The sequence below is a fragment of the Solanum stenotomum genome, chromosome 9 (genome assembly GCF_019186545.1).
Source record: "Solanum stenotomum isolate F172 chromosome 9, ASM1918654v1, whole genome shotgun sequence".
NCBI classification, from domain to species: domain Eukaryota; kingdom Viridiplantae; phylum Streptophyta; class Magnoliopsida; order Solanales; family Solanaceae; genus Solanum; species Solanum stenotomum.
The window spans coordinates 42249085-42321173 of NC_064290.1; the positions used below are offsets into that span (position 1 = coordinate 42249085).

Sequence of the window (72089 nt, forward strand, 5' to 3'; positions counted from 1 at the left end):
AATATATAACAGTTCCAATTTTGTGACGTCCCAAATGATTTGACGTCACTCCACTTCTTCAACAACTCTACAATTTTTAATACTACTTGCACTATTCAAATTTTAAATTTTAATGTGATGTTTTCTATATCAGTCTAACTTTTCAACCACTACTTTAATAGTTACTTCCGCTACTACTAATATAATAGACAAGTCAAACTAATGTTTATACTCCGTGTCCAGTCAAGTACTGTTATATAAAATGGGACAAAGGGAGTATTATGTTGAAGATATTCTTTCAACTGGTAAAGACAAAAGACTCATAGAAAAAAAATTAAGTAAAAACGTAAGAGATGTCTGATGACCCAACCCAGTCACTTATTTATATCATTAAATGAGTTCATAAACATTAGTAATGGATGTGAAATTAAGATAGACATGGCACATCACATGTTCAGTCTCAAGAAGCAAACCAGAGAGAAAATACAACTCTCTTATTAAGGAATTAAACTACAAACAAGAAAATACAGATGCACTAATTCCTACACAATAAGGGAAAGGACATAGTTATCATTTTCTTAGATAGGGAACATAGTTAGTTGATCATTTTCTGAAAACTTAAAAGAACACGACTAGCCATGTGGCTTCAAATTTACCTTCCGAAGAATCTTTTTTTTTTATCAAGTAAAAGATTCCATTGATCATAACAAGGCCATTATGGCCATATACAAGAGGTATACCAAAAAAGGAGAGACCTACAATATATGGTTCTCTCCAAAAGACACCCTATCTTCATACAAACAAGAACTAAATGATTGCACCAAAAGAAATAAAGAGGTCAGAAACTACTTCGACTACTTCTCAACTGAGCAAAGCTCATCTCCACCCCTTCAAAAGCTCTACTATTCCTCTCTTTCAAAGTGAACCGCAAAAAAGCAAGAGGAGTAACATGCCAAGCCTTGTGCCTTCTTCTCCTAGCTCCACTATTCCAGCTGAAGATCAATGCTTTAATGGGTTTTGGCATAACCCAAGAAACACAAAGCCAACTAAAAATATCCCACCATAACCTCATTGATAGTTTATGTTAAGAAGTCCCACATCCGTAGACGAATGAGAATTTGGTCTCCTTATATGGACTTGGACAAACCTCTAGCTTTTGAGGTTGAGTTAGGCCCAGATGTCATATCTTTACATGGTATCAGAGTCAGGCCCATCCCAAATTGTTGTTCACCGATGTTGGGCCCCCATTTAGAAGTATTCACGCTCAAGTTGAGATCTGGGCGTGCGGGGGAGTGTTAAGAAGTCCCACATCGGTAGAGGGATGAGAATCTGGTATCCTTATATGGACTTGGACATACCTCCCCTCATGAGCTAGCTTTTGAGATTGAGTTAGGCCCAGGTGTCATATCTTTACAGTTTCCAATGTAACAAAAGAAGATCCACACTCGCCTGCGTCCTTACATAGGAAACACCAGCTTATACAAACAACCTTTCTTTTCCTAAGACTCTCTGTCATCAATAGCACCCAAGGGTGTGCCTAGTGGTCAAGGAAGTGGTTGAGAACCCTGAGGTCTCAGGTTTAAAACTCAGCGGAGACAAAAAAACACTAGGTGATTCTTCCCATCTGTCCTAACGTTGGTGGACAGAGTTACCTGATACCTGTTGGTGGTGGAAGGTGGCAAGTATCCCGTGGAATTAATCTAGGTGCACAAAAGCTGGTCAGGACACCACGGTCATAAAAAAAAAAAGATTCTCCGTCATCAATATCATCGTCTAGTCACCAACCACGTGAAGAAGCAGACCTTCCTCGGAACCTTAAGTACTTTGCTTCCGGCGAAGATAAATAGTAAAAAGTTCCCCTAGAACAAAAGTGTTTAGGCTTTCATCGAAACAAAGAGACCGATACTAAGGGAAACTATCATTCTTCGCCCTAACCAAAAGTTTCTCATAAAAAGACTAGACAAAGAGTTCTTTGTTATTTCTCAACTTCCAACTCAAAGTATCGGGTTTATCGATTGCCTCACATTGCTTGTGAAGTAAAGCTAGCAATCTCTGAAGCTCATTCACCTCCCAATCATGAAATTTCTCCTAAACCTCAAATCCCAAAAAGTCCCATCCCCATTGCCCCCCTAATGTTCCTTACCCACCCCCTTATTTCTCCTCCCATATACCAAAAGTTACCCCCCCCCCCCACCCACTAAAAAAAAATCACAACATGCTCCTTTGTGGGTAACTTTTTTTCTCTACCATTTCTTTATCATCATCTTTGCTTTCCCTCTAGCCTCCATACTAACACTAATCAAGAGATCAATGACCTGCCCCTCTCTACCTTCAAAAGTCACCCCTATATCTCCACTAGACCTCCTACTGTTCCTTACCCATCCCCTTATTTCTCCTCCCGTTGCACAGTTTCTCTCCACTTGCATATCTCTCTTTGTTGCACTGGGGGCCACTCTATTTTCCAACTCGCATTAGCCTTTGGTCAAAATTTTTGAGGTCTTATGAGCTAGGTTTCTCGTGGGGGAGATCCACATCGAGGATCTACAGAAAATCGGTTCTTTCTTAAGGAACCAATCTGTTCTTGTTAGGAAAACGAACCGGTCCATTTATTTTAGTGAACCAGTCCAACTCTTTCTCCATACTAGTTCACTAATCCAAGGACATAGCCAACTTTTCCTTCCCCTCTAAAAAACCCTACCTTATCCAGATTCAAAATGCTTAATGAAGTCGGCCTACCAAACATGGAAACCGTCTTGAGACGTGCAATCTCAACAAAAGAACTTCCTCACCCTTCTTTCTCCCTATCTCCTCTTTTATCCCTCACCCAGATCCCCTTTCACAATTTCAGAGCAAATTTGTGGTGATAACCAGACCCTAAAGATTTCCACCCCTCCATCCCCTCCCCTTTTCTACCACAATGGAAATAGGCACATTCCCCCCTTTCCTTACCCAGATCTTGACCCTTGAAACATCTGTAGGACTGCAGTCCACTTCCAAAAAAGCCCCGCACACGTCCCCAATGTTTCTGAAAAGCTCATTGCACCATAGATGAAAAGCCAAGCGAGTGAAAACCACCATCCACACTCCTCTCTTCTTCTTTGCAACTCCAACACTAAATCCTCGCTGGGAAACCTGAACATCAACACGGACTCTCCCATGGAAGTCACTTTAATCCATGGCTTCACAACCCAAACCTCTGCAGCCCAAGAAGCTACCAAATCTAGCGAAGTCACCCTTTTTACAATCTTCCCACCAAGCACAAAGCAAGGGAAGTTTCTCTCTAAGATGTGCCCCCGTCAGTAACCTAAACCTTGGTTCAAGATCACCCTTTAGCCTTTAGCGATCCCATCCAGAGACAGAGACAAAGCTGGGGCAGACAACATCTCCTTGTAGTTGAACATTCTTGCTTCTAGATAGAAGGAGTCTCTCTCTCTATGACCCATTTAAAGCGAACATCTGCTGAAGAATCATTAACCGTTAAAGAACTTTATCAATTATACCAGTCTAAATTTGAGGATCAAATTACTACTAACAAATAAAACTTCAAGGGTAATTAGATTGACACTTCAATAATGTAGAAGGAAGATAAGTCAACCACAAAACTAAGTGAAAACTCAAGAGACTAAGAACAAGTAGCAAACTGATTTTGCCTTAATGCCAGAACCCCAAGTTTACCTCTCATAGGAACACAAACTCTTGGACCCATACTCAAATTCAAAGGGGAGAACCATTAATCGTCAGTTCGGTAGATCAATAAGATTATAAGTGAATTATCATAGGAAGACTTAGGAAAGGTACTGTATTACGGGATAGCTTCTGTGCAGAAAAGGAGGTTAACAATACCCATCATTCCTGCGGTGTTATTTATCCCCCATTAGTAGGATAATACAACAGAACCATGGAGTAATATGGTGTTAAGGGAACTCAGTTCCTGCATATTAAGTATAAAACTATAAACTAATGCAATCATCTGTTTTGCAACCAGATGTCAACCATGATCAGAGGCATAATAAATCTTTTGCCACAGTGCAAACGGACATTCGACATCAACATGGGATATTCTAGGTCCTTTTATCTGACACAAAATGACTGATTTTTTTATGATTATAATTGCAAGTTTTTTCTATTCTTAACTTACCTGCTACAATAATGTCAAGGAAAATAGAGAAAGAAACACTGCAACACTATTTCCAATTTCCATTTCCTTTTATATAACAAAAGAATTTGTGATGTCAAGCTACTCTGTAAAAAAATGCGGTGTTTATTCTATTTTAAGAGAATAAATAAATTCTTAATCTTGGTAATCAACAATTAGTGGAAAAATGAAATCAACTCACATTTATTGAATAGGTAGTTCCCAGTACAAAACTGATGAAAAGAGCCCAAAATAAAGGCCAGGAACCAACGATCCATCCAAGCCAAAAACTCTGAAAGGAGGAGAAGAGTTATATCTGTAGTCATGAAATGAGTACATGAATATCTATGGATGGAATTTTAATCCTTTTGAAAATGGAAATTGGAAGTTCACATGCTATGTCATGATTCGTTCGATTTATATACAATGAATGTAGAGCAGTACAGAAGTACAGAACATCAGGCAGTGAAGAATAGCCACCCAAGAATTGAGCAGCCAATATTTTGGCCTCTGTGACTAAGGATGATACCAAGCCTTCTAGTGCAGACTGCGGATACTTGAATGAGCTTCAAGCTTTTCATATTTAGAACCCTTTTACCTTTAGACTCACAAACTATATCACTAAGATTTACTATTTTGTTACAGAAAAAGACGAACACAAGATGCAAACAGCAATGCTAAATTTTTGGGGGAATAACCAAATAATCTCCGAGGGGGGAGGGCAATAGCAACCCCAAGTTTTCCAAGTTTAAAATTTGCTAATGAAGGGTGGAAACAAGGTATGTCAACAAAATACTCTGCATCTTACCTTCTCAGGACCTTCATATGGAGGATGCTGCTTTTAAGTAATCTAAACAGTAAAGCACATAAGCATATGCTCTCACCAGCAGCTAAAAGTATAATCAACAGAACAAAACCTGAATCTTACATACCCAAAACAAACTTTGGAGCATTATGTCAGGCAGGATATTTAATATCAGACTCTGCTTTAACAAAAATCATGTACCCAGACCCCAACGAGTCTGAGAGACAAAAGGGATAACAATATTCACTAGCCCCCAACATCCTCTCTACCTTCTAACTTTTCTTCTAACTCAATGAAGATTAGGGTGGGGAACCTTGAAGATAAATGTTTACCACATATATGAACAACTGCAATATAAGAGACGGAATGCATTCGCAGCTTGAAACGAACATTTTAGTGCTTAAAGGGAAGATTATTATATTACCAAAATGGCAAAAGATGACACAACAATCACTCCAGTTTGTACAGAGTATTCCCCTGATGCCAATGGAAGATATGGCTTGTTTACCTGAAAAGAAACTTCTCAATACTTCAGATGCCAAAGTAGAAAAAACTGCTGAAAGTATTTTATCAATTAAGTAAGAAAAACAAAATATACTCCCAAGAAATTTTCCTCTGAAAGAAGAACACTAATTGCAATAGCTCCATTCTCCAGACAGATCAGGAAAGATTTTGTAGTACATCAGGATTACAATGAATTGGTCAATTCCCTAATGATTAAGGGAAAAATTGCTGTAAAGCTTTTATCAGATAGTTTATACCAACTTATTTTCCAATATTAATGACTCATGATGGATCTAGTAGGAGAGATAATTTTGAGATACATGTGATAGAGGGGTAGACCTTAGTCGTTTTCCCACATAAGTTACCTCACCACCCAACTTCATCTTAAATCTACAACCTAGGGATTAGACGCTGGTGGGGAACAAAGAAAGAGGATTTGCTTACCCCTGGGTGCAATAAGCAAACAATCAAAAGACTAAAACTAGCCTCCATCCACCCCATCAGAGGTCAATGAAACTAGATACTCCTTCAGCTTCAGTTGCATACAATTATAGACTTATTGAGTGTTAGTAGTGTATATATACTGGTTGACAAGCTAGATACTCAAATATCTTCATAAACATTGAGTAAAAGAGCTGTACTCAATGAGTTCTAAAAGGCTTCTAATGTGTCCTCTCTCTCTCCCAAGGAAAAAATCCAGGATTTACAATTAACCCTCCCTCCCTCCTGCCCGCCCGCCTCCCTCCCTCCCTCCCTCCCTCCCTCCATACCTACCTACCTACCTACCTCCCTACCTCCCTCCCTCCCTACCTACCTATATATATATTTTTTTTTTTTGCAAATATGCCCCCCTTCTCTCTCAAACACACAGAGTCACCCATCTATCCCGAGCAGAAGACAGTCAGTGGAGCCTAACCCACCCATGTCTGCTCGCTCTCTAGCCCCAAAGATAAAATGACGAAACAAAACATGAAAGATAAGTCCTTGACAAGGCCTTCACACAGATAAAGTGAAGCCTGCATAGTTCTGCATTCAGAAATCAGATTCATGTTAAGTAAATAGAAAAGTACCTTGTCTATTTCGATATCAGACAACTGGTTTAAACCAACTATGTAAATGTTCATGAATAGGGCAGCAACAATGGCCTGCAACAATGGCCTGATAATCAATTGTTTCGTCGTCGTAGATCACATCTTAAGTTGAATCTAAGAATGACCTTTACCCACCTTTAACACCCCAGTGAAAAATAATGGAGAAAAATCAGAGAACTTCTCAACTGCAAGGAGAGAAACTGAAATTATGCTCAATGCCTGCTCAAAGAAAAGTAATGTAAGTTCACTGTTCTTGTACTTCCAATCTATTAAAATTCAAAAATAAATATATAATTTATGCATGCATATACAACAACAAGAAAATACCCAGAGCATCCCACAAAGTGAGGTCTAGAAAGGGTAGAGTGTACACATGCCTTACCACTACCTCTTCGAGGTAGAGAGGTTGTTTCCGGAAGACCCTCAACTCAAGCAAATCAAAGCAGAAATTAAACGGAAAAAAATGATAGTGGGGAGAAACATGACAACTAATATCAGAGCAGTGTGGACTGTGGAGCATATATGCAAGGAACCGTAACAACAACAACAAGGTGTGATCACCTAAACACAATAAACCACAGATGATATCAAATACCTAAAGTCAAAAGACTACATGAATAGGCTAATACTACAACCGACACCATGCTCTATACTACCACCAAACCAAATACGTGAATAGGCTAGAAATAAGACAACTCTTAACTACCTACTAACCTTCTACCCTTATCCGCGATCTTCATACCCTCCTATCTATCTAAGGTCATGTCGTCGGTAAGCTAAAAATGTTGTTCACGTAATAACACATGAAATTTCTGAGCTTTATCCATCAAGCTGATTCTACGAAATTAACATCTTTTAGCACCCTCTGGATCAAAAAACCTATTCCTCTAGCTATATCTAATTAAATTGAAAGCAGTCAAAGCTAAAAGATGCACTAATAATATACTCATTTCTTGGTAAGGCGTTAGAAGCTACACAAACTAAAATCTGACAAGAATTATGATGACATAAATAAACACAAATGGATGGTGGGTCAGAACCAAATCCTATGGCATCTCATATAACATGGAAACAAATAAGCCATAGGCATGTTATGTTGCTCAATATAGGAGTTGTGGACCTAACTGTTCCTACTATGGTATGGGGCCGCGAGAACCTGTAGAAAGCATCTACAGCATCATGCACTGAGTCCCAAGGACTCTTAGAAGGTTGAGATTCGAGAGGGTGTTCAGATGATGCATGCACCAGAAACCTCCCTTTAAGTTTTTTATCAGCAGCAATAGTGCTTAGATCACTTCCTCCAACATGCTCTTGCGTGATATACTGCCGCTGCAACTTCATAGAAGTGGAATAGTGCTTTTGTGGTCTCTTCCATGCTTTACATTTCAAAACCCGTACTATTGCATGTGAACCTATGATGTAAGAGGCATTTAAACATAATTCAGTTTATGAAGAAAATCAAATCTAATTCTCCAATTGGTACCACATATAAATTACAGCAATTTTCTACTTTATAGATTATAGCCTCTTCCAAGTGTATACTGGAAATTTAATACACAAAAGCACATTGCATCATCTAAAAGCACAAGCCCTTTTCACAGTATCATTTGAACAACCATTATCATTATTGCTTGGTCCTGTCAAAAAAGAAACACCATATATCAACATTTCAGCCAGAGCTTCTGCTCCTCCCCACCACTACCTTGGTCATCCATAATTTCAAAATCTGTAACACGATCTCTTGAATTTCAACCAGCACCAAAACATGATCAAGAAAGCAAACTTTTCTAGTATTCACTGCATATACCCAGCCAGAGGGAGCTGACAGATGAGCATTAAAATTGTTCTCGAAACAGGAACTAAGTCGGAAAATCTAAATTTTATAATGAAACGCAGCTAAGTTCAGCAGCAAAAAGTTTCACATTTGGAAAAAGATTTAGCACACTATTTACTTGTGAAAATAGGCAAACAACAGAAAAGGCTGGACTTTTAAAGCAAAATGCCAGAACTCACACAGTGGGACATAAGAATAAAGATTATGAGGATTAACGTACCACTAGAAAACAACATGTTTTAATCACAAGGATTCACCAAGAAAACCAAACAGGATAGAATTGTTAACATTTACTGTGAAATTAAGAACTTCCGGGGCTGTGACTCCAGCACATAGAAACCAAATCAAGATTGAAGATGTATCAAAATATTTTTGTTTTTTTGACAATGTTAAAGAAATGGATCTTGGGCCTTAACTCAACTCCAAAAGTTAGCTCACAAGGAGAGAATTGCCCAAGACCATATAAGGAGACCACACATCCCTTTTTCATCCGATGTGGGACTCTTCAACAATAACCAAGATTATCTTAGAGTCAATGGTGCACGGTCTGCAACTCGGTAATGGGTCCACCGCTCTATGCTTTTGCCTTTTCCACTTGACTACCAGGGTTGTGTTTGCAGTAAGGTTCAAACCCATGATGAGCGCCTAATCCACACATCATACTCAGCACTCTTACCACTAGACCAAAGTCCAGGGGCTTCAACATTTATGTAACATTACAAGAAAACCATACCATCCAAAGCTGCAACACTAAAAAATGCCTGCCATTTAAGAACCCACAAATAGCAGTTCCTTAACAGAAATAACAACGGATACATAGATAAATCAATTATCTGTTGACCCAGGAAAAAGATTCAAGTTTTACACGCTTTGAGCAAAATACAGATCAACCCAACAAAATCATCAACAGTAAACTAAAGGGCATAAGATTTTTGAACACTTAAAGTGGAACTAGAACTTCAAGTACTAGACTCCAGAACTTAGAAATGAACTCAAGATTGAACATATTTTTCCTATTAACAAGCAAAATACACAAGAAAACTACATCATGCAAACTGAAATACTTTAAAAAAAAAAATCCCACAAATTCAAGAACACACCTAGAGCAGGCAAGAAGACATATTTAAACAAATTAGCGATAGACCCAGAAAAAAAAATGGTACAAGTTTACATACTGGTTTTGAGTGGAGAAAACTCTGCAGCAACTGGAATTGATGGTCTATGTAAAGACCCAATAAGCAAAGATTCCATTTTTGATTTTTAAATCAGCACCTGAACTCTACTCTACTTTGAAATACCTGAAATTAAACTTCAGAACATGGGATACTGCTTTCTCATTTCAATTTTTGTCATATTTAGAGGAAAACACTGAAACCAAAATAGGAAAATTTTGTCGTGTACGTACTTAGGACTTACAAGTGCATTAACCACAACCCTAATTCTTCCATTGTCTTGTTTAAGGTATCAGTTAATTTTTAGTTATTTTTAGATAGTTTGATTAAAATGAAAAATGTGTTTTTTTTTTTGTATTTGACTTGTTTCAGGTGATCTTTAAGTTAAACTATTCTTAGATAGTAGTTGGTTAAAATGAAAAATGTGTTTTTTGAAATTTATTTTTTAAGTTAAAAATAAGTTTAAAATTTATGTTATACTAGTAAAGGGCAGTTTGATGATGTGAACGGGCTCAATAATATTGTGCTAACTTACACAAATCACACTAGTTTAGGACCTATTTATCCCTATTCTTGATAGTTTAAAATATTACGATATGTACAAGATTTTGCATGTCAAATACATGTATATGATTGTTGCATATACATGTATTCTAGATCTGATGCGCTCAATCAACGGAGTAAATCACTCAACTAGCTAACAACTTATGCGCATTTGCAGCAAAACAACTTCATCTAATTCTCCAAAAAACAACTTCATCTAATTCTCCAAAACTAACATTTTTTGTTGATTTTGGAGAGATTGCAGAGGAAAACTTGATGAGAGAGAAAACACACACTAGATAAATAGGATAATTGAAATCAAGGCAGACTAAAATTAAAGACTATTCATAAAACTTTAGGTACATTGAAATACAATTAGATACATATGAAAATTAAACTAGATACCTAATGAAATAATTTTACCAAATTCTGGAGAGATGGCAAGGGAAACTTGATGAGAAAGAAAGAATTATTAACCATAATTGGACCATAAATTTTGGTGTTTAAATGGAAAGATAATTAATCAATCCTAGTTTTAAGGGATTTGTGTATCTAACTATATTTTATAAATATATGGCATAAAATATTAAAAGTGGTAAAATAAGTAATTGTTTGAAAGTAGAGGTAATATTAGTATATATAGTAGGGATGTATGTCTAGTTAGGTAGTTTTTGCAAATATTTATGTAGATTATTTTATTATATTTTATTAATGATATATATATATATATATAAAATTAATTATTCCATTTTTTACTAATTATTTATTATATCATTTGTTCAGTTAATTGGATTTATTTTACTCTATTAAAAATTGTTTACATAAAAAGGATTATATTAGTTATTTTAATAAAAAAATTAACTATATTATGAGTTTATTTTGTTAACATAATTTTAAGTTGTTAATTATTGTAATTTATAATATTTTTTATGTAGTTTTCAAATAATATATTATTCTCGTTGTCCCAATCTATGGCATATATAAAATTTAAAAAATCAATCAATTTTTTCTATGTCTTTTATATATTTTAAGTTATTAATTATTATGCTTTATAGCATTTTTTACGTAATTTAAAATAATATATGTTATTTTCTATGTATGACTTTTAGACATTTAAAGTTGTTAACTATTATAATTTATAGTACTTTTTATAGAATTTTTAAATATATAATATGCTAAAAAGAGAAATAAGATAAACAAATTAAAATGGAGAAGGTACAAAACAAATGATCAATGATATGTAAATGAACCACAAAACTTTTAAAAAACTAATGAAGGGGTTGGCATAGTTAACCACAAAATTGTAATAAATGAAGTGGTTGGTATAGTGTTTAGGGGTGGGATTACACATGTATATGGATTGAACGAGATTCAAGCTGGAAAAATGATTGAATTTGCCAGCAGTGTGAAAGGAATAGCCTGGAATCTTGAGAATGAGAGACAAAGAGCAAAAGAAATTGTAGACAATTCAACTGATGTTCTTTATGTGTCAATAGCGACTAAGATATAAGCAACTAAAATGAAAAAATTATTCAAATAATGATACAGACATGTTGATAGAGAGTTGTGTGGTCATCCACACTTATATATTAGTAGTAGAAATGGTTTGTGAGTGGTCCTTGTTTAGTAGTCTATTGTTTAAGGTTTTGGTTAAAATGATAAATATGTTTTTGAAGTTTATTTTAAGTTAAGAATAATAAAAATAAGTTCAAAATTATAAGTTATAAATGCTTTGTGAGTGGTCCTTGTTTAGTAGTCTATTGTTTACTATTCTATAAAGTTTTAAGCTATAAAGACCTTTCTTCATGCATTTAATATTAAGGGGATGCTAGTCTAGAGCTATCAATATAGGCAAGTCTACTTCATTCGGGTGAATTCATACAAGTTTTGAAATTTTACGGATTAGATTGGGCTAATCCATTATTTTGATGGGCCAAAATATATTTAACCCAATCTACAATCATGGGGGTTTGGATCGTTCGGATCAACCTTTTTAAAAAATAATATATTTTTATAATTTAAATTTAAGTTTATTAAAATGTTAACATAAATATCGACAAGAAAACATTATATTATGTTATTATTTGTTAACTGAGTCTCAAATCCACAAAAGAAAATAATTTTAACAATACTTATTAAGTTTGACATCAAGTAAAGGTTTGGTTATATTAGTTCAGTTTGAAATCATTGTAAATCTCTTGGGTATAATTGTACAACAATAACAATATATTCAAGACATGTTTGGAAAGTCACTTTGGTAATTAGATTTAGTGCAATTGGGTGTAATTACACTGTCTGACCTGTTTGGTTGATCATGTAATTACTTGGTTAGCATGTAATCGGTGTGTAATTAGCAGGTGGTTAATACACTCTTCAATTCACAGTGGAAGGTTATGCATTGCTGGTAATTACAAATTGTTTTTTTTTTTATTTCTTCCTTTTATTTTTTCTGTTTTAATTTATTTTTATTTTTGTTATTTTAAATTCTTTTTTATTTTTATTATTCTAATATTTTCTAAAAATATTTTTTTATTTATATTATTTATATTTTATATACTTCATGTGATTCCATGCAATTTTTGGTATTATCTATTATTATTTTTCATTAGTATAATTTTGTTAGTATTCTAATTTTTAAATTAAAGTAGAATTCATTGTTGAATATGGTTATGGACTTACGTTTACCTTCTCTTTTAAATCATATTTATGTATGTTATGTTGAAATTTGACATAAGAGTATTATGTTAAATTTTTTGTTTTGAATTTAGAACTTTTGTTATATTTTCAATTCAATTTGTTTTAGAAGTATTGACTGAATATTTTACATTGCAAGCTATTTTTTGTTAGACTTGATAGATTATATGCTCGACAAATATTTTTATAATTTTATGACGGTATATTTATAATATTAATTTTTTTTGTCAAACATGCATTTTATGATGTTTATAGAAATTTGTACTTTTAGTTTTTATAATTAATTTAATTTAAATATACTAAAATTGAAAAATATAAATCAATTATTTTTATAATATTAGTTAAGAACATATGTTTATTAAATAATATATTTTCAAAACACAATAAATAAATAAATAAATATATATATATATATAAAGGCCCTTATTTGTTTAATATAAATTTTAAATTTAGATAATTAATTTTTATTTTTAAAAATTAATATAACCTTATGATTACACTTGTGCAACCAAAAAATGCACTATAATTATAATGTAATTACACCGTGGCAAACAAACAGGTCAATCTAATTACTAGGTTGTGTAATTACTAGGCTGATATTTACCACCCTGGTAATTACACCAATTCCAATTACATGATGACTTTCCAAACAGACCCTCAGTGAAATCCCACTAAGTGGGGTTTAGGGATGGTAGAATGTATGCAACTTTACCACTGCCTCGTGAAGGTAGAGAATAGGGATGACAATGGGGCAGGGTGGATGCGGGGCGGGTTGAAGTAAATTTTTCTAAAACTAATGCGGGGAAGGGAGGTTGTGGGTTCAAACTTAATTTTAACTTATTACATGTTATAAGACTGATAGAGCACCCTACACGAGTAAGAATACAAAAATCTCATGATAAATTCATTATTTTTTATTCAAACTAATATCAATTGAAAGTTTCTTTAAAGTTATTAAAATATTTAAGATAGTAAATGAAACTAGTTCAATCAAAACTAATACAGTTTCTTACATCGATGGAATGAGTGATGATTTTCAGTTGTATAGAGGGGTACTCTTACCTGTTACTCCTTTTTACACATTTCCTTGCCCTTCCTTCTCTCAAGAATCCCAAAATGACGTACACTTTGTTCTTTTGTATTATGGAAACATGCAGGAAATCTATGATGGAAGTTGCTCTAGTAGTCCAGATGACTTGAGCCATGGAGTACTAATAGTAGGATATGGTTCCGAAGGAGATGATGACTACTGGATAATCAAGAACTCATATGGTACATCATGAGGATTGGAGGGGTGTGTATATAAATGGAATAAAATGGACTAACTTGGTCAATTTTTCAATAATGACCCAAATTGAGTCATATTTTCCCAAAGTCATAGGAAGTCCTACCACAAAATCCATAACTATTCTTTCCCACTTTCACCCAGGAATAGACATTCTCTGAATTAAACTTGTGGTCCTTTGATACTCATACTTTACCTATTGACAATTTTGACAATTTTGACATATGGATATAGACTCAGTTATAGCTTTCTTCATTCCGACCACCAATAAAGTCGCCTTAAATCTCAGTACATCTGGGTCACACCCGGATGAATTAAATATCGTGAACCATGAGCCTCTGTCAACACATTATGTATCAAGTTAGAAACCCAAGGGATACAAATCCTTCCTTAAAACTGAGCACACACATGCATCAAAAGTGGCATATTGGGCCTCTCTAGACATCACCTTGTTTTGACGCATGTTCAAATTCTCACCCTAAAATTAATTAGTCTTAATTTTCTCTATAAAACTGGGTTTAATATCAATATTGACTAACACCCCACATTTCTCTGAGATGCCCAACTACATGAACTTAGACTTTGTAGTCTGAATCTCTCTAGTCAGGGGTCTCCTAGACACCCTAAGTAAGCCAAACTGTCCATGCTATCTGTCTTCCAACTCAATGTGTCTTCCATCACATTAATCTTACCTAGATGGTACTACATGGTCACATATATTTTAACAACTTCATCCATATTCTCTATCTCAAATTTAGATCTGTTTGACTGTATACATGTTGTAAGTTGCGATGATCAGTAAAAAACCTCAAATTTGACCCCATAATGTTGCCAGATCTTTAAAGCAAACACTGCCATTGCCAACTCTAAATCACGGGTTAGGTAGTTCTTCTCATGAATCTTCAACTGCCTTGAAGCATATGTTGTGACATTCCTATCATGCACTAACACAACACTCAAACCCGAATGTAAAGCATAACAATAAACAATGAAGTCCTTACCTACCATTGACAATGTCAGGATAAGAGCAGTGGTCAAGAGATTCTTTAAACTTTGGAAGATTTTCTCCCGCTGGTTAGACCACACAAATGGTACCTCTTTCTTATAGTCAACCTTGTCAAGTGGGTAGCAACTAAAGCAAAATTCTTGACAAACCAGCGGTAGTAGCTAGTAAGACCCATAAAACTCCTAATCTCTATCACAAAACTAGTCCGAGCCCAATTCTTAACTGCCTCAATATTTTGGAGATCCATCATCACCCTTTTTTTCTGAAACCACATGCTCCAAAAAGTCAACCAAAGACAACCAAAATTCACACTTTGAAAATTTAACATTCAATTTCTGCTTTCTTAGGATACCTAGAACAATATGAAGGTGATTTGCACGCTCCTCTTTACTCTTAGAGTAGATGAAGATATCATCAATAATTATGATTACAAAAGAGTCTAGAAAAGACTTAAAAAACCCATTCATCAAGCTCGTGAAAGTTGTCGGCGTATTGGTCAACCCAAATAACATCATTAAGAACTCATAATGCTCATACCGGGTCCTAAAAGTTGTCAGGTATGTCCTCAGGCCTAATCTTTAACCAATGGTACCTTGACCTCAAGTCAATTTTAGAGAAAATAGAAGCACTCTACAACTTGTCAAATAGATCATCTCTGCGAGGCAAATGGTATTTGATATTGATGGTAACGTTATTCAATTGTCTATAATCGATGTACATCCTCATGATACCATCTTTATTCTTTACAAACAACACTGGATCACCCCAAGGAGAAGCACTATGACGAATAAAACTCTTATCAAACAGTTCTTGAAGCTGAGTTTTAAGTTCCCTCAACTCTGTCGGAGCCATGCGATAAAGAGGAATAGAGATTTGGTGAGTGCCCGGCTCCAAATCAATACAAAATTCTATATTTCTATTCGAAGGCATACTAGGAAAATTGTAGGAGATACCTCTTAAAACTCTGAAACTACATGAATGGACTCAATGGAAGGGGACTGTGCACTGGCATCCCGAATATGAGACAAATAGGCTAAACAACCTTTTCTTACTAATCTCTTCGCATGAATAAATGATATGATCTTTACTGACTTATACTTATACACCCCTGCCTACTCTAATCTTTCCCTTCTCGAGATCTCTCGAGTCACTATCTTAACATTACAATTTAGCACAATAAAGTGAGGGGACAACCAAGTCAAACCCAAGATCACATCAAAATCTACTATATCTAATATTATGAAATCCCCCAAGATTGAAATCCCACAATCATAACAGAGCACGAAAGATATACATAAGTAATAACATACATTCCAACTGGGGTAGAAACATGGATAAGAGCATCAAGAATAGTACATGTCAAGTCAAGGCTCGCAACAAACTTAACATATATATAAGAGTAGTAGAACCCAGAACAAACAACACATTAGCCATCCAATCACACACAAGAATAGTACTTGTGATCACTGTGTCTGACGCCTAAGCCTATGGTCTGCCCATAAAATCATAACACTGAGCTTTATCATCATTATAGGCAACCTCCTAACCGGTATGCACCATTCTTCTCCCTTGCATTACCATTTCCTAGGTGACCTCTCTAATTACCTCCTCGCTCACCTTGTGGATGTCCTCTACAATTATTACCTCCACCAGCTGGTACCATGGCCCTCACCTATTGTTGCGCATAGCCAACCATGTGATTGTGAGGGAATTCCCTTTTGAAGTGTCCCTGCTCACCATAATTAAAGCATCCACAGTCAATTGAGGGTCTTCTGGCTGGCAAATAAGAAATAACTTGACCACCCTGAGTTAGAGACTTTTGTAGAACCCCTAAATAACTACTCGTAGAAGAGGGCATAACTTACTAAATTAGATGGACTGAATACACATGCTACCCAGAACCCTTGGAATAAGAACTATTGTAGTTGCCCACATTCTTGGGCCTCTTAGCGCAGCTATAGACATGTTGCCCTATTCGAGAGCCATGAATTCATTCCTCTCCCTATCTCTCAAAGTAAGAGGTACATACTTCTCTAAAAACAATGCGTGGAACTGAGTCTAAGTTAATGGAGGTAATACTGATGATCGACACTTAACTTATGCTCTCCACCACAACTTGGCTTTACCCTAAAGTTGGAAAGTCATGAATTCAACCTTATATTGCTGCATAGTGCCCGGTTTATGTAACCTCTCATAATATTCCAAGATGAACTCAAAAGCATCCTCACTATATATACCATGGAACATTGGAGGCTTCAACTTTAGGATCTTAGTCAACATCTCATGTTCTGTTCCATTCATCCAGGCCCAGTAATGGACGGTAGAATGCATAAGTTCAGTACCTCATCAATCTTGGGGGCAGTGGTAGCCATAGGCTGAGTACCCTTGACCTAAATAACTTGTATAACAGAGGTGGCTCCCGTACCTTCCAACCTACTCAAGAATTCTAGCACCTGTTGAACCACCACATAATCCATAGAAGGAAGACATATACCTCTGACCTGTGCTTTTACCTCAGGTTCATCATCCTCTTCAACCTTTATCTCCACTTCTTCTTCAACATGGCGCTAGGGTGGGGTGGTGTCTTCTACCTGGGTATTTTTCCTGCCCGAGCTCCTCTCCTAGCGGGTGTTGCTTTTCCCCCGACTCTACCCCTTCCCCTGCCTTTTTCGTATTCTCATGTTATTGGCTCAGCCGCTGGAGCTACTGTCTGTGCACCATTTTGCCTCGTATTAACCATTTTCGGACAAAAGAGTGAAACAGTTAGATAACAATTTGCATGGAATTTAACTTCCTAGAACCTGAAAGTCATAGTACCAAAACTCTAAGTATCTAAAATAAGGGGCGTGCAACCCCAACCAGAAAACATAAGTTCAAAAGTCTAAAATATCCGTCTCCAAAAGAATGGCTTCAGATGTCTAGTTTCTCACCCTTGGATTCAGATGGCTAAAATATAGGGAAGAAGAAGTAGTTCACCTTTGGATTTAGATGTCTCACTTCTCACAGCTGAGGTCTCGAAGCACCCGCCTAAATATGCCCTGTACTCCACAAAGAAAAAACAAGTGCATTATTAGTACACAAACACTGTGTACTGGTAGGATCATACGACCAATTCCAAAACATGAATGTAAACAAGTAATCACAATATGTAATGCATGCCAACACATATATAACCACATCACAACATATATAGACTCATAGTCACAAGTCTGAACTTAATGAATGCATGACAGATGTTCTATGTGATCACAACACCACATATCCGATCTTCTTATGAACCCACACACAAACTGTTAGTATATCAACGCGGTACCCAAGCCAACAATTGTAGTGTTTTATACCAAACATGGTATCCGAGACAACCGTTAGTATCTTGTACCGGCGTGGTACCTGAGCCAACCATCAAACACAAACAACATTCATATACAAAAACACAAACACAATAAGTTACCAACTTGAAACCACAAGTAAATAAACAAGTTGATTGCATGAAATTATCAACATGATATCATTTCACATTAACCTCTTAGTTTTCTCCACATGTATTCCACATATGATACTACAAAGCAGTTAACATGCCTACTGTTGGAATGTATGCATCCACTAATTACGATAGGACCAGGTCCTTAACACAATTACGATGAACATAAAATAAATATTTAAAGTAAAGATGACACACACGACTTTATGTGGAAACCTCCTAGCTCAAGGGAGTAAAACCACAACCTGTCTCACATAAGTTTCAAACTGCTTTTACTAAACTTCACAAGCCAAAGTAAAACACAATTTACAACACACACGAGATTAACCTCATAATCTTTATTCTGAGTAATACACTATCACTCAATGAGCCAAATCAATGCCTGCATTGCTTGCTATACTAACCCAACTGATTGATATAGACTTTGAAGTAAGACATGAAGTTACTCTCAACTAAGTTCTTACAATAATTCACCCAAGGTTGAAACGTTTCTATCACAAGCGAAACGAATCCTACAAAATAAGCACAAATACAAGCAATCAACATAACAACTGGTTTAGGAAGTAATTAAGCAATCTATAAGGTCCATTGCTGTTTTTGAAGCTTGAATATCTCTCTTTGTATGAATGAATAATTTTTTGTTTGTCATGTTGAATTTATCAACCATAAAGAGTTATTAACCGATGTACAAACAACCTCGTCTATTCTGATTGGTGTGGTACACTGACGACCTCACCAACCTCTAACACGACAGCTTGCCAGCTGTATAACATATGGTCCTGGACGAACATATTCTGCAGAGGACCGAGTACTTGCATTTGTGAGGAGATCATCAAAATATCTGGGAGCATTAAAACTTATCACATACGTTATATAATATGGAAACTAATCAAGCCTTGAAAACTCTAAAGAATCAAGCTTTCCCCTTTTGTAATGTCTTGGCTTGTTTTTATTCTAAAACAATAATAAAATATAAGTAATCAATGAAAAATGGCCTAATTAAACCCGTAATATTACTTAATCCTAACCCTAGGCCTATTACATGATCATTTTACCCAAACTAAGGATTTTTCCACTGTTAATTCAAGTCAAAACCATCCATCATGAGTAACACCCTACATTCTAAGGATCAATTAAGAGAGTAATTCATTTACTTTTATCAAAGAAAATGAAGGGAAATAGGTGAAAAACACCCTTAGTCACCTCTATAGTTTCCAAAATGAGATAGCCAAATGATGATCGATTTGGGGACTTTTTTGCACAAAAAACCCAACTTACCCGACTATAGCAGCCTAACCCGCTATAGCAGCCCCACCGTAGCAGAATCACTCACTATATTGGAAGTTAATTTCCATTTCATAGAAGTGTGACATCTGCTATAGCGGGTTGCATAGAGGCACTAGCTTGAAAATCCCTCCCAAGGCTCCCATTTTGCAACACACCTTTGAATCTTGATGTTCTATCCTAACCCCTTCACATCAAGTTAAATATCAGGAGTTTTACTCACCTGATACATTTTGGTTACACCCGGATAAATCGAATACCACAAATCATGAGACTTTGTCAACACCTTCTGGATCAAGTCATCAATTTGAGGAACACAAATCAACCCTCTGAAACTAAGCACTCCACTTGCATCCAATGTAGCATTTGAAGTCTCGCAGACACTACATTGTGGGTTGACCTCAATACTGGCCAACACTTCACCCTTTTCTAAAATCCCAAGTGCATGAACTTAGATTCTAGAGTGTAAATCTCTCCAGCTAAGAGTTGCTTGGACACCCCCAAGCTAGCCATACTGCCCATTCTAACTGTCTTCCAGCTCAATGAATCTGCCACACATTGGCCTTGCATGGATGGTATTGAATGGTTACATGACTTACATCATAGTCTTTCAACAACTCTAACCTCCTTCTCTGCTTGGATTTAGATACACAGTTGTAAACAACGATGATCTGTGAACACTTCACACTTATTATCATAAAGATAATGTCACTAGATCTTTAGTGCAAACACTAGTGCTACAAACTTTAAAGCGTGGTTTGGGTAGTTTATCTCATAAACCTTCAATTGCCTTGAATCATATGCAATAACATTCATGTCCTGCATCAACACAACACTCAAACCCGAATGTGAAGCATCACTAAACACAATAAAGTCCTTACCTTCCACCAACGTTGATAGGATCAAAGTTGTACTCAAAATTGTCTTGAGCCTTTAGAAGCTCTCTTCACACTATTCAGATGTGTAGATATAGAGGCAAAGTTCTTGACAAATCGGCGATAGTAGATAGAAAGACCTACAAAGTTTCTAACCTCTGTCACAAAACTAGGTCAGACCTAATTCTTGACTACCTCAATCTTTTGGGGATATACCATCACCCCTTATTTCAAAACCACACCCCTCAAGATAGCCACCAAAGTTAGCCAAAATCCACACATTGACAAATTAACATACAAATTATATTTCCCCAAGATACCCAGAACAATATGAAAGTGCTATGAATGTTCCTTATTACTTTTAGAATAAATTAAAATATCATCTATAAGCACGATCACAAAGGAATCCATGTAAGGCTTTAAGACCTCACTCATCAAGCTCATAACGGTTGTTAGTGTATTAGTAAATCCAAGGGACATTACCAAAAACTCATTAGGCTTATATTGAGTTCTCGAAGTTGACGTAGGTATGTCCTCAGGTATGATATTTAATAGATGGTACCATGACGTCAAATCAATTTTCGAGAACACTAAAGCACCCTACGACTGGACAAATAGATCATTTATGTGAGGTAAATGATACTTATTTCGTATAGTAATCTTATTCAACTACTGGTAGTCTACGCACATCTTCAAGCTACCATCTTTTTTCTTTACAAACAACACCGGATCACCCCAAGAAGATGCACTAGGATGAACAAACCATTTATCTAAAAGCTCTTGAAGTTGAGCCTTGACTTCTCTCAGCTCTGCTAGAGCCATTCTGTAAGGATATATAGAGATTGAACGAGTGCCCAACTTCAAATCTATGCAAAAATCAATATCTCTATTCGGAGGCATGCCCAACACATCTGTATGGAATTCCTCTAGAAATTTTGGAACTATGAAAATTGACTTAATGGAAGGGGTATCTACACTAACATCCCGAAGATGAGTTAAGTAGGCTAAATAACCCATCCCTACCAACCTCCTTGCACAAATATATGATATTATCTTTATTGGCTTAGGCCTGTACACACCTTCACACTCTAGTTTATCTCTTCTCGGGATATCTAGAGTTACTATCTTAGAATTATAGTTCAAAACATCATGATAATGAGACATACAAGTCATATCTAATATCACATCAAAGTCTAACATATCCAAAATGACAAAATCTACCAGTTTGTAGACCAATAAACATCTCAAAGCAAGAGTGGTACACATGAGTTACTACTACAGACTCCCCAACCAGGGTAGCAACATAGATAGGGGCATCAAAGATATCAAAAGTCAAGTCAAGTACTAAAACAAATCTAATAGGTACATATGAATAAGTAAAGCGCAGATCAAACAAGACAGAAGTCATCTGGTCACAGACAAGAATAATACCTTTTATCACGACGTCTGATGCCTCGACCTCTAGCCTGCCTGGAAAGGCGTAATAGTGAGCTTTATTATTAGTCTGGGAAACCCCTATACCTATTTTTGTCGCTCCTCTCCCAAAATTACCATTTCGTCTGCCCCCATGTCCTCCCTGATTATTGCCTCACCTATTCTATGGACGTCCTCTGCCATTACCACATATACATGCTAGAAATATAGCTCTAGTATGCGGTTGCGCTGGTTTACTTGCTAGGGGATGGGGACATTCTTTCATAAAGTGACCCATTTCACCACAAATAAAACATCTTTGGTTAAGTAAAGGCTTATTTGTTGATGAATTAGAATTTCCTTTGCCACCCTGAGTCGGAGAATATTGTGTGACCCATGAATAACCACTTGTAGAAGCCGGTAGGGTGGACTAAATCGGGAGAGTTTATTACACCTGCTTACCAGGACCCTTGGAATAGGAACCATTGTAGTTGCCCACATTCTTAGTTCTATTAGACAAAGCCTTGGATTGCCCAACCTGCTTGAATCCTTCCAACTTCTTCACATAGTCGGTCACCTCATTGAAATGTTTTCCTCCTGAAGTCAAGTGCATTGACAACACCTGTAGCTCAGAACTGAGTCCATTAACAAATAGATGAATTTTCTTCTCTTCAATGCTTACGAGCTGAGTGGTGAAATAAGACAAGGGATTGAACTTAGCCTCATATATTGCTACCAACATGCTTCCTTATTTGAGAGCCATAAACCCATCCTTCTTATGACCTCTCTGGGTACATATTCTACAAAAACAGAGCATGGAATTGAGTCTAAGTCAATAGAGGGAGAATTGATAAACGACACTCCACATAAGCCCTCCACCACTGCTTGGCATCATCTTGTAACGAAAAGGTAACAAATTCTACCATATGTTGATGTACAAAACCCAATTTGTGTGGCCTTTCATAGTAGTTTAGAATGAACTCAAATGCATTCTCACTATTTGTACCGTTAAACAATGGAGGCTTCAGTTTCAAGAACTTAGTCAAAAACTCATTCTTAGTATCATTCATAACAAGACTCAACTTCGGATGAAAGAAAGCCTATGTACCTGAAGCTTAATCCATTCTGGGCTGTATTAGCAACAAGATGGGTACTTGGGACTTAAATAATCGGTATAATAGGAGTGGCTCTAGTACTCTCCAATCCACTCAGAAAAGCCATCACTTGTTGAATGAGCTCGAAAGTCATAAGGTGAAATCTTGCACCCCCAATATGTGCTTCCACTTATGGCTAAACATCCTTATCAATCTCAACCTCTTCCCCAACATGATCTTGGGGTGAAGGAGGGGTCGCCGTTCTTGGCCCATTCGTAGCCCGAGCTCCACCCCTAGAAGGTGTTGCCCTCATTATGATCCTTCCCTACCTCTGCCTCTACCTCTGACCGCCGATTCCAACGTCGAAACTAGAACTCTCACTCTGTTGCGTCTAGTATCTACCATCTTCAGAAAGAATAATGAAGGAGGTTAGATACAAAATTGGATCACCAGATAATAATTGGAATCAAGTTATAGCACGAAGAAAGAAGAAAAAAGAAAGAAAAAAAGATTTTTTCTAAAGTCTCATAGCCACCTGAAGAAAAGTACATATGTCTCCACACCGTTTCACAAGACTCTACTAGACCTATTTTGATACGACGAGATCAACAAACTTAGAACTTTGATACCAACTTTGTCACGGCCCAGACCTGTCATGAGTGATACCCACACTAACTTCTGGTGGGAGAATCAAATATATACTAACACACCAATAATTAACTCCCCCAGCCTAACAATTTAGACAAACAAATTAGTTTTTAATGTCTTAAGAAACTTTGATAAAAAATAATTAAGTCATAACACGAATGCGGAAATAACCACCCCGAGAAACTAAAAGTCGTAATACCAAAACATCTATTCTTAGTTTAGATTATGAGGATGAAACCCCAAAACCCAATGACTAAAAAGAGTGTAAGTCCAGAAAATGGACTAGAAAAGAGAGACAAATCCATGACAACCTAGACAAGTGTGCTCACCCTTGGATTCAAATAGCGCTAGGATCATAATTGAGGTTTTGAAGCCGCCGTCTAAATATGACTTGTACTCAACAAAGAAAGAGCAGGTGCAGTATCAGTACACAACCACATTATACTGGTAGGATCATCGGCTAGTTCCAAATATATGAGAAATGAACAAGCAACAACAACTTAGTGAAATAGATAATATACAATTACAACACAAGTACAACATAGCCCTGACTCTTAGTCCTTGCCCTGAGCCATTATGCATAATAAACATAGACAATAACAACACAATAAGCTAGTCCAATTATCTCATGGAACCCACACACAAACTATTAGTGTACCAGCTTGGTAGCCGATCCACTAGTTAGTATGTACCGACGTAGTGCCCGATCCACTCAGAAATATATACCGGTGTAGTACCCGATCCACTCAGAAATATGTACTAGCGTGGTACCCGATCAACTCTAAAATATGTATCGGCGTTGTACCCGATCCACTCATCAAACACACATCACAATCACTATGAATAGTAATCACACTTGTAGTCCAAGTAAACACAATCATCACATGCAATTGACAACTTTTATCATTTCAATTCATGTTTTTCCCCTTTTCCCTATTCATACATCTTGCATGCAGTACTAACAAAGCAGTTACCGAGCACATATAACATAAACGGGAAACCAACAACCATCAACTACCTCAAATCAAGCCTTGAAAACTCTAAAGAACTTGAGATTTCCCTTTGTTACGAAGTTCTGCTTCTTCTTGGTCTAAAACAATAATAAACGAACACAATCAATGAATAATAACCTAACAATACCTAGATTTTAACAAAATCCCTAAAACCCCAAGTCATTTACATGATCATCCCACCCAAACCAGGGTTTTATACAATCAATTCAAGTAACCCCCCCCCCCCTCAAGGTAACCACCATTGATTCCAAGGTCCAAAAATAGAATTACTAGAGTAGGGGAGTAATTAATGTACCTTTATCAAAGAACTTTATGGAAATACTACAAAAAATGCTCTAGGTAGCCCTTCCATTCCCCAAACCGAGTTCATAGAAATAAGAGCAGTTTTGGGAACATAAATTCGCGACTTACCCTACTCTAGCGGCTCCATAATAGCGGGTTCACTCACTATAGAGAGAATTAATTTCCCCCATTATAGTGGTGTGACACCCGCTAGAGCGCATTTTACGGGACTTGAAATTCTCCCCAAAAGTCTCCACTTTGCAATACACCTTTGGACCTTGACATTTTCAACTAACCTCTTCACACCGAGTCCAACATCGAGAGTTCTACTTATCCGAATTCACTTATGAAAAGCCCCATGAATTCCTTAATGTCTTAGATAATAGAAAACCCAATTCAAGATTAATCATTCCATCCAATCCATTCTCATATTGCTTTAGACCGCACCTTGATCAGATTTCATTTGAGACTAGCCTAGCCTAAAGTATTCAAGTCACTATTACAATAGTAAGATTCTCACTAAGGATAACCTTCCTGTCCTTACAAAGGTCTCTATCGCCATTCCTCAAGAATAAGTAATTTATTTGAGTTTTAGCCACCGCAATAAGGAAGCTAACCAAGTTATTTTCCTTGTTCGATAAGTATGCGTTAGTTATCACCAACTCAAAAACTTTAGCAAAATCTAAGAGTGAGGTTCCACCTTTCTTTCTATCCATGAAACCAAACCCTTCATGCACATCGTTAAAGTCACTATGGGTTGCCCCAATGTGGCAATTGAAATCTCTACCAATGAATATCTTCTCGCTGTGCGGTATAACCCTCACCACTTCTTTCAAATCCTCCTAAAAGTGATTCTTGATCTCCTCATCCAATTCCATATGTGGAACATAAGCACTAATAATGTTCAAAGTAAGTCCTCTAATAATTAGCTTAATCATCGTCAATCTGTCATTAATCCTATAAACTTCACCATTTGACCCCTAAGGTCCTCATGTACTAAAATGCTTACTCCATTCTTATCTCTTGAGTACCACATTTAAACCCTTCCACATCCCGGGCCTTAGTACCTATCCATTTACACATTTTTTGGATGGTTGTTACTTGTTGTGTTGTGTTGTATTGTTAGTTTGAATACAATATTTTGATTGTTACTTAGATTCTATTGGATCGTATCGTTTAATCCATCGTTGGGTAACAAAGAGAAGACCCATTTTATGTAACAACCGATATGGTGTGATCACATCGTTACCTTAATATTTTCTTCTCATTTTGTCCTTATTTATTATTTTATAATTATATTTCATCATTTACCTTACCTTTTCATAGTAGCTCTACCCCGTACTCTACTCTTTCCATAGATTTATCATTCAAATTATGGATGTGTGACATTATATAATGACGGAGAACAATACAATCTATCCAAACACTATATTCATTAAACAATATAATACAATACAATACAATACGACACAATACAATATGATATGATACATTATGAAACAATACGTAACAACCATCCAAACAAAGTGTTAGTCTACTGGACACACACTATATTAATTTTTCTCTTTTAAAGAATCTTCACTAGATTTATGGACTTCCCCTAAAAAAACCCTATATTCCAAAATCGTACTCTCAACTTAGGGAATCTTCCCCTCACCCTTGACATGTGACATGACCTTAATCTATCATCATTCGTCACCCAAAAAAGTGTAATATACAAAGACAATTACTAAGGAGTACTAAATAAAATGTATAATCAAAAGGCAAGAACCCACACTAGACCGTAAATCCAAAGAACAAAAGAAGAGAACCACAACACACATGATACTACAGGAGAAGAATGGAATCATAGGAAGTGTCAAATAAAAAATAGCAAACAATGAAAGCAATGCAATTGAAGCCTAGAAACTACAACAAAATTTGACAAAATTGTGCAATACTCAAACCCTATGAGAAAATACAAGTTTAGGAGTAGAAATCACCAATGCCTGAACATTTTTCATGATAAAAATCCAATCTCAACTTATCAAAATTACTCCAATCTCTTCGGATCATTCCTATAATTCATGGTCAATTTTGAAAGTCTCGAAATAAATTCCTGATCTCTAGAACTAAAAATGAATCTTTGAGTCGTCACATTTTTATGTTTAAACAAGACTAAAGCTCCCAAAATGTTCAAAATCCATATGAAACTCTTGGAAATTAAATAAATAATTGTGGACAAGTTCAAAATCATCATATAAACTTGTTGGAACTTCCCGACCATGAATTCGAGTTCGTTTGGTCAACTATTTGTTGAGAGTAACTCCTTACTTTAAATTCAAGTAGAATGTAACTTGAATATTCGAAACTCATCAAAAATCTTCCTACACACAAATCAAATATACAAGTCGATTTTAAAACACGTTACAAACCTGTTGGAGTCATCCTAGTACCGATACGAGGTCGTTTTGACCGAAATTTGACTATTGTCAAACTTATTCTTTAACTTAACTAAAACTCGATCCAAGGGTTCAAATCATACACGATCCCCTCGGCACCCTATCCAAATCATCCATCGAAATAAAAAATCAGCTTTAGATCTAACAAAACTATTAGAAATTCCATTTCGAGCTCATCTTTCTCAAATGCTGACTTTGGTTAAACTTATCAACTTTCTAACCTTTCAAACTGAAGAACTCTTTCAAAATCTGTCCAAACACCTCGGTACCCGCCACCCATTCCTGCAAATCACAAATACCACACTGAAGCTACGAAAAGAGATAAAACAGAAAAACACGCAAAAATTACAACACGATTATGAGAATCGAGTTTTCATTTATTTTTTAGTTGTTAGTTGTTACCATGAGTAGATTTCCTTCTGTCTTTTTTTTCACCATGAACTTAAATCCATGTAATTTAGGTTTGGAAATCGTTTCAAGTGATATTGGACAAATAAAAAAGGGAGAAGAACTCCATATAGCTTTGAAATGAGTGTGTGGGTGTGGTAGAATCCGCTATCCCTCGATATAGCTTGCCTTTCTTTTCTCTCATCATTCTATCTATCATCAAAAATGCCGAATTGAGAGTCTTGTGCCACTCCTAGTATTATCTTCAGCCATGGAAGGTTCTCTCTTCCCAAATAGGCCAATCTTGCCAATCCAATCAACAAAACCAACACCTTTACCACCAACCCAGCGCCTCAAATTGTATCCCACCACCACCACTTCCCCTCTCCCACCTCTCAAACAACAGCAACAACAAACCCCTTCTTCTTCTACTTCTACTTCTTTCCCTCTTGATTCTCTTCTACAACATCTCCTTCATGTTTCATCTTCAAATCCTCCAAGAACTGTTAAATCTTCAAGAATTAGCAATACCCATTTGTCTTCTCTTCCTGTTTCTCTGGAAAATGATGACACCCTTTTTGGGAATACGAGGGTTACTGTTCCCAAAATGGAATCTTTTGATGACGGGTCACTTGAATTTCTCCCTCTTAACTGTAAGTTACTGATTGATTCAATTCTTGAACGCCCTCTTTCTCATTTGACTGAATTCTTTGATTCTGTGAAATTTGAGTTGCTTGAAGTTGATTTGATGAGTCTTTTGAAAGGCTTAGATGTTATAGGCAAATGGGATAGAGCTATTTTGTTGTTTGAATGGGTTGTTTTGAACATTCATGTTGAAAATGAAAAGCTAGATAGTCAAGTTATTGAATTCATGGTGAAGGTTTTGGGTAGGGAATCACAGCATTTGGTGACGTCAAAACTGTTTGATGTTATTCCATTTGAAGATTACTCACTTGATGTTCGAGCCTGGACAACTGTTCTACATGCTTATTCTCGGATTGGCAAGTATGACAAGGCAATTGCATTGTTTGAATATGTGAAAGAGAAGGGTTTATCTGCCACCTTGGTAACTTATAATGTTATGTTAGATGTTTATGGTAAAAAGGGTAGGTCTTGGAACAATATTTTACTGCTTTTAGATGAAATGACAAGTAACGGGCTTGAATTTGACGAGTTCACTTGTAGCACGGTTATAGCTGCTTGTGGGAGGGAAGGGTTGTTGGAGGAAGCAAAAGAGTTTTTTGATGGATTGAAGAGAAAGGGTTATGTTCCGGGAACAGTTACTTACAATTCTTTACTCCAAGTCTTTGGTAAGGCTGGAATTTACTCGGAGGCATTGCGTGTTCTGAAAGAAATGGAGGAGAATAACTGCCCTCCTGATTCGGTGACCTATAATGAGCTTGTGGCAGCTTATGTGAGGGCGGGCTTCCTTGAAGAAGGAGCAGCACTTATAGACACAATGACACACAAGGGTGTAATGCCGAATGCTATCACTTATACAACAGTGATAGATGCCTATGGTAAGGCAGGGAAGGAGGACAAAGCCTTGAGCTTTTTCAAGCAAATGAAACAAGCAGGGTGTGTTCCTAATGTCTGTACATATAACGCAATCATTGGGATGCTGGGAAAGAAATCTCGAGTAGAAGAGATGATGGACATGATCTCTGATATGAAATTAAATGGATGTGCCCCAAACCGTATTACTTGGAACACAATGCTTGCAATGTGTGGTAATAGGGGAATGCAAAAATATGTAAATCACGTTTTCCATGAGATGAAAAGCTGTGGTTTTGAGCCTGATAGAGACACATTTAATACTTTGATTCGTGCTTATGGAAGGTGTGATTCTGATTTTAATGCTGCAAAGATGTATGATGAGATGATCCAAGCAGGATTCACTCCGTGTGTCACAACATACAATGCGCTTCTTAATGCCCTTGCTCGTCGAGGTGATTGGAGAGCAGCTGAATCTGTTTTCTCAGACATGAAAAGTAAAGGGTTTAAGCCCAGTGAAACTACTTACTCTTTGATGCTCCACTGCTATTCAAAGGGAGGGAACGTGAGAGGTGTGGAGAGAATCGCAAAGGAAATTTATGATGGTCATATTTTTCCTAGTTGGATGCTTTTGAGAACCCTCATTCTTGCAAATTTCAAGTGTAGATCTCTCATGGGTATGGAGAGAGCATTTCAGGAATTACAGAAAAATGGATACAGGCCAGATTTGGTCATATTTAACTCCATGCTTTCCATATTTGCACGGAACAAGCTATATGACCGTGCTCACGAGGTGCTGCATTTAATTAGGGAGAATGGTCTGCAGCCAGATCTTGTTACATATAATAGTTTAATGGACATGTATGCTAGAGCCGGTGAATGTTGGAAAGCTGAGGAAATCCTTAATCGACTGCAGAAGAATGGAGGAAATCCAGACCTTGTATCATATAACACTGTCATCAAAGCGTTCTGCAGACAAGGTCGTATGGAGGAGGCCATACGAATTTTCTCCCAGATGACAGAAAAAGGAATCCGACCTTGCATTGTTACATATAATACATTTATCGCTGGATTTGCAGCTCGAGGAATGTTCTCTGAGGTAAATGAATTGATCAGTTATATGATCCAGCACGAGTGCAGACCAAATGAGCTAACATACAAGACTATTGTTGATGGTTATTGTAAAGCAAAAAGATACCAAGATGCAATGGATTTTGTGTTGAATATTAAAGAAAAAGATAACACCTTTGATGAGGAATCTTTGCAACGATTTACTTCTCGAGTTAGGGAAAATATGGAATCATGACTTAGTAATTCCATGGGATGCCCACTCTTTGATAAATTGACGTCCAAGTTGACTGGGAGAGAGAGAGAGAGAGAGGAAGTTCCTCCACTTGTTATTTTGCTTCTATAAAATTGTAGATTCCATTCACATCATTAGTTTTAACTTGCTTTATAGAGACTCCACACTGCGCGATGAACAAAAGAACAACATTTTGACTGTTCCTTAATCGGACCGGCTTTGTGTATCTGAGTTACTGCACTACACCAAGTTCTTAGTACTTTTGGATTTTGTAAGAAATAAGTTTATAAATTCAGAAAATGAATGTTACAGGTTTTTGTATCAATAGTAGTTTGATATGATATATAAGTTTCATTTTATTGCTCATGATAGAGTTACTTTGATATGCTTTGTCACATTCTCTCTTCATTCAAATTTTTGGGCTCAAATTTGCTTATTACTACCGCTATAGTAATTAGTATGTATTATTTTTGCATTTTTCTAGGAGATATGCTTGATCGAAATTGACCCTTGTATGAACTTACACAAAAATTTAATCCTTAGAAAAGCTCTTTAACTCGAATTTGTTTTAGAGGTTCCTTGTGATAATATCTCACATCCAATACACTTTGGAATTGACCTTCACATCTAGGAACAATAGAAGTTTCACCTAGCTCGATCTAACTTCATTCATAGAACAATTTAAGTCTTAGCCGAAGGTTTAATGTTTCATAGTCAGGATCAGGTCCCGAATTTAGGTTGGAGTCGAGAGTTGGGAGTTGGGTCCCGAGTCAAGATTGAGAGAGGGTCTTGGGTCGAGGTTCGGAATCGAATTTTAGATTAGGGTCAAGTGGTGTGGTTGAAAAAGAGTTTTCAAAAATGTCTTTCTTATTTTATGTAGGGAAGACATTTTCTAAAATTAAAAGAAAATAAGTTCATTTGGAAAATATTTTTCAAAACTTTTAAGTCAATCAAATATGAGGATTGTACCAAACACACCCAATAAGCCTGTTTGGATTCTCTTAGTCAAACTAACTTTTAAGAACTTTTGTAGTGTTTGCCTTACTTTATCATTTTTCCTAGATTGAAGAAAAATCAGTTTATTTTGAAAACATTTAAGTCAATCAAATATGAGAAATTGTACTAAACACACCCAATTTTTTTAAAAAAATACTTATTTGTGTAGTACGGAGAGAACAAATGACTCGAGTGACGGGACCCATTTGGACACAAAAATTATTCACTCTTTATAGAACAATTTTTCACTTGAATAAAAAATTGATGTTTGACCATGAAAGATTCAAACTCAACTTAAAGTTATATTTCAAAGTTGGAAAATGACTTATAAAGCCTATTTTAATTGACTTATTATAGGTGTTCTTAAGCCAAAATATTGAGCACTTCTATAGTACTTTGGAAAAATTAAAAGAAGTGTTTTAAAGCACTTGTTGTAAGCCAAAATAACAAGAAAAAGTCTAAAACAATAAGTTAGGATTAGGTGTTATACGTTCATCGAAACAGGCTCATACTGTGTTCTTTAAACTCACTTTTCATTTTGCGTGTTGTATTTAAGCATGAACAATATTCCAAATACTCTTTGCAAAAGATATAAGCAAACACAACTTAGGCTTCAACTTTAACTCCATGAATTTCAAAAATGTAAAAAAAATACGTACTAAATAGAAGAGATAATTATTCATTCATAGCTTTAATAGAGCCGTTTCAGAACCCATTAGAGTTGGTGCTGCTGGTGTTAATAGCTCTATAAGAAATTGGATTGTTTTGGACTCGGACTCAGCAAATTACCATGAAATTCAGTAAGGACTGTCAAGCTGTTTGAGTCTGAGATGCTCAAACGAATAACAAACATGTCATCGCATAAACTGTTATTAAACATATCAGGGGTATAATTTATAAATCTAATACATGCATCTGGTGCTACTGCAAATCATTACCTTTTTTTTCCTTTACTTTTTCTATTTTTACATGTTCTCCCGAAGGGGTTCAAATTACAGGACTTGAACAACACACATCCATACACAATACAAACTAACCTAAGAATACATAATAACCTACACATCTATCAAGCTACACCTAGGTGAATATTCAAGTGCATCAAGCGAAATCATTCCATGCAAACCTTAAGCTCTCAACAGGACCATAAGAGCCACACAAGAATAAACAAGCTAATCAACTCTGCATTTGGTGCAATGCAAAAACCGTTTGCGCGGGACTTCCTTATTTCTTGAGGCAAAATTTTCATTGTGAATTCAGTACAACACCTTCTCTTGATTATTACCTTTCTTTTATTCATATAATAACAGAGCTTGCTAAAGATAGTTCATGGATCTCACCGAGCATCCAGTCTTCCCCAGTTTGACCTCCGAGGACTATTGCTCTAGTTCCGCCAACAACACATGTATTATGTCCCCAAGCAATACTTGGAGCCCGACCAGTCACATTCAATATCCTCCATGTAGGCTTCTCTTCTGTTGGATCCAAAATGTAGAGCTGTGATCCTGATTGGAGACCAGAAGTAATGGACCCACCAAAGACCAGAACTCTGCCACCAGGGAGACTTAATGCCACATGATCAAGCCTTGGGGAAGGAGCAAGGCCTCCGGGATTTCCCGCACCAGGCATTCCACTTCCTGTAACACATCTCCAGCAGGGTTCTTCCTCACTGAGATCCAAGGTAAACACATCACTTGATCGAAAACGCACAGGACCACTCTTGGCAAGACCCCCAAACATAAGAATTTTCCTGCCTCCATAAACAGACAGCGTGTGGCCCAAGCGAGAAGGTGGAGTCCACGTCACTGCTATCTCACGCCACACAGGCTTCTCCATAGACAGATCAAGCAGGAAAGTATCATTGAGAAGTACACCAGAATCTGTACAACCACCAGAAACTATCAACTTGGTCCCATCCAAAGTACAGGAGCTGTGCCAAGATCTTGGAAGCGGAGGCGCCAAGCTAGAGATTTCACGCCATGTTGGTTGTTTGGCATCCAAATCCAGCACAAAGACGTCATTCAAGAGACCCTGCCTTCCATATCCACCAAACACAACGAGATGAGATCCATTCACACAAGAGAGTGTGTGCCCCCAACGTCCAGGAGGAGGAGAACTGACTTTGACATATTTCCACTCTGGATTGCTGGAATTCAAGTCCAATACAAAAGTATCATTCATTGGTTGCATGTTTACCCCCTCTCCACCAAAGAGTACAACACGGTTCCCTACTGCACATGCACTGAAGTTGCAACGTGAAGGTTCAACAATACCTCCAACAGTTAGCTTCCTCCAAGCTGCTGCTTCTAGAGTAGTTAATTCTCTAGCCAATCTACCCCAACCCAGTCTCTTAGCTCCTGGCACTGCTTCTAACACACGAGTTGTTTCACTACCCCATGCATTCTGACAGACCATACGCCAAAGATCTTCATTTTTTGTCAGCTCATAAAGTCGTGTAGAAACAGAGCCAACAGATGCAATATCTCTTGGGGTCAACAGTGAGAGAATTTTGAGCGCTAGGACCTCATCACTCAACTGCAGTATACCACAAACTCCATGATTGTTAGAGCGGTTTCCTTCTGAGGCTGGTCCATAAAGAGAAAGACTAGAACGGTACCTATCCAATAGTCTTGTAGGCTCCTTCACCAAGGATCCTGGAAGTGGACCCAAATCAATATTTACTTCCTGAAAGTACTGAATACCAAGAATGTGAGTTATCGCTACACCATCCCCATATATTGGAGTCAAACGCAGTCTATTCATCATGGGAGATCCATCTTTTCTAAAATTTAACAGTTCGCCTTGAAATTCAATCCCTTGGTCAATGCATCTTCTAATTTCTGTTATTACAGTTGAGTCCACAAGAGGATGTCTTCGTTTGGCATATGGGCCTCTACATTGCAAGAAGCGACTGGCAAAAGAAAGAAAAACCAGAAGTGCTAGAATGAGTGTTTGAAGTGGTAATAAAGGATAAAGAAGGCACAAAATAAAGAGGCTTTCACCTATGAAGAGACCGCAAAATGATAACAACAGTAAAAGTAACTACTCGAAATTTTATTTTGAGAACCGCTGTTTATGCCCTCGAATTTCCACATAGAAATCTGAATCATGACACTAAACAGCTGTTTCTAAAGTACACTGGTAGCACTATGCAAGTGATTACAAATCACATATCTTCTGATTTTCAAAGCACACCTTCTTCCTAACATTTTTCTCTTATTTCATTTGGGATACTAAAATATGCTCCTTCCCCCGTTTTCTTTATGGAAACTCCCATTCTTTTTCTTTTCTTTTACTTTATGTGAGGGACTGGCAGTGGTGTCTAGAAGATTGCAGTTAGTTGCATTTTTACAGATAGTAACGGAGAAAACACATATATCATCCAAATACACAAGAAAGCCCACTTTCAATTTTTCTTCATAGCAGAAACTCAGTTTGGGGAACGATAACCATAGGGATGAGTAAAGCTTTACCTGATTCAGGTTCCTGAGAAAATATATGAAGCAAGATGCCACAGATAATTGGTTTTTACAATGATGATCTGTGACAACCTGGGGATAGAAGAAGATATTTTAAATATATAGCACTGGTAGTTTCTAACAAAGAACTTCATCAAATTTCTCTAGATCAGCGGTGACCCCGCCCAAACACTCATTCACATACAGTTTCATAGACCAACAATAACGTACTTGATTCAAATTTCTAGGATTAGTACCAACATGTCCTCATTCCTTTCATCCTGAAACGACCCTGGCCTACACCCCTAAAAGAGGAAAAAGAAGGAGACAAACACCAACCAAGAAGATGGGCAGATAGAAAAATGCTATAATGTAACAAGGCTGAAACCTTAAGACTAGTAACCAGAGGTGTATCCAAGATTTTGATATGATAAGTGCACAATGACGAAAAAATGCATCTCAAATATAAATTTTATCGGTTTGACTTTTAGGTTCTTAATATGAACCATTAAATTTTAAAAATAATAGGTCAAAAATATATAATACTACTTGTTTTAAATTTTAATATACACATTTAATTTAATTATATAAAAAATTTACCATGCTAAAATTTTTAGGAATCTTTGATGTAACACACTTGAAAATCTTGAAAGATTAAAGGAAAAAAACAAAAGAAAAATTAGTTGAAACACCTAAAGTGTAACCAATAACCACTTGGGGAGGTGTTATTCAAAAAAACAAGATAGATAGTATAAGATTTCAATTTCTATCCTCACCTAGAGAGGTGCACCCAACCATCATTGTATTATTATATGATACTTTGAGCGTGGGTTTACACATCTATATTAACACTACTATATATGATCTAGAGAGGGGAGCATGGGTTCACGTGAACCCACGGCACCCCCTCTAGATACACCCCTGCTAGTAACATGTTCCACTCCTCCATCCAGGTACCAACTACCAAGACAAGCTAAGGGATCAGTTCAACTCGACAAGAGGCAAATGCCTAGCATCAGAAAGAAAGCTGATAAGGCAAACTTCTTCATTAGCTAGCTAGTCTGCTGTAATTTTTGTGCTGTCTGGTTTTTTCAGTGAGATATTATATCACCACCTAGAATGATAGGAGTTAGTCTACGGAGGAGCAGCATGCAGGATGGCCCTGGAGGACGATCTGGAGAACAGAAATTCCCTACAAGGTGAATTACTTCACATGGCTCTTGGCAAAGCAGGCAGTCTTGACACATGAGAACTTAAACAAGAGGAAACCCAATCTACGTTCTAGTTGCTATCTATGTGAAGAACAGGTGGAGACAGTCAACCATCTCTTTTTACACTGCAAATGGACTGATCAATTGTGGCAGATGTTCATCCAAAAGAGGAAGATTAAGTGGACAAATCCTGGGAGTATTATAGAAGTCCTACAATTCTGGAACAGGGATGGAAATGCAGGAAAAAATGAGAAGGGATGGAGGATTGTCCCAACTTGCATTTGGTGGACAATTTGGAAGGAAAGGAATCAAAGATGTTTTGAAGGTAAACAGAACAATATCCAGAAGATAAAGACTAATTGCCTAGGGATTTATTATTTTTGGTGTAAGCAAGTAGTGATAGGAGATGCTGAAAATGTGTTTAATATTATTGACGGGTTGTAACTAGAAGATCCTAGGAATGATGTAAGTAAAACTTTTTGGAGGGGGACTACACTTTGATGTAGTATACCTGTGGATATATAGAAGTAATGTTACCTTTCTCAAAAAAAATAAACCCTCTCACTCTAATCATTAGTTTTTCCCAATGTCTATCTCCAGTGGTCTCCCAAGATTGTGTAAGCTACAATTGACCTCCTACAACACAAGTTTATTCAACCACAAGACTAACAACTGCATTAACTTCTCAGTCCACCCCTTTTCCCATGTTTGAGCTGATCTCAAGCTTACACAAATAAAATTCAAGCTATAGAAATTATTGGAACTAAGTGCTGCAGCTTCTAAGCTTTCTAGCTATTACAACTATGTTATCACAAAACAAAACACATCTCCAATTTATTCTTGCATGCAAAGCCTGACAACCACATCACAATCATTTCACCTAGTATGAGACATGAAAGCACGCAAAAGATAATGATTTAGGCGGACCAGAGTAAAGGAAGACAAAAAACTGCAGAAAATAAGTTGAGTAGAGAACAACGCTAGAATGATAATACAGGGAACGAGAAGAGAATTAGAGAGAAAAATTTAGAAGGTAGTACTCATCATCATGTCAGGTGTTATTCAAGTTCTCTAACCAAAGTACATAATGGTTTTATTTATAGGATAGTAAAGGTTTTATTTATAGGATGGTAAATTCCAAACAAGTTAAAAGTTTTTAAAACTAGGAGAACTATATGTCTACCAAAAAAGAAAATATCAGATAAAACAATTAAGACATAATTATCTCAAACTAATGAATAAAACCTTATTATTAACTAAACTTAAAACCAAAAGAATACTAAAATATATTAAGTCTAATGATATTGCATTTGTTTTAATTGAGTAAGACTCTTTACATTTTGGGCTACGGTTCATATACGAGGTTTTCCACGTTAATAAACTAATTTAGCCTATATAGGGCATGATAAGAGAATTAGAGAGATCTAAATTTAAAAGGTATTATTCATCAACATGTCGAGTGGTATTCAAGTTTTCTAACCAAAGTACATAATGGTTTTATTTATAGGACAGTAAATTCCAAACAAGTTAAAAGTCTTAAAAACTAGGAGAACTGTGTCTTAAAAAAATATATATCAGACAAAACAATTTCTCTAACTAGAAGTCATATTTTTTTTGGAGAAAGAACCAGAAGTCATAATTATCTCAAACTAATAAATAAAACCTTATTATTAACCAAATGGATAAGATTATCTCTGTTTTCTAAAACCAAAAGAATATTAAAAAATATTAAACATAATGACATTGCATTTGTTTTTATTGTGTAAGGATACTTTTGGGCTACGTCTTATGTATGAGGTTTTCCACATTAATAGACCTAGTTACCCTATAAAAAAAACATTGTATTTCTCTGTTGAGATAGACAATTCTCTTTCAATTGGAGCAAACAAGCCTAGACAACTAAGAGCCTGTTTGAATTGACTTATTTTTAAGTCCTTTTAAGCCAAAATAGTTTTTCAGCATTTTTTAGTGCTAGGGTAAAATCAAAGAAGTGCTTATAAGCACTTGATTTTAAGCTAAAATGATTTTTTTAAAAAGAAGACAAAAGCCGTAAGTTAGGATCTAACTTATGAATTTTGGCTTATAAGCCAAAAGCCAATCCAAAAAAGGTTCTAAGACTACTAGTTTCCTTGGTCCACGTAGCATCAAGCAATGATCCTCCCATTGAAGAAGTTGTTCTGAACCGCCAACTTAGAGTAGATTGAATTTCATTTATACTGATGTCTCATGCAACGTAGTTACGTCCTCCAGCTTCCAAGAGAGATCAAAAGAATGAGGAATCAAACTTGCTTCCTAAATTTTTTTGTTGTTATCAAGCTTCCTTACTATAACTTCTTTGTACTTGAATGATAACAAGATGTCAGTTGAGAACTGAAAAATGGATCATTTCTAGTAGTAGACATATGAGTTTCATCAGTAATGGGTGTTAAAAGTGAATTGGACTTGAGCTTTTGATACCAAACTAATGTAGCAGAGAAGAGAGGAATGTGAGAAGAATGGAGAGAACAAAAATAAACAAGAGAGAACAAAAAAGAAATAAGAGAGAAGAAAAAAAAGAGGAAGTCGTAAGGTACTATTCAAAAGTCATGTGTTATTCAAGACAAAGGAGGTATAGCCTAGTGGAAAGGACTCTTCACCTCAGACCAAAAATGTAAGGCATTCGATTTACCAAACAAACAAAGTGGACAAAATCAACATTTGCCACCTTGTAAGGGGGTTTGAGGGTAAGGGCTTCCCATATAAAAATAAGGTCATGTGTATCAAAGTCTTCCAAATAGACAACACCGTGGTCTTATATTATGGAATGTAAAGTTCTAAACTAGTTAGAAGTCAAACTACTAGAACTCTGTAACCCAAAAAAAAAGATAAGACTACCTAAAACCTTCTCTAACTAAAAATACGATTACCTCTGACTAATAGACAAAACCTTATCACAAATTACAAGATAAGGTTATCTCCACATTATAAACAATCAAAAAAAAGATTATCTCCACATTATTTCTAACTAAAAGGACCTACATAAAAATCAAACACATATATATTTCAATCACTTGATTTTTATTGAGATATATCAACGCTAGAAGTTCTTATGTATTAATAAATGCCGAGCATGTTTAGCAAAGTTTAACATGCACAGATCAAGGAAAGAAATAAACTGATGTACTGCCTATGGGGCAATCTTAACCAGGAACAAGATCTTACCTTTCATTTCATGTTATTACATAATTATTGGCTTCTAAATCCAGGATGTTGGTGTAGTTCCAGTTACATCTCCTACCAACCTTCAAGTACCCGTTTGGCAATAGACATTGCAAGCACTTCATGGGAAAAAATTGGCAAAATTTGTCTAGTTTTGGGAAATTATTTTGGCAAGAAAAACCAAAAATCCCAAAATCTTTAAAAACTACTGGTTTTGGGGTAAAAAAGTAGTTGTTGTCGAGTTCTTTTAAAATTTTGGAACTTATCCACAACTTTTTCATTTTATGAAAGAAGTCTATCTACTTATGACTCCAACTAGTTCTATCTACCCTTTCCCCTCATAAAAAGCACTCCTGATATGGCGATGCATGCTCGCTGTGAAGAGATTGTTCATAGAATGTGGGAAGATTATATTAAAGAATAGCTAGTTACTACTGTTGTTATTATTTATTTCTTTTTTGTCAATGGATCTTCGTAACAAATTGTAATTTGACGAATTGTAGTAGATAGTAATTGTGTTATTAGTACTTTTTATTAAATATTGCGTTATGATTTTAGGATAATGTATTATCTAGTTCATTATAAAAATGATAAAGGGTAAAAAATGCCCTTAAACTTTGTGAAATGAACAAAAATGCACTCAGTTTATAGTTTGGTCCAAAAATGCCCTTATTGTTACTTAATGGATCAAAAATGCCAATTTTCAAATAAGTATATTATTTATTTTCTTTTTACACACATTTTTTTCTAATAATTATCTTATTAACAAATGTTTATCCTACTTTAATTCGAAAAAAATAAAAATAAAATAGTTCTTATTGTATTATAATATTTTTTTATCGTTATCTAAATGAAATTAATGATGGATTTATTATGATATTATCTATATGGCACATATTATCCGTTAAAAGGGTACATTAAGTTATTCTATTTTGATTGATAAAAAAAATAAAAAATCCTACATTTTCATTAGTTTAAGTGAGTTTAAAAGAAAGAAAACAAGAACAGGGTTCTTTAAAAAGTAATTTTTTTATTAGGAACAAGATGTGTTTATAAAAAAAAAATATATATATTTATTCGAAAAATGACATGTTTGACCCATGTAGTGACAATAGGGGCATTTTTGGANTTATTATGATATTATCTATATGGCATATATTATCCGTTAAAAGGGTACATTAAGTTATTCTATTTTGATTGATAAAAAAAAATCCTACATTTTCATTAGTTCAAGTGAGTTTAAAAGAAAGAAAACAAGAATAGGGTTCTTTAAAAAGTAATTTTTTTATTAGGAACAAGATGTGTTTATAAAAAAATACATATATATTTATTCGAAAAATGACATGTTTGACCCATGTAGTGACAATAGGGGCATTTTTGGACCAAAGTATTGACGACAAAGGGCAATTTACGACCGAGCTATAAACGAAGGGCATTTTTGTTCATTTCACATAGTTGAAAGGCATTTTTGACCCTTCTCCATACTAAAAATGATAATTGTGTCAAATTTATGGGTATAAATCATGTAATGTTTTCCTTTCTCAAAAAAATCATGTAATGTTTTGTTTTTAAAAAAAGTGAAATATGTTCCCGAAACTATGGCCAAATACATGTTGAAACTTCAATCCAAACTTCACCCAAATCTAGTTTCCCAAAAATATTAGGGAATCTAAGGCCAAATGCTAGCGAAATGTAGATGACTCTCAAAACATTCTTTTGCTGGAGTGATCATCATACTGTAAATAATTCTGTTCAGTTATTTTTATTTTATTAGCTCCTTAATTAGCATTTAGAAGGTCTCACTGTTCAGGAGCTAACTCTTTTTTGCTGCAGCTTGTAAATTACAGCATCTACTGGATGCATTTATTAATGAAATCTCCATTTACCAGGTCAAAAAATTTTGGGTGTCTGTCCAGGTATTCTTAATTTAATCACACTTTATCCAAGCTGGAAAACATTTTAAAGTACAGAGACTAACAAACCTAATGTTTCTCCCCAGACCCCATATATTCACCCATCAACTCAAATTCTCATCTTTCTAGTCCTCTTCTCTGTTCAGCATCCGCTAACTATACCCAGAGCCCTTTCAGCCCAACCAGTCTTCACATTTTACCCATACAACTCCAAAAGGGAAACTGAATATTCTCAAAACTCCCTTCTATTTTCTGACTCCCAGATTACATCCTAAAAGCACAATTGCCAACATGCAACTAAATTTAAAAAACGAGAGCAAGAGAGAGGGCAATGATAAGATACTCACATAGCAAAAAGTGAAGACCAAACTTAATTTAGTCATTGACGTGCTTATTTAGCTACAATGATAAGATACTCACATAGCAGATCAATAAGTCAAAGAAAATTAAAGTTGCAGGCAGTTAACCCTATATTAAAAAAATGGGTAATACTTTAGACAATACAATCCTAAAACAGAAACGATAGTTTCTCAAGTTTGATAGCTGTATCTACATGTTTCTTTTCATGGCAAGTCCGTCCTATTTCATCTTAGGTGCTTACTTGCAGACTGATGACAGGGCCAAGCCTCTTTTAGATATTCTTGAGAAGCACGTGTAGGATGGACGGCCTTAGGTAAATAAAAAGCCCTAGATCTCATTTAACATTGACGGTCTTACAATTGAATCATAAAACTTAACTTTCACTTTAGTATGCATCCTTCTACACAAAACACCCTGGTAGTACTTCTCCGCTTCTCCCTTTCAACCATCTTATTTTGATCTCATGTTCATTTCTTAATGTGAGCACAACTAGGATGAAACAAATCACCAGCTACTATCTATAGCTATCATTTCCTCCTCTCCATTTCTTGAGGGTGAGTACCAAATGCTGAAGCAACAACATCAAACTATTTTCTGGATAAGTTAAAGAAGAAGCAGAAAACTACATAAGCATCTCCAGATTAAATATAACTTTGCAGAGGCAACTGTGCATATCTGTGCAATTCGCTTACACTCCAATACTAAAACCGGCAATCCAATCAAATATTCTGTTGAGAATTAATAGTTTTCCGCACTGATTGCACTACCAAAATATACAAGAACACCCACCCTCCTCTTCCAGAGATACGATGCAAGCTGATATATCTGTGTGATGATCCATGCTAAATTAATTGAACATCATCTGCTATATTTTTTGCCAAGAGTTAACACCAGAAACAACATACAAAAACTTTCCCATGTGGAAAGACAAGATCGGAATTTATGTGTCACCCTCATTAGTTCCATTTGGGTTCTCAGCCATCAATTAGATCTAGACGAGCCAAAACGTTTAACTGCAATGTTGAAGAAATATGAGGCCTAACGCACCACTTAGAATGTACAGAAATTCAGTATGTGATCTCCACCTCAACAAACAATAACCACCAAAAATTAAGTCCATGATCATTACAAACTCGGGGGGGGGGNACAAAAACTTTCCCATGTGGAAAGACAAGATCGGAATTTATGTGTCACCCTCATTATTTCCATTTGGGCTCTCAGCCATCAATTAGATCTAGACGAGCCAAAACGTTTAACTGAAATATTGAAGAAATATGAGGCCTAACACACCACTTAGATGTACAAAAACACATCATGTGATCTCCACTCTGCCATCTCCACCTCAACAAACAATAACCACCAAAAATTAAGTCCATGATCATTACAAACTCGGGGGGGGGGGGNCGGAGCCTTGGTGGTAGGCTATTTGTTTAGTTAATTTTGTTTTAGGATGAACGTACTTCTGAGGCATTTACTCCATCAAAGTGACTTTTTTAATAATGGCAGCGTCGATCCAACTTGCATACACCGAGGCTATTCAACCAGATACCTGCTTCCTCTCACCTGTACAGGAATTCCTAGGTAACTCTGCCAACCAAGATATAGGCAGATTGGAAGACATCACATAGCTTTTTCTGTCCCTGCTTAGATTTGAACCTGAAACTTTACGGTTCTTCTTCCACTTTGTTTACCATTAAGTCATATCCTTTGCACCGAAATGACATTTCTCCAAGATTCGTATATGAACTTATTTTAGGTGGTTGAAAATCAATAATAATACAGGTTAAGCCATTTTCTGCACTCACAACTTGAAGCCAAATACTGGGATACAGACATGTAGCTCCATTATTGCATTTTACGTGGTGATCGCATCTTTGCCTATTGCAACCAGATACATACACCATGTTTGGAGCTATGGTTTTGATAAATAAACATGTTTTCAAGTGCGGAGCTACCATTAGAAGAACTTAAATGCATTGGGATTTAGGACAAAGGGTACTCTAAACATAAGTTCAACATTAGAAATTTTGAAAATATATGTGGGCCTAAATAAAGTCATCATTTATGCCTTTCCAAAGTTTTGAGGTGACAAATGGTTAAAGAGCCTACTGTATGCATCTTTTTATGACCAAAAAAATTATTCACGAAGGACACAAAAAAAACACATATACAACAAATATACCAGAAAATAGAAAACCTTACAAAAAGATATGATTTTCTACAAAAGTCAACCAATCTTCTATACAAATAGGAATCTTGTAGGTATACAAAAAGCACAGCTTCCTTCACACTTCACAAAATCATTTTCTACAATAAGGATAAGAGGCTACTCTTCAAGTATACAAAATAATTTTCTACTCCTTCAAAAGTTATCCTATTTCTCTCCCTCTAAACTAGTAAGTGCTAGATGAGCCACGTCCCACTCCCATGTCTTCTCTCCCGACTACTGAGTGTCCAACTGAACATTGGCTTCCTTTACATTGCATGGAATCACCCACTGAAGACCAAGCTATCTCGGGATGTCCCACCACAAGTGTGAAGCTACCTTGCAATGTAAAAGTAGATGATCCACATATCACCCAAACTTTGGCACATGAAACACCGACATATATTATCTCTCTCCATCAAATTCCCAACCGTCAAGTATCACTCCCTAGTGGCTAGCGAGGTAAAAGATACAAATTTCTTGATACTCAAGGGATCCGCGTTGAGAGGTGTGGGAAAACTGACTCCTTTACTAGAAGGTTCTCGTAAGAGGACTTCACAAAAAATACACCATTGTTTCCCACTCCTCATCTCAGTAAATCATGACAACCATGTGCAGTAAATTGTTTGTGAAGCAATCTACCAACCTTTGATATCCTGCAATGTCCCAGTCCCAGTTTGCTAGTTTCTCCTAAATCTCAAATCAAAAAGAACTTCTCCACCTTTAGAAGGGTCATACATGATACAAGATTGGGGAAGTGATAATATTTATACCAAGAAATGGAGGGAATGATGGGGATGATAGAATGTGTAATGGAAGAGGAATAAGGAATTCGGCATTGAAGTACAAGAAAGGTTAAGAAGAAAGTCTGGTGCAGGAAAGCAACGACAAAGATCAATTTCTTCATGTGGTGTGTCGTGAGGAATGCAAATTGATGGAGGAACATCAAAGAAAGAGGAGAGCTATAGTGAGTTGGTACTTGGTGGTAGAATGTGTAAGGAGAGTAAAGAGGACACTGACCCAATCTTTCTACATAGGATTGCATCCTTGCTACTTAATATTGCTTGGTTTGCAATGAAAACAGTAGAAGAAACACTAATATGTAGGAGGATCCAGAAGATGAGCAAGAGCATGTTTTGGCTAGTATAAAATGAATGGAACAGGAGGTTGTTTCACAGTGTTTGTGTGTATTATATATATTATACGTTCCATTTTATTACATGTATTTGATGTAAATAAACATAAGTGGAGAGTATGAAGGGATGGGGACTTACTACTAACTTAATGTCAGATGTTCAAAAGGATCTATTATCGGTAGAAATTTCAAATTAGCTTGTGCTTACAATGGAAACTACTAGCCTAAGGTTCTACCAATGCTGCAGCAATACGATTTCCCCAATCAAATTGACTTGGCAAGATTAGACCACAAGACTTAAAGAGTATATCTACTTTGGAAGGTATGGACAAGAACGTTGCCTTCTTAATTTCCTGAAGTTGAACTTGATACTACCACAAAACTAGCTTTTTAACCACTCATATTGCATCATAGAACTCAATTCTTCAGCAAATAGGGGACACCATGAAAGATAGCATCACACAGTCAGAAATTCAAAACCAGGGGGTGGTGAATCGCCTGTATGTATCATAATACTCAAAAGTTCTCTAAATTTTCCCCTTTAACTGTTTGAATAAGTGACAATAAAAGAAGAAAGGAGCTTTTTAGAGCTGAACAGCACCTGGAATGAATGTCTAAGGATATGATCCTAACACAGGACAATAAAAATTCTACGGACCTTTTGTTTAAGACCATAACAAGCATGTGATTCTTCCTGATATGCAAACAGAAAGAATAGGAATCAGGCATTGAAGCATTCCCAAAAAGGTGAGGTATTTTCCATTTTCCCTTTGCCATTGATCAGAATTGCTTCATTCTCTTTTCTGTTACATTTTCCCTTAGAATTCCCAGATGTGACAAAACCAGGTCTGCAATACATCCATCATTTTTCTAAGCCAAGAAAATATAACCATCCTTTCTCATATAAGCAGTTGTTGCTACACAATAAGACATCTACTACACTTTTCAACTAAATTTACTTCCCCGATTCCAACAAAACAAAAGGAGGACAAAAGGAACAAAGTTAGTTTCACCCTTGCATCCAAAATCCCTGCCTTCTTGTCTAATTCTTCATAACAAAAGTATAAGCCAATAATAAAGAAGGAACAAATTAAACCGTTGGAAATTCAGTTGCGCGCAACCTCAAACGAAAGACTAGCAAGGTTACTTTACACAGGGCAGGAGATAAGGAGATATTTCCCAAAGAAAAGTCAAAACAGTTCCATCAAATAACTAAAAGTCAAGCCAGTGCATGCTGAGATAGCTGGCAAATGTCCAAGGAACCTACAGTTATCTCTTTTAGGCATACAATCTTAATACTTATCCCAATAAAATTAATAAATTAACCACATATTACTCCATTCCACCGTAATTGGTTTATCATCCCGCCCTACACTCTAACCCGGTAACTTATCCTTATCCAAGCAAACTCAACCTAAACTATCAGTTACATAGGTTGATACCTGCGTTGTGCCTTTAGTTAAGCAAAACATGATTGATTGAGCTACAAACTTGCAAACAAACTGAGTCTTACGATGCTAAATCTATATACAATGGGCAACAAACACAAAAAGTCACTGATGCACACTCCAATATGTAGATCCAATCATAATCAGGTGTTCGTATTTTTCAGTAGGTATAATTCCCCATAAGACTTATTAAAGTAGATATTTTAATCTGAAAATCAAAGAGGATAGCAACAAAAACATACAACAAACTATAGATAAATTTTTTTACCAGTTTTGGCCAAGGACTTCTTCAGCACGGTAACCAGTAACCATCTCAAAAACAGAATTGACATATATAATGGGATGGTCAGGCTCAAAAACATCGCTAACAACAAAACCACAAGGTGCAGGTTGCAAAAGCGAGTCAATAGGGAAAGGCAAAGCCGAACCACCACCACTCAACATAAACCCTAGTTCCTCTAATTCTTCCTCAACTTCTTCCTCAATCACGCCATCTTCTTCTTCTCCACTCAAATCCGAATCGCTATCCCACTCCATCACGAAATTCGTCCCCTGTATATCTTCTTCTTCAGCCCATGCTCGGGATTTGAACTTGAATTCGAAACCAAATGCTTACTCTTCCTTCCAACACCAATTTTTGGGTTCGATTGTGTTTTTAGGGTTTTTATGAGGAAATAAAAAATGAGTGGTTGGCGAAATTGTGTCAGTTTTTTTTTTGAAGAATAAAACAGAGCGATCCAGAAATGAAAGAATGTGCAAGGCGTGTATTCACCGCCTTTGGATGATATCGGCTGCAAAAACAAAAACCAAAAAAAAATCTTTCGTTTTGGGGATTTTCCGTGTTATCTTAAGTTTTTTTACCCAATACGCTATCCTTCATTAATTATGTATACGACAAGCAATTCATTTTTAATTTAACTTTTCCTATTGTTTTTGAATACGGAAAAGGGTCAAATATACTCCTATACTATTTAAAATAATTTATATATATCATTTGTTATACTTTTGGTTCATATATACCGTTCTCGTTATACTTTGACGTATATATACCCCTAATTTTAACAAAGGGACACATGTCAGTTTAAGAATCAAATAACTCATCCCTAATTTAAAATATCCAATTTCTTTGAAACCCACCCATTTTTCCGGATGACCCACCTTCAACCAAATCCAATTTCACAAGTCATCTGCTTTATCTAAAACCTCCATTAAAATCAGCCACAAAACCTCATTGTGAAAATAAAGGAGGAAGTGAAACCTCCATTAAAATCATTTATGTTAAGAAAAGTTTTCCATTTTATATTGTGGAATGCTCTTGTTGGTGTTGGTTGCCGGAAGTTGAGGATTGAATCTAGATGATATTAGCTTTTCACTTCTTCCTTGAGTTTCACAGTGAGCTTTCACGATGGTTGAGGCCTGATTTTAATGAAAATTTTAGATAAAGAAGATGATTTAAGAAAATGAGTTTCCTTGAAGGTGGGTCAGGAGAAAATGGGTGGGTTTCAAAGGAATTGGGTAATTAAAATTGGGGATAGGTTATTTGATTTTTAAGCTGACATGTGTCATTCTATTAAAATTAGGGGTATATATATGTACCAAAGTATAACGGAAGGGGTATATATGACCCGAAAGTATAGCGAATGATATATCTATAAACTATTTAGAATAGTACAGGAGTATATTTGACCGTTTTCCATTTTGAATATCTAATTTTTTTAAACAAAAATATCGAATTAATGTAATTTAATTTAACTTTAAAATTAGTCAAATTGACTTTCAAAAAGTGCAACATGACAATTAAAAGTAGACGGGGAGAATATTAAACATTTATTAATAGGAATAATATAGTAAAATACATATGTCAATAATTATTTTCATAATGAATGTACCAGTCAAATAGTGTCAAGGAAGTATTTGATAATTAAAAAAGATAATTTTAGAGACTTTTCTTCATTATTTTAATTTTATAACATACATTTCTCTTCCGATTTCAAATAATACACTCACCTCTTTTATTTTAAACTTCCTTTTATAACCAAACTTGTATTTATGGGATGAATCTTATTTCAAAGCTGTCTTTTCTTAAACTTATTATGTTTTAAAACTAATTTTGGATGAAAATCTTCTAAGTTAACTTTAAATTTGAAATATTAAATTTTTAGATGTAATCTTTTAGTCACATATGCAATATTTAAGTAATTTTTTTTATTAATAATCTATTTATAAGTAAACACAATTTAATATCGGAAAAATAAAATATTACCTGATAGACGTTTGCAAAAAATATAATATTTGAACATGATTTAATTTTTATTTTTAAGTCCAAAACATAATTAAACTACAACTGTATAATTTGATGTAACATGAAAAAGGTAATGTTAATTTAGATATTTGTGGACCAAATAGGCATGCAATCAAAAAGCTTATTGATTTGATTCATCCCATTTCATTTATTTGGGCGAGAGGGAGGCTGTGAGTCACCTGGGCTACGGATTTTTCCGTTGGTTGATTCTCGATGGGAATAGGAGTCAATCGATGACAGAAAAGATTGCCTAATGCCTTATCTCTTCTGGAAAGAGTTCTATCTCCCTAGGTTTGAATTCCTTCAGGAGATAACCAACCATCTTCCCTTTAAGATAGGGGTTAGGGAGGTGAAATTGAAGTGGGAGTCCTTCTACAAGGGAGTTTTGCTCCAAGGGCTATGGATTGTTCCGGCACGGTAACATTAAAGGAAACATATTTAAATAACTTAATATACTCATCTCAAAAAAATCATTCCCCAAAAGAGTGTGATGTAGAGGCATGAGTCCTCATGTGTGTTCTTGATATTGTGACTAATTACGTACTTGCTTCATTGTTGTTGCCACTTGTTCATGTTGTTTGTTGTTTGCTAGCCGCTAAGTGCTATAGTTGAGTTCATGTTATTACTTTATGCATATTTGTTTACTATTTTGAGTCGGACGATATATCTACTCGGTACATGTTTCCTTGTACTGATCCCTACTTGTGTTTTTCTTTATTTTCCTTTTATGGAGTGCAACGAGTGTACCATAGATTTGACTCACACTCAGCTCTAGCCAGTCTCTAGCACATCATATTTCAGGGTGAGCTATTCCTTCTATCCCGTGCTTATCACGACCCAAAGTACACCCTAGACGTGACATGGCGTATAAGACCCCAAAAGGCCCTGCCCAAGCCAATTGACATACATATACATATAGTAATAGGTAAAAGTAAAGCACTTCATATTAAGAAAGAAAACGAGTTTGACATTTGAAAGCAAAAGTCTAACATAGTCTTGACAAGCCATCTATTACATCATAAGGAGTGGTCGGGACGTAACCCGTACACCAAATACAACATCCGAAAAACATTATGACATAAGAAAGTAATAAAGGTGACATCGTCCTCGGAACATGAGGACTCACCAAGTCTTCGAAATCTCTAGGTGATCACTAACCACAAAAGGAGGGAGAGGAGTCGTCAACACAAATATGCATTAGTACTTGGAATGTATTAAGTATGAGGGAAATGCAATAAAACATGAAACATGATCATAAGAGGACATAATTAAAAAACATGATGTGCATGACCAAGCTAAGCATAGTAAAACCTTTAAAGAGACATCATAAATCACGAATATCATCAATGCATCTTAAAATCATCATGAAAGCTTCACAAAACCTTTAAGAACCACTTAGTTCATGTTGTGGGATATTTACTATTAACCGGCATAGACCATATGAGTTATAACATATAATCCGATGGCTTGCTCCCACAACAAAAAAAAATGTCCTTACTTGCCAAGGCAAAGACCTTAACTTCTGACTCTATGTCAGAGAAACTATTTGTCTTTCACCTTCAAATTCCTTCCTTATGCTTTCATTAATAAAAGTTCAATCGGATCATAATAATGTCGGATTTAAGGTGTACTCTTTCTTACTATAAAGTTTGTCTGTAGTTTTAACCAAATTACATATAACCAATATGTATACAGGGGCGGACCCATGTTGGTTCCAGGGGGTTCACCCGAACCCCCTTGACAAAAAATTACACTGTATATATAAGGTAATTTTCTGTATTTATGTGGATATATATATATTTTGAACCCCCTCAATGACAAGGAGAAAGAGATAGCCTAGTGGCAAGTTTCCTGAAAATTAAGCCTTACGTCGAGGGTTCGAATCCCTGCATTAGCGTTTTATTTTTTTCTTTTTCAATTTTAGTTTTTTTTTTTTAAGGTTTCAGTTCCGTTTTTGACCTTTTTTTTAGTTTTTTATTTTATAAAACATGCTAAAATGTGGTTTTAAACCCAAAAAAATTCAAGGGTCCGCCACTAAAACTAAATACTAGGACTTTCTTTAGATTTTGTTTTGTTGGCTTATATATACACGTTTATATTTTTATTTTTCGAACCCCCTGAACGAAAATCCTAGGTCCGCCACTGTATGTATATATATAAAACTTGATGAACAATCATGTAAACTCGAGATATTATTTCTTGTAGAAGAGAACAAGAGGTCACATCACTGTACATGTAACTTGTAAATGAGTATCCCATAACCTAATGCAGATACATGCATTTTAGTAGTGCAACATGAATACTAGTACCAATAAAACAAGAGAAAAATGTTTGATCTTTGTAGCTGAAGACGTTCCTGGATTTACCCTCGTCTCGTGCCTGCCCACATCAATCATGATCTCAAATCGACAATTTGAAGAGCTTCGACCAAAATTAGAAGAGGAGGGAGATGGATCAATCATTGTAATGACCGATAAATTGTGAAACCGTTCACACGACCCCTTCTGTTGATTCATAGTTTGGTAGTACATATTAAACGCGTACGAAGCATTGCTCTTAACATCCAATCCACCACATGATGAACCATATCCCAGACTAGTGCAATCTGCATAACTACAAGCATAGTTGATACTGTCTGGTAAGTTAGGGTCCATAACATTAGCATCAGGGGCCATCACACACCATTTCCTAGCTAAATATCGAACGCCTTTTGCTGCTTTCAAACTTTGTTTGTTACCTAAATTGAGTTGGTACTTGATAGCTCCATCATAGTAAAAAACTCCCCAATGTCTCTCAAAATTACCTGGTTGGATGCTCTTGGTGTCTTCGTCCACCAGCCCAAAAAGGTAAATGTCTGGTGGTGTAGGACGTTTAGGGGTACCTATGCCACGACTAATTCGGTCTAGTAGACCTTGATTGAACTTCTTAGCATACTCGATATTTGCATTGGAATCTCCGTCAGTTGGCCAACCAATCTCTCCTACAATTATAGGCAACGACCCGAAACCATTTTTCTCTAGAGCCCAAACGAGAGTATCATAATTAGCTTCGAATACATTAGTGTACGAGATGGAACCATCAACAACAGGAGATGAAGTTCCTGAGAAAAAGGCGAAATCAATTGGGAAATGAGGATCCGCGTAGAGGCTAAGGAATGGGTAGATGTTAATGGTGAGAGGACCTCCGTTATCACTTAGGAATTTGACGATATTCATCATGAGACCATGAATGTCTGATCTAAAATTTCCACCGGAGGGGACTCCAGTGTCCGTTTGATACACATCAGCATTAATTGGAATCGTAACCTTGACTTGTCGACCAAGGCCTGCTTTGATAAGAGCTGCTTGCACATTTTGGAGGGCCGGATATGTTGTGTTAAGGAATGTGTCTTTGTAATCTTTCAAAAAAGGCTCATTTCCCACTGCAACGTATCTGAGAGACAATAAAAAAAATGTATTAGTATAAAATAGTAAGAAGAAAGTAAACAATTTTATAATTGCTTAATAAGGTCGGAAAAAGAACGGACTCACTAACCCTACAGTACCTAAGTTGATTTCTCAATTAATTAAGGAACACAAAAAATATAATTTCACAACTTGTAAAAGAAATGTTAAATCACATTCTAGAAAGGTTCATTTCTTTTCCTTCCCTTCCTATTCCTTGATAAATTAAGGTTACTAATAAATTCTATTTTGTAGTAGCATTCGTTGATCGATTTAAGTATAACAAAGGCTATATATCATTTATTTTAGGTTACAATTAAAATTACTATTATATAATAAAGTTATGTGTAATACCTTTTAGTTGATAATAATTACTATATATTTTTACGTAGTCAATATGAATAACATAAACTCTTAATTATATTGATATTTTTTTTAAAAAAATAGTTTCTCCATTTTAGTGTATGTGGTGTAGTTTGATTAAACACAAACCTTAAAAAATATGAAAAAAGATTTATAATATTCCAAAATCATTTTTAAATAAATGATTTTCTAAATAGAAGAGCACTGTTTTATCGACTTTTTGCAAATAAGTGGATCCAACCTGAGTAAAATGGGACGTCCGGTAAAATGTTGATAGTACCATTAAATATTTGTCAAATAAAAAAATATCTATCTTTTTGGGATAGACTAAAAAGAAAGTATGTCATATAAATTGAAACACAATAAATAATAAATAATATAGTGGGTTATTATTATAAATTAAATTATATTTAATAATAAAAAAATATTTTCCAGTTTACATATATACATCCCTATTATTTTGAAGGTAAGAGTTAATTTGATGACATACTATGTATCCACATGTCAAAAAGAAAAGATATGCATAATCACCTAACGAGACATCACCTTAAACAGATCGATATTATTCCATAGTTCATAAATACCTCAGTTTATAAGTAAGCTCACCTACATATTTTGTGCTGCTGAAATTATAATCTCGTGTAATTTACGGATAACAATATTGAAGATAGGAACATATAAATAGTACCTACAATATATTCTCTTCTTCTATTTGCAAGTCATGTATCTTAAGTATATGCAGTGTGTCTACAATATCAACACTTTAATCTCAAGCAAATAAATTGATATTTATATTACAAGAAAATCACTATTTTGCAACTTATATTTGTTGTGAAAGGGAAAAAACAGTTATTATTTCATATAAAAAAATTAGGAAACTCTCTGTTATATTTATTTTTATCATGAATTTTCCGAATGAGGTGATTCGGTGAAAAACTAGTGAAAAAGTTATATAATTTTTTCACGTATTCACGGAAACAACCTTTATTTCTTATGCCCTATGGACTATGGTAAGATGTGTACTCTTTTTTTTACTCGGTCTATTCCTTTTTAGCTGTCATAATTTTCTTTTTTTAGAATCATTTTCACTATCATTTTAATACTATGTATATTTTCATCATATTGATAAAAAAATTTTTATACAATTTTCCATAATGTTTTTGAATATCTAGAATTTTATTTTAAAATGTAGAATTAATTAATATAATCTAAGGAACAAACCTGATATCGACCCCATTCTTAGAAATAAATGATGAAACATTTTGTTGCACCCATTGTTCAGCAGCACGAACACTAGCGGACAATGGTGCTAACAAGTCATTAGGTATCCCAACCATAACTTGAACACCTGATCTACCCAACGCCTTCAACACTCCTGGATCCGCTTCAAACAACTTCACTTTATTGAATCCGTTCTCTTTTAACAACTTCACTACAATATCTGGTGGAAGTGGATGACTCGCTCGCGTCCCCCAATTCACGCCTAGACCCTCACATTTATCGAGCGTTATTAACAAAATCCACAAGACGAAGATGTTGTAAAAATATTTCATTATATGAATAATTAGTAGAGAAGATGGTGCTCATGCATTAATATTAGTTATGCATTGTGGGAGTTGGGGTTTATATATGTTTTGAGTTGTGAAAGAGATTGTACGTATTTTAAAAGAAAGGGATCATAACTTTGGAGCAATAGAAAGGTTTGATGAGAGAGAAAGAATGTTCAAAGAAAGGAATGAAGTAGGAATGATGGTTGACTCCCTTCTCAAGTTTCCTCTACTCAAGTTTTATGCTCAAGAAATGCACCTACCTATAGGGATGGCAATGGGGCGGTGCATGTGGGTTGAGCTTAACCCGCTAAATTTTTAATCCATTTCGTTCCGCATAATAATTTTTTTCATTTTCAATCCGCTCCACCCCACCCTGTATATAACTTTTTTAATATTTTCTTTTTCTAGTTAAGTTTTATATTAAAAATAAAATTCATAAAAAATAATTCTTTTTTCATTAAGTTGTATTGATTTAATAGGATAGTGACTTAAGAATTTATTTTTTAGAGGTCAATTGGAAAACATGTAAGAAATTGTATTATTTTTATTGAACCATTTTCATTTACTATCTTGAATATTTTAGTAGCTTTATATAAATTATCTTAATAAATAATGTTTTATCACTCTTATAACATGTAAAAAGTTAAAAATAAGTTTGAACCCACATAAAATCACATATACAATGAAAATAATTAAAATTATTGGTAGTCTAAAGTCAAATTTTAATATATATTCTTAAAATGTAAAATGATAGAATAATTATTTTACAAGGGAAAAGACATAGATTCCCCCATGAAGTTGTCCCAAAAAATCAGTTTCATGCTTAAACTATTATAACGACCTATTACACATCTTTACTACTTAAAAGTGAATTTAATACCACCCTGAAACGTATAACACCACTCTCATAATGTGTGGTGTATCACACTCGCTGCCACGTTAGCGCCATGTCAGAAATTATAATTTTTTATATCATTTTTGTTTTGGTTTGTTTTCTTTATTAATTAACTTTTCTTTTGTTAACTATACTAGTATACGTGCCCGCGCGTTGCGCGGAGATTTTTAAAATTTATTTAATTGTTCAAATATATTACATCATTTTGATTTTATTAAAATATAATTATCATCATATTTTTCATGCAATGTACTTAATAGCATAAAATTTTATATAACTAAAGGAACAAATCATATAAATGCATGTGCACGATCATCAAATAACATTTTTGAAAAAACTAAATATGATAATTATATATTTCTTATACAAACGTTTCAAAAATATATTATGATTAAAAATAAATAAGAATGAAAGAATTAAGAGAATATGTTGGTACACTCTCTCAAATTAATATATGAAAAAAAATTATTTATTTATTTTCTTTCAATAGAGAGATTTTGTGTAAATTAAATAATTTATTCATTTTCAATTTTTTTTCATAATGATTTTAAAATATTTATCTGAATAATAAATTCCTCATGTTAATGGTCAATTTAAAAGTTGTGTACAAAAATACATGATATCTCTTTATTCATTTCATATTGATCAAGTTTCTACGCTTCCACTCCTCTAAGTGTTATCTAAGTAAGCTAAACATTTTTTTTTATATATAAAAAAGGAAGACTGACTCTTCAATTATAAAAAAAAATTATTTTTGAGTTGAAAAATTGTATATCCACTATAAAAGTTAAATATGTGATAGTTATAACTAATAAGCATTACATTAAGTTATGGAATAGTTTAAAAATTAAGTACCTTAAAAACATGATTTATATTTTAGATTATATAGCCATATATTATGGGAATGTAGTTAATCATTTCCGTAAAAATAGGCTCATTAAGAGTTGAGAGATGATATATTTGAAAAACAGTTATAAATTGTCAAAGACAATATTTCTCAAAAGTCTGAAAAAAATTTAAAAAATTATTTTTAATGTTAATTATAAATACTGTTATTTTAACATATACATTGTTGCCTATATTTTTGTGGAAACAACTAAATGTATTTCAAATTCATTGTTGTCCATATTAGTAATTATTAGATTTAAAATTTTTATTTTATAAAACTTAAATTGTTTAATTTTTAAAATTAATTTTGTGTATTCAATATAAGTTTTGTTTTTAAAAGACTCCATTATGCATGGAACAATTATTTCAGCCACGTATTCATAATTAGTTAATACTTATTTGTAATTAGTTAATATGTATTTTATTAATGAAACAATGCAATCTAAAAATACGAATGTGTATTAATATTTTGAAAATCAATTATTTTTCTTAATTGTTCTCTCCAAAAGCTTTTGCCCTTTTTGAATGTGTCTGAGATTACGCATGTATATGTATATTGTGTTGGGGGTAGAGCTTGAACTTTTTTTTTTGTTTTATTTTAATTTTTTTTTATTTGAGTTTGCAGTTTTTATTAAAAAAAAATTATTTTTTGTGGTGGTTACTGAGTAAGTTTACACATATTTTTAATTTTTAATTAAATTATTTCTTTTTTTATTTTATAATCTTAAATTGCAATTTCAAACTATTTAATTTTTAGTTATTTATAAACTAATTTTAAAAAGGATAATGAAATTTTTGGAAAACAGTTACGTTGATTGGTGAAGAATTATCCGTTTGTTTGAATATTTTATCACTAACCACTCCTTTTATTTAGGATAGAAGTGGGAAGTTAATGTGCAGTTAAAATATTTTTTTATTTCTTATTTTTCATTATTATTAAATAAAAATGTGCAGTTAGATGGTTCAAGTTTTAAAAATACCTTTCCAAAAAAAAGGACCACAACGTTGAGTTTTTTTAGAAAATATTTTTTTTATTTTTATTTTTAATTTTATTTTAAGTGTTTGAAATTTCTATTTTTATTTTAGAATTCCAATTAATTTTAATAATTTACAAATTTTGTTTTTTTTTTGGTAGTGCTGACAATAAACATTATAAATTTTTTAAGAGTCCAAAACGTGTTAAAAAATATATAACAATTATCTTTTTATTTATTAGTTTTATTTTCAATATTTGATGATTTATGTTTTTACTGGTTTATTTTTAAAAAAAATTATTTTTAAATTTTAATTTAATTCTTCTTTGTGGTAAGTTTTTTCTGATTTTTATAATATACAGATAAATAATATATCTATATATAGATTATTATTATTATTATAATTATTATTCTATTATTATTATTATTATTATTATTATTATTATTATTATTATTATTATTATTATTATCTATATTTGTTTTTCTTTATATGAGGAGATTGTGGAAAGATGGTTAAAATTAAAAATATACCTTTCCACAAAAAAAGGACCACAACTTTAGAGTGTTTTTTTTTAATAAATACATACACATAATTAATTTTAATTTTTTAAAAATCTGATTTAGTGTGGTGCTGACATGTGGCACTTTTTCTTCTCCTTTTATATGTGCAGTTAGATGGTTCAAATTTAAAATTTTAATTAAATTATTCTTTTTTTATTTATATTTTATAATCTTAAATTGCAATTTCAAACTATTTAATTTTTAGTTATTTATAAACTAATTTTAATAAAATTTATTATAACATCTTTTAAAACAATTTTAGAAGTAGAGAGTTAACGTCTGCGGTTAGAATTTTTTTAGTTTTTTCTTTTTAATATTTTTTACGTGTAATTTAGTAGAAGTAGATAATGTTAATAAGCTTCATTATAACACCTTTTATATATGCTTTCACTATTTTTTTTGTATAATTTTTTTTTTAAAATAGCATTCTTTTTCCGTGTATTTTTTAAATACAGATTAAAAAAGATTGATTAAAATTTCTAAATTGTATTTTAATTTTAATTAATAGATTATATAAAATTAATTTTACGTAATTATTAAATTAGTGATCATAATCTGAAGTTGCATATATATATGAATAAGTATTAAAAATTAAAAAATAAAACAAAAAGTAATGGACTTATAAAACATATAATTAACTTTCAGATTACTTAAAATATAATATATTTAATTTCTAATATGTACATACTTATATGTATAGATTTTCCTGGAAAAAAATGCTCAATTTTAAAAGTTTTTGACTAATTTTCTACTCGTTGAAAGAGTGAAAGATTAACATTGAAATATGGAGATGATCTTCTGTAATTTTTCAATGTCACTGAGAGATTCATCGTTACTATCTAGGCCACTAATGTTATTTCATGAAACTATCTTCATTGATGTCTTTTGATTTTATGCTTTGATCAATAAACTTACTTTCTTGGTTGCTTCCATTTTAAAAAAAATAAAGATAAAACTTACGTGAATTCATGATTGCTTTAAAAAACTTTCAAGCATATATGCAAAATCTTGTAAATATTTAACCTAAAGATAAATTATTTCACATCTAAATATTATCATACTCAATATTAAAAATAAAAAAATAATCCACAGTCACAACATAATTAAAAATATAAAAATACATTCATTCATTTTTGAGAGTTTTCAATTTCTTTCATAATTTATTTATCTTTTTTTAATCCTCTATATAGTACATAAAAAACAACATATTTCTTAACAAAATAGGAAGAAAAAACACATAGGCCTCAAAAAACAAAAAAAGTGAGATTTTCCCATAATTACCACAAAGTCTGTTCAGTACCATAGTTCCAACGAACTCCTCTTTCTTGAGATAGGAATTGCTCACTTAATTGTTCAACTTCTCTTGATTTTTCTCGATAAATTTTTCTTGACTCGATTATGATCATAAATTTGTGCCTTCTTTTAAGAAGGATAAAGAAATTTTTGGAAAACAGTTACGTTGATTGGGGAAGAACTATCCGTTTGTTTGAATATTTTATCACTAACCACTCCTTTTATTTTAGGATAGAAGTGGGAAGTTAATGTGCAGTTAAAATATTTTTTTATTTCTTATTTTTTTCCACTATTATTAAATAAAAAATGTGCAGTTAGATGGTTCAGTTTAAAAAATACCTTTCCAAAAAAAAGGACCACAACGTTGAGCTTTTTTTTAAAATAAAATAAATTTTAATTTTTAATTTTTAATTTTCTTTTTAGTGTTTGAAATTTCTATTTTTATTTTTAGAATTCCAATTAATTTTAATAATTTACAAATTTTGNTTTTAGATAAGCATGCTAACCCGCTACTGAATCTAAAATTACAAAAATGATCAAACATCAACCTAACCAAGCCCCCATAAGCTCGGCAGGTACAAACAACATCCACCTACCTAGGCCCCTATAAGCCAGAAGTGCCAAATCAATCTACATACCCCTATCCGTAGACCCTTGTCTTTGTAAGAAGTCACATAGCCCTTTTTGGCAACGATATAGCCCCGTAGGCAGCACATAGCCCTCTTAGACAACATCGTAGCTCTATGGGCTGCACATAGCCCTCTTTTGCATCAACATACCCCTGTAGGCAACATGTAGCCTTCGTTGGCGTCAAAATATGCCCGTAGGCAACACATAATACTCTTTGGCATCAATATAGCCCCGTGGGCAACACATATCCCTCTTTGGAAATAACATTGTCCTATTAGACAATATCATAGCCCCCATAGGCAGTTCATAGCTCAACAACTAATCACAATAGCCCCAAGGGCGTCAACAAACGATTAAATAGGCTAAAGGCGAGCAATTTAGCTATAAACAATATATATGAATAATCTCCAAGTCGTTCCTAACTTAGGGTCGTTCTTAACAGATTATGAGTCCCTAAAATGAGGGTTTTTAACCACTCAATCAGCCAACCACTCACAATTACATCTACAAGATCACCAACGTAAACTACCTCTAAGGAAACATGTCGACGAAGGGAATAACCTTAACATACCTTTCCAATGAACGCTCGAAAGACCGTAGTTCCTTCACGAAAGTTGTTCCTTATGTCCTAAGCTTCGCAAACACTATATATACAGAACTGGTACAAACCTATAAACAGTTCATAATTAATCTTAAATCGGCAGATTTGCTATATTGCCCCAACTTGTCGAAACGTCCATAGAAATTCATAAAATCAATCATAAAAAAGTCTCGAGATGATTACCTTAGTTAACCAAGTTTAAACCTTGAAGAAACACCAATAACTACAAATTTATATCTTCAAAAACTAGCTCCAAACATAGCTAAAATAAGGGAAAAACAATTGCCACGTGTAGGGATTTCGTTTCTAGGCACGGGGGCAATATTTAATGGTAGAAATCATCAAAAACTAACCTTCATGATGCTAGAACTCCATAGGAGCCTTCTCTTAAGCTTTCTCTCTGATTTGGAACTGAAATGAAATGTTTTCATGGCTTAAAACGTTAAATAAGCCAACACACCATATTTTTGACCTGACTCGGATCAAACCCGGATTCTACCCTGACAGTCCCTAGTAAAACCCTCATAACTTTTTACTCTGATGTCGGTTTGATACGGGGTTTTGTGCGTTGCAAACTAGACTCGTAGGCCTTCGATTTAATGGGTAATAGGCCTTCTAACTTTTTATATATTGGGAGAAAACATACAATACATTTGACCCAAATTTCAAGAAATCTTTAAAAAGGAACTTACGATAACTTTCGCCAACTTTTATTTTGCCACTTACTTAACTTCAAAACTTGAGATACAACCCTAGAACACTTAAAATATGACATACCACATCATTCTTAATTTATTACCCATCCTCCTTGTCTTTCCACGAAGATATGAGTTAATTTAGATGTTTTAAAAAGTCGGGGTGTTACATCCTTCCCCCTTAGAAACATTCGTCCTATAATGAAAAAAAATTTGAGTCACGCGGTTAAGTCCTTAGGACTTTCAAAAATTTAGGCAGAATATCCTTTGTAAATATGACTATCGAGGAACATGAAACGCAGAAATTCTAATCTAGGCTTATCACAGGATGACAGAAATAGCTAAGCATTATAGCTCCATATTAACAGTGCGAGTAAATATACAACAACAACAACAATAATAATAATAAGCAACAATATAAAAAAATCAGATTGGTATCTAATCTCACTGCACTAATATAAACTGATATACCATCACCTTGGGGTATGAAACAAGTGAGGATATTTGGACATCATGCCATCCTCAGCCTCCCAGGTCACCTCTTCTCTATTCTTGTTTCTCCACAATACTTTAACCGAAGCCACCTCTTTGGTCCTTAATTTACGAACCAGTCGATCTAATATGGCAATTCTAGTTTCCTCGTAGGACAACTCTTTTGTGATATGAACATGCTCAACCGGGACAACCCGAGAAGGGTCTCCTATGCAATTTCGTAGCATTGATACATGGAAAACTGGATGAACGGATTCTAGCCCCGAAGGCAATTCTAACTCATAAGCCACCCATTCTACCCTCCGAAGGATCCGGTATGACCCAATGAATATTGGACTAAGCTTGCCCTTTTTGTCAAATCTCATAACACCCTTCATAGGTGAGACTTTTAAGAATACCCAGTCATCAACACAAAACTCTAAGTCCTTTCGTCGCACATCTAAGTATGACTTTTGTCGGCTTTGAGCTGTTAGCAACCTCTCCTGAATGAGCTTAACCTGCTCCACTGTCTGTTATACTAAGTCGGGTCCAATCAACCCTGACTCACCTACCTCAAACCACCCGATGGGGTACCTATATTTTCGCCCATACAAAGCCTCATAAGGTGCCATCCTGATGCTGGAATGATAACTATTATTGTAGGCGAACTCAATAAGAGGTAAGTGGTCATCCCAACTTCTCTTAAAGTCTAGCGCACACGCTCGTAACATATCCTCTAGTGTCAAAATTGTGCACTCAGTCTGGCCATCTGTCTGAGGGTGAAAGGCTGTACTAAGATTAACCTGTGTCCCTAGTCCTTTCTAGAAGGACTTCCAGAAGTTGGCGGTAAATTGTGCTCCTCTATCAGAGATAATAGATAATGGGACACCGTGTAGCCTAACAATCTCTCTAATATAGAGCCCTGCATAGTCTTCGATCGTAAAAGTAGCCTTGACTGGTAAGAAGTGGGCTGATTTTGTTAGTCTATCAATAATTACCCAAATAAAGTCAAACTTGCGACGCGATCGAGGTAACCCTGTAATAAAATCCATATTAATTGCTTCCCACTTCCACAAAAGGAATGGCTATCTCTTGAACTAGCCCATCGGGCTTTTGGTGCTTAACCTTCACCTGTTCGCAGTTAGGACACTGTGCCACAAATTCAGCAACATCCTTCTTCATCCCCTGCCACCAATAGATCTCTTTAATATCATGGTACATCATCGTCGAACCAGGGTGAATAGAATAATATGAATGATGTGCCTCCTCTATAATCTGATGTCGAAGCCCTACAACATTTGGAACACACAATTGACTGTTATATTTAAGGACTCCATCTCCTACTATATCAAATGCTAAAGACTGCTGATCCTGGGCCTTGGTTCTGAGCTTCTCTAGGCTAGGATCCTCTTGTTGCCATGATTTTACTTCTACAATTAAAGATGATCCATTATCTTCTGCCTCTAACAATCTGACTCCCAAGCTAGCTAACTGATGAAGCTCTCGCGCTAGCTCACGCTTCGCAACACTTAAATAGGATAAACTACCTATAGATCTTCGACTGAGGGCATCGGCTACCACATTCGTCTTTCCTGGCTGATATAAAATAACCACGTCGTAGTCTTTCAGTAACTCAAGCCATCGACGTTGTCGCAGATTTAACTTTTTCTGTCTAAAGATATATTGAAGGCTTTTATGATCCGTGAAGATGTCAACATGAACGCCATAGAAATAATGTCTCTAGATCTTCAACACATGCACAACTGCGGCCAACTCTAAGTCGTGGGTCGGATAGTTCTTCTTATGCTTTCTCAACTGCCTTGAAGCATATGAGATAACGTTACCATGTTGCATTAGAACACATCCCAACCCAACACCAGAAACATCACAATACACCACATAGCCTTCCCCTTTGGCAATGCTAGAACTGGTGCTGATGTCATCCTGTCCTTCAGCTCCTGGAAACTATGCTCGCAAGCCTCAGTCCACTGGAACTTAGCTGCTTTTTGAGTCAACTTTGTTAATGGGGATGAAAGTGAAGAAAACCCCTTTACAAACCTTCTGTAGTACCTAGCTAACCCTAAGAAACTACTAACCTCAGTCGGAGTCGTGGGTCTGGGCCAAGTCTTTATGGCCTCAATCTTTTGTGTATCAACCGCAATGCTTGCATCTGATACAATATGGCCTAAGAAAGCTACAGAGTCCAACCAGAATTCACACTTAGAAAACTTTGCATAAACTTCTCGGTCTCGAAGAACCTGAAGGATTGCTCGCAGATGATTTGCATGCTCAGCTTTTGAACGTGAATACACCAAAATATCTTCAATAAATACAATCACAAACAAGTCTAGATACGGCCTGAATATACTATTCATCAGGTCCATGACCACTGCTGGGGCATTAGTTAATCCAAAAGACATTACCGAGAACTCAAAGTGTCCATATCTGGTTCTAAAAGCTGTCTTTGGAACGTCTTTCTCCCGAACTCGTATCTGGTGGTACCCTGATCTTAAATCAATATTTGAGAAGCACTTAGCACCTTGTAACTGATCAAACAAGTCATCGATCCTCGGAAGAGGATACTTATTCTTTATAGTCGCCTTATTCAGCTGTCGGTAATCGATACATATTCTTAGTGAGCCATCTTTCTTCCTTACGAATAACACTGGCGCGCCCTTTGGTGAAGCACTAGGCCTAATAAATCCTTTATCCAGCAAGTCTTTCAGTTGATTCTTCAACTCCTTTAACTCAGCATGAGCCATTCTATAAGGAGGGATAAATATGGGTTGTGTACCTGGTAGCATTTCGATAGTAAAATCAATTTCCCATTCTGGAAGGATACCAGGGAGCTTGTCTGGAAATACATCTTGAAACTCATTAACTATCGGAATAGACTGAAGAGTCGGTGGTTCTGCATCTATATCATGAACGTGACCAATATGATAAATACAACCCCTAGTAATCATCCTCCTCGCCTTAAGATAGGAAATAAACATACCTTTCGACGTTGCTGTATCGCCTTTCCATTCCCGAACTGCCTCTTCTGGAAAGTGGAATCTAACAATCTTTGTCCAGTACTGAACATTAGCATAACAAGACGCTAACTAGTCCATACCCATAATGACGTCAAAATCGACCATCTCTAACTCTACAAGATCGACAGAAGTCTGACGGTCGATAATTTCTATCGTGCAACCTCGATAGACTCTCCTAGCAGCAATAGACTCACCAACTGGTGTAGATACAATAAAGGGTCGATCTAATGACTCTGCTACTAAACATAAATTCCCCATAATAAATGGAGTAACATAAGAAAGAGTAGATCCAGGATCTATCAAAGCATAAACACAATGGGAGCAAACAATCAATGCACCTGTCACAACATTTGGTGATGACTCTGAGTCCTGTCGGCCGACTAGTGAATATGTACGGTTCTGTCCACTACCAGAACTAGATGCTTCCTCTCTACCTCTGCCTCTACCTCTACTTGCTGAAGTCTGGGGGTCCACGCCCTGTAGACTGTGCTGATGAAGAGGAACCTACTACTGACCTGGTCGATTGAGCTATACCACCCTGACCTATGGTCGGGAAGTTTCTCCACCCATGCCCCTCCTGTCCACAAGAATAACAACCTGTGGAACCCTGTTTGCACCTCCCGAAATGCATTCTATCACAAGTTGCGCAATGCGGCAGGGTTGTCCTAGCCTGACCTGAACCTCTTTGCTGCTGAGAGCCTGATGCTCATGAATCCTCACTTGGGCCTGACTGTCCCTGACGATCAAATCTACTACCATGGAACTGTTGTGGTGGAGGTCTAGGTGGCCTAATAGAATATCGAGGTCTTGGACCACCCTGAAAATCTCTCTGTGAACCAGCGGGCCTAGCCCTCTTCTGTCTTTCTCTCTCGACCCTCTCACTCATATACTGTAAATATCAGCGATCCTTTATGCCTTGTCCAAATGCCTGAATTCGCGAGATATCCATATTATCATTTAGTGCAGCGGTAGAACAAACATCGATATAGTCTGAGCGAGCCCTCCCATAAATCTACGTACCCTATCATGCATCGTATCAAAAAATACTGGTACATATCTATCCAATGAATCAAATATCAGCCCGTACACTCGGACACTCATGCAGCCCTAACGGAGGTTCAGAAATTGGTCCACCCGGCTATCCCTAATCTCTCGAGGCAAATAGTGATCTATGAAAGCTTCTGTAAAGCTATCCCAAGTGGGTAGAGATGCATTTTTCCCCTAGATCTCTCCCAACTCTCATACCACAATACTGCAACATCGCGCAATCGAAATGCTGCTAACTCAACTGACTCAGTCGCTGAGGCATGGATGACTCTAAAGATCCTATGAAACTGATCAACAAAGTGCTGAGGGTCCTCTCTGCGATTTGTCCCTGTAAACTGTGGAGGATTCAAGGCAAGAAATTCATGAACTCTCGAACTTTCGGGCCCTTCAGAAGGTCCGGCAACATCTGGCGCAACTGGCTGGCGCTATGCAACTACTAACTGTGCTAACATACATACTACACTCTTGAAATCCACATCAGATATAATAGGAGGAACTTGAGGTGGTATTGCTGGTGGACCCGAAAGTCCTGTAGCCCTCGGAGGCTCTTGAAGCGGTAGAGAAGTTATAGGGGGTTGAGAAGATATCTCCCCCCGGGTCTCACAATGGGCTACCTTCACATGTGGTACCTTGCAGGTACCCTCGCTTGCAGTTGTATCTAACCCCTGGCTAGTTGTGGTCTGTCTAGTGTCAGCCATTTCTATCTGCATACATGTATTAATTATAAGCCAGAAACCTCAACCCTTAAGACACCGCTCTATAGCACGAGGTGAGCAAAAGAAGGATAGTCATTCTAACATGCCCGGTAGCTTCTTGCTTATCGAATGTGCTGCACAACACATCTATAAACAAGACACTATTAGACACGACTTGCAGACTCCCTATGATACGATGTTGCTCTGATACCAAGTTTATCATGCCCTAAACTCGAGGGGCACAATTGGCTCCTAATGCAAAAACTCAGCCCCGAGCTGACCCTTCTGAACCATTTGCTACTGGTGCATGGCAGCCACACGCAATCAAGGAAACAAACAAGTATATCTCGGCTTAAAACTAATCCCTCGGCCGGTAAGACCCCTGTCAATTGATCTATAAAAGAAACAACTACTCCCAGGAGATCATATAAACAAATAGACAACTAGCACAGAAGTCCTGATTGGGCCATCGAGGCCACCATGATATCTATACCAAAACTGAAAGTATGTATGTATCAAGACAATACATCAAACAACTCACAAGCTTTAGCAAAGCAACAACCTAGGCCAGTATGGCTATAACATAGCTATACACCCCACACACTAGTCTGCAATCCTCTAAGAGTAGTAAAGATTGGCCGGACAGGGCCCCAACCTACCCATAAAGATATATACAGCACAAGGTAGCAAATCTCCCAACTCTGGCAGCTCCGGAGAAAAGGGGCTAGCCAATCGGATAGAAGTCAATCCTGCTGCTGAGGAGGTCTACTAGGTCGTCTGTCGGGACCTGCATGCATGAATGCAGTTCCCCCAAGGCAATGGGGCATCAATACAAAATAATGTACAGAGTATGAAAGGCTATAGACTTAGTGAGCAAGTATCATAATATACCAAAAGCAATCACGTAAAGAAATCAAAATTTTAGATAAGCATGCTAACCCGCTACTGAAACTAAAAATACAAAAATGATCAAACATCAACCTAACCAAGCCCCCATAAGCTCGGCAGCGACAAACAACATACCACCTACCTAGGCCCCCATAAGCCAGAAGGTACCGAATCAATCTACATACCCCTATCGATAGCCCCTTGTCTTTGTAAAAAGTCATATAGCCGTTTTTGGCAACGATATAGCCCCGTAGGTAGCACAATCATAGCTCTATGGGCTGCACATAGCCCTTTTTTGCATCAACATACCCTTGTAGACAACACATAGCTTTCTTTGGCGTCAAAATATCCCCGTAGGCAACACATAATAGTCTTTGGCATCAATATAGCCCCGTGGGTAACACATATCCCTCTTTGGAAATAACATAGTCCTATTAGATAACATCATAGCCCCCATAGGCAATTCATAACTCAATAACTAATCACAATAGCCCCAAGGGCGACAACAAACAATTGAATAGGCTAAAGGCGAGCAATTTAGCTATAAAAAATATATATGTATAATCTCCAAGTCATTCCTAACTTAGGGTCGTTCTTAACAGATTATGAGTCCCTAAAATGAGGGTTTCTAACCACTCAATCAGCCAACCACTCACAATTACATCTACAAGATCACTAACGTAAACTACCTCTAAGAAAACATATCGACGAAGGGAATAACCTTAACAAACCTTTCCAATGAATGCTTGAAAGACTGTAGTTTCTTCACGAAAGTTGTTTCTTATGTCCTAAGCTTCACAAACACTATATATACACATATAGTACGCAGATATAAATAATTCATAATTAATCTTAAATCAACAGATTTTCCATATTGCCCCAACTTGTCGAAACGTCCATAGAAATTCATAAAAACAATCATAAAAGAGTCCTGAGATGATTACCTTATTTAACCAAGTTTAAACCTTGAAGAAACACCAATAACTACAAATTTATATCTTTAAAAACCAGCTCCAAACACAGCTAAAAGAAGGGAAAAATGATTGCCACGTGTAGGGAATACGTTTCTAGGCACGTGGGTAATGTTTAATGATAGAAATCGTCAAAAACTAACCTTCATAATGCTAGAACTGCATAGGAACCCTCTCTTAAGCTTTTTGTCTGATTTGGAACTGAAATGAAATGTTTTCATGGCTGAAAACATTAAGTAAGCCGACATAGCATATTTTTGACCCGACCCGAATGCGACTAGGATTCTGCCCCGGCAGTTCCTAGTAAAACCCTCACAACATTTTACTCTGATGTCGGTTTGATACGGGGTTTTGTGCGTTGCAAACTAGACTTGTAGGCCTTCAATTTAATGGGTAATAGGCTTTCTAACTCTTTATATATTGGGAGAAAACATCCAATACATTTGACCCAAATTTCATAGAAATCTTTAAAAAGGAACTTATGATAACTTTTACTAACTTCTATTTTGCCACTTACTTAACTTCAAAACTTGAGATACAACCCTAGAACACATAAAATATGACATACCACATCATTCTTAATTTATTACCCACCCTCCTTGTCTTTTCGCGAAGATACGGGTTAATTTAAACGTTTTAAAAAGTCGAGGTGTGACAATTTAACTATCGTTATTTTATTTAATTGACGAATATTTATTAAATAATTGTTTTTAATTAATAATTAATGAGTCAAGTCTGAAATTTAGTTAATAGTTAATACCTTATGCTACTTGGCCCATATGTAAAACTAAATTAAATTGTTTGGAGTTAAATATTTCAGTCATAACTCAAGAGGAAAAAATAAAAGGGGAAACTTGCGGCTCTACAAAAGAATTCGTTGTTGAAAAAAGAGGAAAGCAAACGAACAACACAAGAATGAGGTAAATTAACCAGGGGCGGACCCATATTGAAGACTCTGGGTGCTCGTGCACCCATTAATCTTATATTGAACTATATAAATTTATATGATGGAACATGGTAAGGTCATAGCTTATTATTCCATGCAACTTATCAAGGTTCACGAAAAGAATTATCTGGCTCGTGATCTAGAATTAGCAGCAGTAGTGTTTGCCTTGAAGATCTGGAGACACTATCTTCATGGCGTTCATGTGTATGTGTTTATACACTATAAAAAAACTTCAGAACGTGTTTAACCAGAAGGACTTGAATCTTCACAAGAGGAGATGGTTTGAGTTATTGACTTATATGACATGAGTGTTCTATACTATCCAGGTGAAGACAATGTAGTAGTAGATTCTCTCAAATGGTTGTCTATGAACACTATCGTTCATGTTGAGAAGGAGAAAAAAAGAGCTAGTTTATGATATTAAGAGACAAGATCATTTGGGAGTTCATGTGGTGGATTCAACAAATAGTGCAGTTATTGTTCACAATGTTTCTAAATTATCAGTATTCATAGTTGGAAGTGGGAGTATTTTCATAAGGACTCAATCACATGTTTTCCTCACACGCGTCAATAACATGATTCGATATGGGTGGTTGTAGATAGAATAACAAAGTCAACACATTTCTTGCCAGTTAAGACTTCTTATTCAGATGAGTTGTTGCTAGAATTTACATTCATGATTTAATAAAGTTGCACAAAATTCCCTTATCCATCATCTCAGATAGAGGTACTCAGTTTACCTCACAATTTTGGAAGCATTTTAGAGAGGCCTAGGAACTCAAGTTAAGCTTAGCAGGATATGTTTATAGCTTGTATTTGTGACTTTAAAGGTAATTGAGATGATCACTTACCTCTGATTGAGTCTGCTTATAGTAATTTTTACCACTCAAGTATTTAGATGGCTCCATTTGAAACATTTTATGGTAAACGGTGTAGATCTTCAATAGCCTGGTTTGAGGTTGATGAAATGGTTTTGATACAACCTTAATCAGTTCATGAGTCCATGGAGAAAGTTCAACTTACTAGAGAAAGGTTGAGAACGACTCAAAGTAGACATAAATTATATACATATATGAGGAGAATATAATTTGAATTTTCTATTGATGATTGAGTATATATCTTTAAAATTGTGTCCATGAAAGGGATGATGATGTGTGGTAAGAAAAGAAAGTTCACTCCCTATTATATAGTCCTTACTAGATTGTGAGGCACTTTGGTTAAGTGGTCTATGAGCTAGATTTACCTGTAGAATTTGTATCAGTGCATTTAGTGTTTCATATGTACTTATTGAAGAAGTGCATTGGTGATCCGACTACATTTGTGCGTTTAAAGAGTGTTGTTGTAAAAGATAGTCTCTCTTAGAATGAGGTCACAATTGAGATTCTTGACCGTCAGGTTTGTAAGTTAAGGAATGATGAAGTCGCTTTAGTAAAAGTCCTTTGGAGGAATCAATTAGTTGAAGGAGCTACTTGGAGGCAAAAGCAAACATGATGCCCAAGTACTCTACCTCTTTCCTTCCAGTTAAGTTCTAGTGTGAAGTAATAGTTCCTCCATAGTACTCCTTTCTGATTCATGTCTTTCAGTTATTCTCGTATTTAGTTGTATGCATATATATTCTTGAAATCTGACTATTTTTCATGTTTCAGTTCGAAGTCAGTACTACATCAATTTTTCCGTATTTATTTCCAATCTCGGTATTGCAGAAATTTTCCTACTCCTTTCAGCTTATTTAAACTCCATTCGATGATGAATGTTCCCGAGGGAGAGATACTGTAACACCCAGATGCTTCAAGTTCATATCAGCTCATGAAAATTCAAAGTTTTCAAACAATGTTGGGTTTTTACAAACATTATCTACGGGTCATAAAAGAAATCACTGAGCATAGATGGGATCTGTACATCAAATTCAGAAACCAATGATTTCAGCCTATGCTTTATGATTCTGGTCTACGGGTCATAAATTCTTTTATGGAACGTAGATTGAGCTCACGAACCAAGTCATAAAACTTAGAATTTTCCTTAGTTTTATGAACCGTGTTTATGGCCCATAGTTGGATATATGGACCGTAAATAGGACCCGTAAATTAAAGTTCAGAAACTTTAAAATTAGGACTGATTTCTATGAGAGGTATCCTCGACCCGTAGAATCATCCACGGAACATAAATGTTCTCGTGAAAGCTGCCGATGCTAGATTTGCTTCAGGGTTTCTTTGGTCTATTTTTACTCTTCTATCTATATATTATGTCGTTTTAGCCTATCCAAAGTGTGATTAATGAGAATTTAGTCGACCAAATCCTCCTCATTCACTCCTAACACTTAAAATTCAACATCATTACACTCTAGCTTCCTCTCAAGCAAGAATTAGGGTTCTTCACCTTCAAGCTCCAATTCAAGATTCAAGCTAGTGTTTACTTTCCAGGTATGTTGGATTTCATCAATGTGCATTCTTTCACTCATTGAGTCCCAAAGAAAACTAGCTTTACAATCTATGATTTCTATAGCAATTAGGGTTTTATGAAAATCATGATTCTTTATCTTCTCTCAGTCTTTCTCTCAAATAGTTTAAATTATGTGTTTCCATCTATTAAATCAGTATTGCATATGGTAATTTCATGAAAACCCTAGTGTACATATAATGCACATCTCAGTTAGCAGTTTCAAAATTTAAGATGCTTTCATATAAAGTATCTCTTAGATATTATCAGTTCTTGTCATACTGCATGAGTTGCTCAGTTGTTATCAGTTTATCAGTATACTTCAATTTGTAGTCAAAATTCTTCATCATTTAATTAGTATATTTTTGTTCAGAGTCTTACTTGGAACCGAGCAGACCTAAGGATAAAAGCTCATCCATCAGTTAAATACTGACACCTTTAGTAGCAATTCTTAAGTCCTAGAACTACATACACTGTCGGATTATAATGGCCACTTGTTAGACTAGGATTGAATCTTTGGTCTTTCATAGAAATTAACTTAGTTGTACCACATTAGCTCATATTAGCCCTTATACTCTAACAAAGTATAATGGGCCCTCTAAATGGGGATTATACATCAAACTCCATGTGAGCTCATATGATTATATATCGGTTATTATTAGCTTCCACAGTTCACTTTTAGTTATTGCTGGACCACGTATTCCGTTACTTTAGTTCAAT

At 35.4% G+C, this 72089-nt stretch overlaps 4 protein-coding genes across 4 annotated transcripts in view; 1 reads left to right on the forward strand and 3 right to left on the reverse strand.

Moving 5' to 3' along the window:
- The window catches only part of LOC125877793 (homogentisate phytyltransferase 1, chloroplastic), a 21826-nt gene extending 12082 nt beyond the window's left edge, over positions 1-9744 (reverse strand). The window contains exons 1-6 of the mRNA XM_049559064.1: positions 9524-9744; positions 7640-7926; positions 6650-6733; positions 6494-6568; positions 5344-5427; positions 4317-4406 (exon numbers count right to left, since the gene is read on the reverse strand). Coding sequence (XP_049415021.1) covers positions 4317-4406; positions 5344-5427; positions 6494-6568; positions 6650-6733; positions 7640-7926; positions 9524-9599 — 696 coding nt within the window. The 5' untranslated portion in view covers positions 9600-9744. The remainder of the gene's footprint in view (positions 1-4316; positions 4407-5343; positions 5428-6493; positions 6569-6649; positions 6734-7639; positions 7927-9523) is intronic.
- Positions 9745-28071: 18327 nt separating this feature from the next.
- Positions 28072-31079, forward strand: LOC125877784 (pentatricopeptide repeat-containing protein At2g18940, chloroplastic). Its single transcript, XM_049559050.1, has one exon. It carries the CDS (start codon positions 28238-28240, stop codon positions 30764-30766), a length of 2529 nt encoding a protein of 842 aa, XP_049415007.1. The 5' UTR covers positions 28072-28237; the 3' UTR covers positions 30767-31079.
- A 1634-nt stretch (positions 31080-32713) lies between these two features.
- On the reverse strand, positions 32714-47535 carry LOC125877788 (adagio protein 1-like). The gene is made up of 2 exons (XM_049559054.1): positions 46954-47535; positions 32714-34667 (listed from the first exon to the last, which is right to left on the reverse strand). The coding sequence occupies exons 1-2, from the start codon at positions 47220-47222 to the stop codon at positions 33053-33055; spliced, it is 1884 nt and encodes a 627-aa protein (XP_049415011.1). The 5' UTR covers positions 47223-47535; the 3' UTR covers positions 32714-33052.
- A 3632-nt stretch (positions 47536-51167) lies between these two features.
- On the reverse strand, positions 51168-54385 carry LOC125877790 (glucan endo-1,3-beta-glucosidase 5-like). The gene is made up of 2 exons (XM_049559056.1): positions 54015-54385; positions 51168-52419 (listed from the first exon to the last, which is right to left on the reverse strand). The coding sequence occupies exons 1-2, from the start codon at positions 54344-54346 to the stop codon at positions 51270-51272; spliced, it is 1482 nt and encodes a 493-aa protein (XP_049415013.1). The 5' UTR covers positions 54347-54385; the 3' UTR covers positions 51168-51269.
- Positions 54386-72089: the final 17704 nt, after the last annotated feature.

What these genes read in the sequence shown, in the direction of transcription:
- LOC125877784 (XM_049559050.1), top strand. Translation starts at nt 28,238, where the DNA reads ATGGAAGGTTCTCTCTTCCCAAATAGGCCAATCTTGCCAATCCAATCA.
- LOC125877790 (XM_049559056.1), bottom strand. Translation starts at nt 54,346, where the DNA reads ATGAAATATTTTTACAACATCTTCGTCTTGTGGATTTTGTTAATAACG. An exon ending in AAGAATGGGGTCGATATCAG is followed by an intron (nt 52,420 to 54,014) that starts GTTTGTTCCTTA and finishes ATTGTCTCTCAG; the next exon opens with ATACGTTGCAGTGGGAAATG.
- LOC125877788 (XM_049559054.1), bottom strand. Translation starts at nt 47,222, where the DNA reads ATGGAGTGGGATAGCGATTCGGATTTGAGTGGAGAAGAAGAAGATGGC. An exon ending in GAAGTCCTTGGCCAAAACTG is followed by an intron (nt 34,668 to 46,953) that starts GTAAAAAAATTT and finishes TTCTTTTGCCAG; the next exon opens with TCGCTTCTTGCAATGTAGAG.